Source organism: Coregonus clupeaformis, chromosome 19, assembly GCF_020615455.1.
Source record: "Coregonus clupeaformis isolate EN_2021a chromosome 19, ASM2061545v1, whole genome shotgun sequence".
In the NCBI taxonomy this organism is placed as follows: Eukaryota; Metazoa; Chordata; class Actinopteri; order Salmoniformes; family Salmonidae; genus Coregonus; species Coregonus clupeaformis.
Genome location: NC_059210.1, coordinates 53,493,662 through 53,565,750, shown reverse-complemented (window position 1 = coordinate 53,565,750; position 72,089 = coordinate 53,493,662). Strand labels below are relative to the sequence as shown.

Below are 72,089 nucleotides of genomic sequence, written 5' to 3'. Positions count from 1 at the left end.
AACAGTTGTTGCCTTCTCACCAAGCTGCTGGCCTATTGTCCTGTAGCCCATCCCAGCCTTGTGCAGGTCTGCAATTTTATCCCTGATGTCCTTACACAGCTCTCTGGTCTTGGCCATTGTGGAGAGGTTGGAGTCTGTTTGATTGAGTGTGTGGACAGGTGTCTTTTATACAGGTAACGAGTTCAAACAGGTGCAGTTAATACAGGTAATGAGTGGAGAACAGGAGGGCTTCTTAAAGAAAAACTAACAGGTCTGTGAGAGCCGGAATTCTTACTGGTTGGTAGGTGATCAAATACTTATGTCATGCAATAAAATGCAAATTAATTACTTAAAAATCATACAATGTGATTTTCTGGATTTTTGTTGTAGATTCCGTCACTCACAGTTGAAGTGTACCTATGATAACAATTACAGACCTCTACATGCTTTGTAAGTAGGAAAACCTGCAAAATCGGCAGTGTATCAAATACTTGTTCTCCCCACTGTAGGCTGCAAGTGAGTTTCAAGTTTGGGGAAGATAATTTTCACCATAAAAATGCACCTTTATAATAAAGCATTAAATGCATAATCGCATTTGACATCACTTTTTCCGCTAATGGATAGCATTTTGCAATGCTGGCCAATAAAAAGAAAAGATTAAGATGGGCAGTCTGAGACATGGCTTTTTCTTTGCAACTCTGCCTAGAAGGTCAGCATCCCGGAGTCGCCTCTTCACTGTTGACATTGAGACTGGTGTTTTGTGGGTACTATTTAATGAAGCTGCCAGTTGAGGACCTGTGAGATGCCTGTTTCTCAAACTAGACACTCTAATGTATTTGTCCTCTTGCTCAGTTGTGCACCGGGGCCTCCCACTCCTCTTTCTATTCTGGTTAGAGCCAGTTTGCGCTGTTCTGTGAAGGGAGTAGTACACAGTGTTGTATGAGATCTTCAGTTTCTTGGCAATTTCTCGCATAGAATAGCCTTAATTTCTCAGAACAAGAATAGACTGATGAATTTCAGAAGAAAGTTATTTGTTTCTGGCCATTTTGAGCCTGTAATCGAACCCACAATTGCTGATGCTCCAGATACTCAACTAGTCTCAACAAGGCCAGTTTTATCGCATCTTTAATCAGCACAACAGTTTTCAGCTGTGCTAACATAATTGCAAAAGGGTTTTCTAATGATCAATTAGCCTTTTAAAATGATCAACTTGGATAAGCAAACACAACGTGCCATTGGAACACAGGACTGATGGTTGCTGATAATGGGCCTCCGTACGCCTATGTAGATATTCCATAAAAAATCAGCCGTTTCAAGCTACAATAGCCATTTACAACATTAACAATGTCTACACTGTATTTCTGATCAATTTTATGTTATTTTAATGGACCAAAAAATAGATTTTCTTTCGAAAACAAGGACATTTCTAAGTGACCCCAAACTTTTGAACGGTAGTGTATATATAACTTTTTCTAAATTACAAAAAAAATGATAAATTTACCTCAATCGTTTTGATGGAATGACTTCAAAAATGTTGGTGAAACAGAGGAAATGTGTAGTTGATCAAGACTAATGGCAGCCAGAAGAACTGTTGGGGTGGGGGGGAAATGGTGACATCTTGTGGATTTTGTGAGAATTACAGGGGGGGAGCGTCTTATCCCAGGGGGTGCTCGCCCCATAGTACCCTATGTGCTATATTGGCCTCTTGAGGTCAGATGATTGAAATGCAATTTTATTTAAAAAATTACGCAGCCCTGTCTCTAATTATATATATCAGTGTGGATGACGGATCACCACCTCAAGCTGAACCTCGGCAAGACGGAGCTGCTCTTCCTCCCGGGGAAGGACTGCTCGTTCCATGATCTCGCCATCACGGTTGACAACTCCGTTGTGTCCTCCTCCCAGAGTGCAAAGAGCCTTGGCGTGACCCTGGACAACACCCTGTCGTTCTCCGCTAACATCAAGGCGGTTACCCGATCCTGTAGGTTCATGCTCTACAACATTCGCAGAGTACGACCCTGCCTTACACAGGAAGCGGCACAGGTCCTAATCCAGGCACTTGTCATCTCCCGTCTGGATTACTGCAACTCGTTGTTGGCTGGGCTCCCTGCCTGTGCCATTAAACCCCCACAACTCATTCAGAACGCCGCAGCCCGTCTGGTGTTCAACCTTCCCAAGTTCTCTCACTTCACCCCGCTCCTCCGCACACTCTACTGGCTTCCAGTTGAAGCTCGCATCTGCTACAAGACCATGGTGCTTGCCTACGGAGCTGTGAGGGGAACGGCACCTCCGTATCTTCAGGCTCTGATCAGTCCCTACGCCCAAACGAGGGCATTGCGTTCATCCACCTCTGGCCTGCTGGCCCCCCTACCTCTGCGGAAGCACAGTTTCCGCTCAGCCCAGTCAAAACTGTTCACTGCTCTGGCACCCCAATGGTGGAACAAGCTCCCTCACGACGCCAGGACAGCGGAGTCACTCACCACCTTCCGGAGACACTTGAAACCCCACCTCTTTAAGGAATACCTGGGGTAGGATAAAGTAATCCTTCTATCCCCCCTTACCCCACCCCCCCAAAAAATAAAAATAAATAAAGGTGAATGCCCCAATTTGTAATGCTAAATGACGAAAATGTAAAATGTTAATGTAATGTTTCTAGGACATACCAGTCATTTACAATTCAACAAAAAGTGGCGGAAGTAAAATGCAAATGTTACAATGTACCCCCATTACGAGTCTTGTGAAAAAATACAATAAAAATGATTGTCATCAACTATTTCAATCAAAAGATTAGTCTTAAGATTATATATGATTAGATACATGTGGAATGTTCCATAGGTCAATAATCATTTATTATTTTTTATGCAAAACTTCCTAGGCATGTAGATACACTAACCAAGCATTAGCACATTGAATAACAGCTTTCTAAGTTGTTTCTAATTTGAGTTATTTAGTTGTTACTTTGTGCCCCGGTCTCCCCTACTATTCAGACTACAAAGAGTTTTTAGAGGGTGATGCATATAGAATGGAAATAGATTAAATAATTCCCAGAATGTCCTATTATTCTTACTAAGCCCAGGTTATTGGGATACTACTGTTATAACTTTTATTCTGGCGTACTGTATTGAGGCACTTATTGTTTGTACCCTGGGGACTGCAGAGTGTATGTTTGTTAGGCTACTGCTTGGCTGTATCTCTTGGTCAGGAGAAATTAAACTACATGTAATAGTTTTCCATTTTTATTTTTACTGCCGAACCCACAAGTCGTAGTGGACGTAGTGTTAAATATCTGCAACAATAATTCTGTTCTATAATTCATTCTCTGAATGTACAGTAGGTGGATATTACTGCACTGCACTGTCGGAGCTAGAAGCACAAGCATTTCGCTACACCCGCTATAACATCTGCTAAACACGTGTATGTGAAAAAATAAAATTTGATTTGATTTGATTTGGGGGAAATTGATTTAAGAATTTACTTTGGTCCATTTTTAAAGGGATACTTTGGGATTTTGGCAATGAGGCCCTTTATCTACTTCCCCAGAGTCGGATGAACTTGTGGATACCACTTCTCTGTCTCTGCCACAGGAGGTTGGTGGCACCTTAATTGGGGAGAACAGGATCATGGTAATGGCTGGAGCAGAATAGGTGGAATGGTATCAAATACAGCAAACACGGTTTCCATGTGTTTGATGCTATTCCATTTGCTCTGATCCAGCCATTATTATGAGCCGTCCCCCCTCAGCAGCCTCCACTGACACTCTCTGCCTGCAGTTTGAAGGAAGTTGCTAACCTCTTAGATGTAATGTGTGGTTCTGGTACCGGTTCCGACCAACATTTTTGCTTATAAATCAATCTGTTGATACCGTAGATCGAAATTGCTTGCATTGAGGGTTCATTAGTATTTTTTACTCAGCCTGTGTGACATTGGATGTGAAATCTGAAACCATTTGAAGCTGGGATGTCCCTCCTACCATATCTTTCGCTCTTCCGACTGTCCATCAACTCCTGGCTGAACTCTACATCACAGCCACAGACAAAGCACATGCCTGCAATCGTTACATTGTAACACAGCAGAAGAGAGTGGTTTCATCACAGTAGCACATTCAGAGATCAATTTATAATTCAGAGATCTACAATAATTAATAGATTTTAAACAAAAAACACATTGGGTCCTCTGTAGCTCAGCTGGTAGAGCACGGCGCTTGTAACGCCAAGGTAGTGGGTTCGATCCCCGGGACCATCCATACACAAAAAAAATGTATGCACGCGTGACTGTAAGTCGCTTTGGATAAAAGCATCTGCTAAATGGCATATTATATTATATTATCATAGAGGAACAATATTAATGTGAGATGAAATGCGCATTCCTAACGAGTTCAGGAAGCAAAGTTAGAGCTCTGTGAGACGTTCACAGCGATGGGGGCAGACGTTTTGATCAACAGAGACCTTTAGAAAATATGCACATTTTCTCTAACACTAAACATACAAACATGTATCTTACAGTTATAAGGAAGGTGAAATCTTATAGTTAGTCATTTTATAATTTGATTACGCTATATTTAGAAAGCATATAAGTCATATCAAGCCTTATTCATACAGTTTTGTTATATAGGATATACATCAAATAACACACTTCATATTTTCATATTTTTTATCATATTTGTACTGTGTATTTGAGCTTGTGTCCTCAAAAGTGACTACACCTTTTTATAACTATTTTTACCAAAAAGGTGAGATTTTAACCTTTCTTTGAGTATGTAGTATTACTAGTTATTGTTTATGGCCCTCTCATGATAAATAATAACTTTGGGGGATTACGTAGATGACATTTTGGATGACATTTAGTTACATTTAACTGGCTAATTAGCGCTAGCGCAATAGCGGAGGTGCATGAAGATGGTGGCCCCCATGCACTTACCACAAATTATTGGTTTTGCTAAGTTCGAGGTATTGTACATTGCTCTCCTTTAGTCATTTTTTTGTATGGTCATTAGCAGAGTATACATGATCCCAATTTTAGCTTCAAGATGCAAGCAATTAGAAAAACGTAAAAAGTAGATTATGCTGATTTATTGGCACATTGAACTATGTCACGCGCACTGTAGTGTAGTACTCCTTTCCTGCAGGCAATGACCAAAAGCACCCTCTTTGGCCCCATGGGTGGAATGTTATTCATATTTTTCATAATTTCATAATTAATAAAGTTTATTTCAAAAAACCTGTTGAAAATCCGGTGTTTCTATGTTAAACAGTTTTGTTATATTTCAGTCTTCTGTGATGTATATAAAGTGTAATATTGGGATGCAAACTCAAAATCAAATACATTTCAACTCTATATCTGACATGGTACAGGGGTCTTCTTTTCTTTAAGCCATAACCATGTGTGTGAGGTGTATACTTTTGTTTCAAAGTAGATTTGTTTAAGACTATCAAGAATCACTCTGTGTGACCCTGATTTAGCCCACTGCAGTAAAACGTTTTAAAAACTCAGTGGATAGTGCTACAACAATGATGTCATATCTGAATTCTGCCATCTTTATGCACATTCACCATTGTTAACTAACTTCCAGTCATTGTGCTAACGATAGTTAGCATTGGCTCACGAAACAACATCTAGCTTCCTTCATACTGGATGCAGAAACAAAAATTGTATCCATGTGTTCATCTGACTCTGGGGAAATCGCAACGTATCCCTATAACTTAAAATATCCCTTTAAGCTATAGGAAGATATTTTAATAGTGGCCTATTTACACAATTGTCATTTAAAAAAACGAAACTACACTGAACAAAAATATAAACGCAACATGCAACAATTTCAACGATTTTACTGAGTTACAGTTTAAATAAATAAATGCGGCCGTAAGCTATGGATTTCACATTACTGGGAATATAGATATGCATCTGTTGGTCACAGATACCTTAAAAAACAACTTTGACATCAGCAAACCACTCGCTGACACGACGCCATACAGCGTACAGTTGAAACTGGGATTCATCTGTGGAGAGCACACTTCTCCAGCGTGCCAGTGGCCATCGAAGGTGAGCATTTGCCCACTGAAGTTGGTTACGACGCCGAACTGCAGTCAGGTCAAGACGCTGGTGAGGACGTTGAGCATGCAAATTAGCTTCCCTGAGATGGTTCCTGACAGTTTGTGCAGAAATTATTTGTTTGTGCAAACCCATAGTTTCTCAGACGATGCTGCAGGTGAAGAAGCCGGATGTGGAGAATTTCTGCTGGCATGGTTACAAGTGGTCTGCGGTTGTGAGGCCGGTTGGGCATACTGCCAAATTCTCTAAAAATATGTTGGATAAGGCTTATGGTAGAGAAAGGAACATTCAATTCTCTGGCAACAGCTCTGTTGGACATTCCTGCAGTCAGCATGCCAATTGCACGCTCCCTCCAAACTTGAGACATCTGTGGCATTGTGTTGTGTGGCAAAACTGCACCTTTTAGAGTGGCCTTTTATTGTCCACAGCACAAAGTGTAACCTGTGTAATGATCATGCTGTTTAATCAGCTTCTTGATATGCCACACCTGTCAGGTGGATGGATTATATTGGCAAAGGAGTAATGCTCACTAACAGGGATGTAAACAAATTTGTGCACAAAATTGGAGAGAAATAGGCTTTTTGTGGGTATGGAACATTTCTGGGATCTTTTATTTCAGCTCAAGAAACATGTTGTGTTTACATTTTTGTTCAGTATACATAGCTTTTAGACCACCAAATATCTCCCATCAATCAATTTTTTTTTTGTAAGATACAGTTTATATTTTTTAAACAATACAAAACATACACATACAAACAACAGCCTACAGATGCACACAAACATCAACGACATCACACCTTCCCAGACCCAACTGCTCACACCCCCATCTCCAGCGCCCGCATCACTCTCCACCACATGGCCTCAAACTGTAATTTTTTTTTTATCTCCGTCGCCAACGCACTTTCAACATCTACTGTATATAGATAATAAAGCTTTTTTTTTTTTTTTTTTTTACTTTTAATCAAGTTTTTAAGATGGATTAAAAGTAAATGTACATTACATTTACATTGTAATACTGTGTCAGAAGTAGTGAGACTGACCACCAGCAGGTGCAAATACATTCTCTCAGAGATTTGGATATAATTACGAGATACCTATGAGGAGAATTAAATGGGATTTGTTGTCAACAGAGTAGAACAGCGGGCTGTCAAGCTCCCGCCTATTCCTCTCTTAGGATTGGTGGATACATCTAGTTACTTTAATACTTTTTTGAATATTCGATGAGGGGTGTTGACATCAACCGCCTGTATTCAATGCAAAGAGATGCTATGCTACGAGCCTCATGTCATGAATATGCATAGCCATCTAGTCAACTCTGATACAAAGTGTTTTTTCTCAAAGTTGCTAGGATGTCACTTCCTACTTATATAAGCCATATATAAGTCATAAAAAAATGTGTTGACAAATTCGACACTCTCTCATTGCCCTTGGTGGGCGAAAGAAACAAAACAAGGCCACCTGCTGGAGAAGACCGATTTTTGGCCCAGTTATCCCTCTCGCTTCGCCTCTTCCTCTCTGATTCTCTCTATTCAATCAGGAAAGCTGAATCGTTACAGATTCCGTGATTGAAATGTAAAGGTAATTTCCGATTGAGCCGACATATGCAGCACTCACCGTGAATGCAGTCTCCGCTAATGCAGGAACATTGCCTTTAAATTTCAATCACGCTGTAAAGTGGAACTTCTGCGATTCAGATTGAATAGGGCCACACTCTTTTCACGCCACTTCGATACAAAGTGATTTTCGTGGTAGGCTACGCCTGGATCACACCGACAGGGAATTGTGTTTTCGTACACCAGAAGTACATTCATTTCCAATGGAACGCTGTGTTTGCCTTGCAACAATGGAATGCTGAGTTTGCCTTGAGTTGCAGAGACAGTTGCAGTGTGTACTATGTTCTGTGTGGTGCATACATTGGATATATCCAACGTATGTATCAAATGTATGCATAGACTTGACAGCAATAGTAGCAAAAGGTGAGTGTTAAACCTTTGTTGCACACATATCCAGTAAAACTGTTGGATTACATAATGAAAAAGTTTGTCTGCAGAACATTTATTGTCGGTCTGATCGAGGAGTTAGGAGAGAATTTTCGCTAACCCTAACCCTTTTCTTAACCTTAACCTCAGTCTGGTAACCAGTTACATTAATTATCCTAACCTGCTGCGTAAATTCTCCTAACCTGCCACGAAAAAGTTACTTCGGTATCAAAGTGGAGTGAGAAATGTGTTAAGAGTCCTAAATGCATATCTGGCTCGCTTCTTTCCTGATTCCTGATATTAGATATAACCTGCCCAAAGAATGATTGATATTCAATTACTTTTGTGCCATTAATATCAAGCAAACCTTTTGAATTCGAGAACAAAATTCTTAGTACTGCAAACAAAAATAATGATATTGAAAGCAAAACATTAACCCAACAGTATTGAGAGCAAAATAAATTATATTGCAAGGAAATGATTGGGAAAGGCAAGAACAAATGATTTGTAAATAAATGCAAAAAATAATTTGGTTACATTACCCTGCCCTTTGCTTTCGCTGCCATTTTTTGCATTTGCAAAGTTTTGGGACATTCATTCCTTGTAGGCATGGTTTAGAGGGAGGCGTAGATTATGTGTTTCTATTGGTCAACCATTTTTGTGAGTGAAAGTTCATCCTCATTGTTTAATTCCTAGCCAGGAATCAAATCAAATTTTATTTGTCACATGCTTCATATACAACAGGTGTAGGTAGACTATCAGTGAAATGCTTACTTACGGGCCCTTCCTAATAATGCAGAGAGAAAGAAAATAGAGAAATAATAGAAAAGAAATAACACGTCATAATAAAAATAATAATAAATACACAATGACTCATGATAACTTGGCTATATACGGTACCAGTACCGAGTCGAAGTGCAAGGGTACGATGTAATTGACGTAGATATGTACGTATAACTAGGAATAAAGTGACTAGGCAACAGGATTATAATAAACAGTAGCAGCAGTGTATGTGATGAGTCAAAGAAGTTAGTGCAAAAAGAGTCAATGCAGATAGTCCAGATAGCTATTTGGTTAACTATTTAACTAACTATTAAGCATTCTTATGGCTTGGGGGTAGAACCTGTTCAGGGTCCTGTTGGTTCCAGACTTGGTGCGCCGGTACCGCTTGCCGTGTGGTAGCAGAGAGAACAGTCTATGACTTGGGTGGCTGGAGTCTTTGACAATTTTTAGGGCCATTCTCTGACACGGCCTGGTATATAGGTCCTGGATGGCAGGACGTACTACCCTCTGTAGCGCCTTGCCGTCGGATGCCAAGCAGTTGCCATACCAGGCGGTGATGCAACTGGTCAGGATGCTCTCGATGATGCAGCTGTAGAACGTTTTGAGGATCTGGGGACCCATGCCAAATCTTTTCAGTCTCCTGAGGGGGAAAAGATATCGTCGTGCCCTCTTCACGACTGTCTTGGTGTGTTTGGACCATGATAGTTTGTTGGTGATGTGGACACCAAGGAACTTGAAACTCTCGACCTGCTCCACTACAGCCCCGTCTATGTTAATGGGGGCCTGCTCGGCCCTCCATTTCCTGTAGTCCACAATCAGCTACTTTGTCTTTCTGACATTGAGGGAGAGGTTGTTGTCCTGGCACCACAATGCCAGGTCTCTGACCTCCTCCCTATAGGCTGTCTCATTGTTGTCGGTATTCAGGCCTACCACCATCGTGTTGTCAGCAAACTTAATGATGGTGTTGGAGTCGTGGCGGGCCACTCAGTCGTGGGTGAATAGGGAGTACAGGAGGGGAAGCACTCACCCCTGAGGAGCCCCCGTGTTGAGGGTCAGCGTGGCGGATGTGTTATTGCCTACCCTCACCACCTAGGGGCTGCCCGTCAGGAAGTCCAGGATCCAGTTGCAGATGGAGGTGTTCAGTCCCAGGGTCCTTAGCTTAGTGATGAGCTTTGTGGCCACAGTGGTGTTCCTATGGGATTCCCAACTAGCAGAAGCGATGGCCAGTACAGCTATGTGAAATAGCTAGCTAGCTGGCAATGCTGAGAGGCAAGTGTTTTCTGCTAACTAGCCAGCTATTGTATAAAAAAAGTTTGATAGATTTTTATTTATAAAATGTTCCAATTTCAGGCTCAGTGGCTACTAGCTAACTAGCTAGCTATCCCACTGGGACTGACTAGCCTAGCTAGATACCTTTACTACATCGGGAAACAACATTAGGTAAGTGTCTTTTGTGTCTTGCATTGATGCATTGAAACAATTAGATAGCTAGCTAACTAGCATGGTTATATAATTTCTATCACAGCCAGCAAGCGAGATATGATGCGATGAAGTTACTCTGAAGTTATTGTTATGTGGCTATTCAAGAACAAGGGCACTACTAGTCCTTCTCATGACTCCAGTGCTGTATGGCCTTGGGTTCTTGAGAGCTAGGGCACTACTATCATTAGAGTGTGCATGTACTCATTACATTAACTTTTTGTATTTGTTTCTTTTTGTGTGTGTGTGTGTCTGTTTAGGAGTTCCAGATATGGCTGGAAGAGAGTGGTGGAGGGCATCTTCACTGAGCAGTGACCACATGTAGGGTCTCATCCTCATGGAGTTCATCTATACCAGATGATACATGTAGGAATCCTATATGAGGTAGGCCTACTACTACTTGTGTAGATAGGAGGTGGAGGTTGCAAGCATAGAGGTAGATCATGTCTACAGTATCTAACTCTATGGTTGCAAGTCATTATAAGTCATTACTTGGCACTGATTCTCCTCATAGGCTGTGCTAATATGAATCTGACCTAAAAGTCATGTTACTGGGTGAGTTGTATCCCGATTCTCCACCCTTCCACCCTGCACTTGCACACTTTCTTGCATGAATTTAGCAATTCTGGAAACTGCCTCCTGACAATGCTTACACACCTATGCTATGATTTAAGTGCTACTCTAAGGCATGCTAGTATTCAGGGTAGAATTCAAATTGAATTATATTCTTATCGTAGTCCCATCCTCCACCACTGAGTTGTTGTATGTGACATTTTGTTTGTTACAAATCAAGATCTATTTGCATACAGTAGTAAATTGTGTCAATTGTCAACGCTACAGTAGTGATTTATTATATCCTGAGGGGGGGACAGATCCCGAGACTCTGTAAGGGGGCTGATGATCTATGATATGGACTGGCATCATTCTTAGTCTTCTGAGTTCCTGTTGTCTGAAGGGTACACAAAATATTTTGGGAAGAAAAGCCTTTTCTATATTAGCTTATTTGATCTAGTCCAGACCTGACATTGTGCCTTTCAACTAATCCATTTTGTGTTCCAACCCTTAGGAAACTATGAGAAGGGAGTGGTTCAGCTGATTAACGTCATTGCTGTGTGCAGGCAATCCTAGCAGCTCCTCCAGCAAACGGGCCCCTCCTGCCTTCCAGATGCTGCTGACCAAGCTGCCTGCCCTCCATAAGCCAGGTGAGGATGCTCTCCCATGGGAAGCAAATGCTGGAGTGGCACCAAAATGGCAGAAAAATGCCTTGGTGCCCTAAACCCCCTTCTTTCAATGGTCTGCACTTGTTAACGCCAATTCATGGATTTAAGGCAATGGATTGCTACAACCATGGTTGGGGGTAGTTCCGCCATATTCCTTACTCCACCAGTTCATTCCTTTTAAGCACATGAGGCGGATTGTATGAATGCATATTTCGGCTTAGGGGTAGATGATCGGCTTGTGTCCTGATTCTTCACCTTTCCCCCCAAAGTGTGCACTATTTCATTGTTCCTCATACCAATATGTCACGCCCTGACCTATGGAACTCTAGTTAGTTTGGTCAGGGTGTGAATATCATGTGTGTGTTTTCTATGGGGACATTCTATGTTTGTATTTCTATGTTCGGCCGGGTGTGATTCCCAATCAGAGGCAGCTGTCGCTTGTTGTCTCTGATTGGGGATCATACTTAGGCAGCCAGTTTTCCTGCCTGTGTTGTGGGATCTTGTTTGTGCTCGGTGAGTTTGGCCTGTTAGTGTATAGCCTTCTGACGTCACGGTTCGGTTTGTATGTTTATTCAGTTTAATAAACATGTATGCATTTCACGCTGCGCCTTTGTCAAATCCGTCTCTCAACGACCGTGACACAATAAGGTATTCTGCAAATAGAATTACAATACAGAAATGTTCTTGGTCTTTAGTGAAGTTCTGACAATCTTATGTTGGAAATCATTATATAGCTTACTTACAGTGGGGGAAAAAAGTATTTAGTCAGCCACCAATTGTGCAAGTTCTCCCACTTAAAAAGATGAGAGAGGCCTGTAATTTTCATCATAGGTACACGTCAACTATGACAGACAAATTGAGAAAAAAATTCCAGAAAATCACATTGTAGGATTTTTAATGAATTTATTTGCTAATTATGGTGGAAAATAAGTATTTGGTCACCTACAAACAAGCAAGATTTCTGGCTCTCACAGACCTGTAACTTCTTCTTTAAGAGGCTCCTCTGTCCTCCATTCGTTACCTGTATTAATGGCACCTGTTTGAACTTGTTATCAGTATAAAAGACACCTGTCCACAACCTCAAACAGTCATACTCCAAACTCCATTATGGCCAAGACCAAAGAGCTGTCAAAGGACACCAGAAACAAAATTGTAGACCTGCACTTGGTAAAGCAGCTTGGTTTGAAGAAATCAACTGTGGGAGCAATTATTAGGAAATGGAAGACATACAAGACCACTGATAATCTCCCTCGATCTGGGGCTCCACACAAGATCTCACCCCGTGGGGTCAAAATGATCACAAGAACGGTGAGCAAAAATCCCAGAACCACACGGGGGGACCTAGTGAATGACCTGCAGAGAGCTGGGACCAAAGTAACAAAGCCAACCATCAGTAACACACTACGCCGCCAGGGACTCAAATCCTGCAGTGCCAGACGTGTCCCCCTGCTTAAGCCAGTACATGTCCAGGCCCGTCTGAAGTTTGCTAGAGTGCATTTGGATGATCCAGAAGAGGATTGGGAGAATGTCATATGGTCAGATGAAACCAAAATATAACTTTTTGGTAAAAACTCAACTCGTCGTGTTTGGAGGACAAAGAATGCTGAGTTGCATCCAAAGAACACCATACCTACTGTGAAGCATGGGGGTGGAAACATCATGCTTTGGGGCTGTTTTTCTGCAAAGGGACCAGGACGACTGATCCGTGTAAAGGAAAGAATGAATGGGGCCATGTATCGTGAGATTTTGAGTGAAAACCTCCTTCCATCAGCAAGGACATTGAAGATGAAATGAGGCTGGGTCTTTCAGCATGACAATGATCCCAAACACACCACCCGGGTAACGAAGGAGTGGCTTCGTAAGAAGCATTTCAAGGTCCTGGAGTGGCCTAGCCAACCCCATTGAAAATCTTTGGAGGGAGTTGAAAGTCTGTGTTGCCCAGCGACAGCCCCAAAACATCACTGCTCTAGAGGAGATCTGCATGGAGGAATGGGCCAAAATACCAGCAACAGTGTGTGAAAACCTTGTGAAGACTTACAGAAAACGTTTGACCTGTGTCATTGCCAACAAAGGGTATATAACAAAGTATTGAGAAACTTTTGTTATTGACCAAATACTTATTTTCCACCATAATTTGCAAATAAATTCATTAAAAATCCTACAATGTGATTTTCTGGATTTTTTCCCCTCATTTTGTCTGTCATAGTTGACGTGTACCTATGATGAAAATTACAGGCCTCTCTCATCTTTTTAAGTGGGAGAACTTGCACAATTGGTGGCTGACTAAATACTTTTTTTCCCCACTGTACTTCTCGTGTTCTTATTTATTATTTTCATTTCTCGTGTGTTTTTGTTCTACCTTATGTTATGTTTAGTACTACATTGATATTGATTACTGCATTGTTGGGTTTAGAGCTAGCAAGAAAGGCATTTCACTGTACTTGTGCACGTGACATTAACTTGACATTTGAAATTATCAAGGAAAACTAGTTGAACACTTTGTGGAAATTGTAACCTGTTTCTTAAACACCAAGGACAAGCATAACTGTGTTACCTGTAGGATAGCCTCTGCCAAGTCCCCATCAACCGGATGTTCTGGTTTTCAGGGGAAATGGAAAGAGCTCCTCCTCCACATTTCCTGTATTAGTTGAACAGTGCGAGAACCTCATCCGACAGTTTTTTTTTATTCTCTTCAAGACCAGTATGTAGGGGATCTAGTTTCAGGTGTTTCTTATACGCCTGCTACGCTACGTTACCCTTAAGCCAATGTCTCTATCACAGGTCTCCAAGTGTACAGTAAGGGGTATATCCTTAATAAAATAGTTTGTTATGGTTCATTGTGCAGACTGATTGCTACGGCATGGACATGACAAGTCAATCAACTAATTAAACACTTATCTACTTTATGCCTCTGATTTCCCAATCAACGGAGCAAGAAAAAACTCTACATGCAATAAATGCCCATGTTTTGCAGCTTTAGAGCGACTACCCCTGAAAAGCAACTAATCCCTTTGACATGGCCTATGTGGCATTGATATGAGTCAGAAACATTTATTCTAATGTCAGAATTGACTACAAAGTGTAAATAGGATAATTTTGGTCATAAAGTGTCATCTAAAACGGAGTTTGGAACCTCAGTGCGACACAACCTGTAAATTAAGGTTGGGTTTGGATTATAATTATGTCAAGAAATCATGCCCCCTTTTGCCAAGCTCCACCTGCAAATTGCCCCTCCGCCCACTTCGCTTCCCTTCATTGAATGGGGCTCCGTTGTTTCATTGCCCCCAACACACGTTGGATCACGGGCCCTATACAGATTGACCATCCCTCCACAGCCAAAGTTCTATGGTTTGCATGCTCTGCCGAAGGACTCTAGTGTGCGGAATAGGTGCTTGGAGTTCGTTTATGCCCAAGTCTGTACCGGTAATGCTAGCTTGGTGTGTAAGTATATCCAGAGATACTGGAATATAATGACCTCTCTGGTATAATTTAGCGAACGACATTAGATAACGTTATGTAGGTAGCTTTTGATAAAGAGATGGCAGGCTAGATAATGTAGCTAGCTACCTCGTTACAACTTAGTTAGGTTGCAACTCATACAAGTTTATTGTATACATACTGCTGGTTATGTAACGTTATCATTTGATAATGGTAGCAAGGCAGGCTAGCTAGCTACAGGCTAGCTAATGTTAGCTAACTAGCTAGCTAACGTTAGCCTACAAGTCAGATTTGCAAGTTCGTAGCCCGTACAAGAGTATTCTGTATTGTCTAGGGCAAAACTAAATAATGGATGCAGCTATGGAGGTAGCTAACTCATGTCTAAATCTGACTAACACAGTGAACTAGGAGCAAACGGCATCACCCCGGCCTGAATCTAATCTAATCTGGAGCTACAGTCAGTCTACATCTGTAAAGCATAGAATTAGGGTTTCCAATAGTTACAGGCACAAAGTCAAAATTGTCAATATCGTAAAACATGTATGATACTTATTTATTTATTTTTTTACTTTATTTAAGGTTAGGGTTAGGCATAAGGTTAGCAGTGTGGTTAAGATTAGGGTTAGGTTTAGAATCATATTTTAAGAAGATAGATTGTAGAAATAGGCAGGCTTTATGACTTTGTGGTTGAGGTAACTAGAGACGACCTAGAATTAGCATGACCCGAGTTACTGCCCTGATGAAACAGACAGCTTCATTAACAATGGGAATGTGTGTTATGTGAAAAGTTGTATAAAAAAATACTGGGTTTGATATACTAGTAGGTTAATTACCCAGCCAAGAATCTACAAGTAGTAGTCATTTTAGATGTGAAGCGAATTGTCAAAAAGCTTTGTCCAAAATGCAATTTACCACTTCGCTGTCTATTGTATCACCCTGTCACAGTCAACACCACCTCATAAAATGAGGAAGTACATTTTTTTATGAGGATTACCTGCTGCAGTTGTTCGAGAGATGTCCAGTTTGCAGCAAACATGCAACATAGAGAAGACCAGCAAGGGGACCCTCAGCATCACACAGACATGCCCTCGCTGTGAGCATTCCTATGAATGGAACAGGGAGGACACTTGAATCAGGTTGGTGGCTTTGACCTGATCAAAGGTCAAAACAGTTTTGAGTTTTGTCCCAATTCACCTTCTTAACCTAGTCTGGTGGAACCAGCCTGATTGCTGCGTTGACCATTCTATTTCACTTCACATGATATTTGAAGTGAAATTGAAAGGTGAATGCCCATCAATGGGGCACTGGCAAAGACCTTACAACCTTACCTCTTGCCTGCTCACCAACGGTCGTCGATGGGGAGACCAGAATTAGGTAGGTTTAGACTGACCTGTTTTACATAGTATATGTTTGTTTGTCAGATATCACCTATCCTAACTGCCATGGTTAATAGAACAGTGACTGTATTTGTTCACAGATACATCTATGGAGCCAGCACTTGGAGACTTGCAAGATGATGTGATGGAGTCCTGACCAACAGACAGGCTTGATACTGACGTCTCTGAATGGAGAGAGACCTGGCACTCAACACATCCACCATGTGGGATATAAGGTCAAATCAAGTCAAATTGTATTGGTCACATACACGTGTTTAGCAGATGTTATAGCGGGTGTAGCGAAATGCTTGTGTTTCTAGCTCCAACAGTGCAGTAATATCTAACAATTTCCCCACATATACCCAATTCACACAAATCTAAGTAAGGAATGGAATTAAGAATACATACATATATGGACGAGCAATGACAGAGCGGCATGGACTTAGATACGGTAGAATATTATAGAATACAGTATATACATATGAGATGAGTAATGCAAGATATGTAAACATTATTAAAGTGACTAGTGTTCCATTTCTTAAAGTGGCCAGTGATTTCTATAGGCAGCAGCAGCCTCTAATGTGCTAGTGATGACTATTTAACAGTCTGATGGCCTTGAGATAGAAGCTTTTTTTAAGTCTCTCGCACAGCCGCGAGCTGCCCAGTGACACAAGCCTACCAGACGAGCTAAACCACTTCTATGCTCGCTTCGAGGCAAGCAACACTGAAGCATGCATGAGAGCACCAGCTGTTCCGGATGACTATGTGATCACGCTCTCCGTAGCCGATGTGAGTAAGACTTTTAAGCAGGTCAACATTCACAAGGCCGCAGGGCCAGACGGATTACCAGGACGTGTACTCCGAGCATGTGCTGACCAACTGGCAAGTGTCTTCACTGACATTTTCAACATGTCCCTGACTGAGTCTGTAATACCAACATGTTTCAAGCAGACCACCATAGTCCCCATGCCCAAGGACTCTAAGATAACCTGCCTAAATGACTACCGACCCGTAGCACTGACGTCTGTAGCCATGAAGTGCTTTGAAAGGCTGGTCATGGCTCACATCAACAGCATTATCCCAGAAACCCTAGACCCACTCCAATTTGCATACCGCCCCAACAGATCCACAGATGATGCAATCTCTATTGCACTCCACACTGCCCTTTCCCACCTGGACAAGAGGAACACCTACGTGAGAATGCTATTCATTGACTACAGCTCAGCATTCAACACCATAGTGCCCTCTAAGCTCATCACTAAGCTAAGGATCCTGGGACTAAACACCTCCCTCTGCAACTGGATCCTGGACTTCCTGACGGGCCGCCCCCAGGTGGTAAGGGTAGGTAACAACACATCTGCCACACTGATCCTCAACACGGGGGCCCCTCAGGGGTGCGTGCTCAGTCCCCCTCCTGTACTCTCTGTTCACCCATGACTGCATGGCCAGGCACGACTCCAACACCATCATTAAGTTTGCCGACGACACAACAGTGGTAGGCCTGATCACCGACAACGATGAGACAGCCTATAGGGGAGGAGGTCAGAGACCTGGCCGTGTGGTGCCAGGACAACAACCTCTCCCTCAACGTGACCAAGACAAAGGAGATGATTGTGGACTACAGGAAAAAAAAGAGGACTGAGCACGCCCCCATTCTCATCGACGGGGCTATAGTGGAACAGGTTGAGAGCTTCAAGTTCCTTGGTGTCCACATCACCAACGAACTATCATGGTCCAAACACACCAAGACAGTCGTGAAGAGGGCACGACAAAGCCTATTCCCCCTCAGGAGACTGAAAAGATTTGGCATGGGTCCTCAGATCCTCAAAAAATTCTACAGCTGCACCATCGAGAGCATCCTGACTGGTTGCATCACCGCCTGGTATGGCAACTGCTTGGCCTCCGACCGCAAGGCACTACAGAGGGTAGTGCGTACGGCCCAGTACATCACTGGGGCCAAGCTTCCTGCCATCCAGGACCTCTATACCAGGCGGTGTCAGAGGAAGGCCCTCAAAATTGTCAAAGACTCCAGCCACCCTAGTCATAGACTGTTCTCTCTGCTACCGCATGGCAAGCGGTACCGGAGTACCAAGTCTAGGTCCAAACAACTTCTCAACAGCTTCTATCCCCAAGCCATAAGACTGCTGAACAGCTAATCATGGCTACCCGGACTATTTGCACTGCCCCCCCACCCCATCCTTTTTACGCTGCTGCTACTCTGTTAATTATTTATGCATAGTCACTTTAACTCTACCCACATGTACATATTACCTCAACTACCTCAACTAGCCGGTGCCCCCGCACATTGACTCTGCACCGGTACCCCCCTGTATATATAGCCTCCCTACTGTCACTTTATTTTACTTCTGCTCTTTCTTTTCTCAACACTTTTTTTTGTTGTTGTTTTATTTTTACTTTTTTTGTTAAAAATAAATGCACTGTTGGTCAAGGGCTGTAAGTAAGCATTTCACTGTAATGTCTGCACCTGTTGTATTCGGCGCATGTGACCAATACAATTTGATTTGATTTGATGCACCTGTACTGACCTCGCCTTCTGGATGATAGCGGGGTAAACAGGCAGTGGCTCAGGTGGTTGATGTCCTTGATGATCTTTTTGTTCTTCCTGTGACATCGGGTGCTGTAGGTGTCCTGGAGGGCGGGTAGTTTGCCCCCGGTAATGTATTCGGCAGACCGCACCACCCTCTGGACAGCCCTGCAATTGAGCGCGGTGCAGTTGCCATACCAGGCGGTGATACAGCCCGACAGGATGCTCTCAATTGTGCATCTGTAAAAGTTTGTGAGGGTTTTAGGTGATTACTAATAATACAGTACAGCAGACATGTTCAGTATTTGCAACACCCTTTTCATTCCATGTGTCACTGACACATTTATTTGATTTATTTATGCCTCTCCCTGAACAGCAGGACGCCGATTATACAGTCAACCTTTCTATACTTTCTTGACAACGGTGACACCATTTATCGGAATGCAGCAGCCACTACTCTTAAACCTTTGGATGCCGTCTACCATAACGCCCTTCGCTTTATCACAGGTGATAGTTTTAATACTCATCACTGCATCCTGTATCAAAAGGTTGGCTGGTCCTCATTAAATTCCCGTATATATCACTTAATTACTCCCCTTTTGTTTACAAAGCTCTACTATGCAAGCTTCCGACTTACCTAACTTTGTTGTTTAAATATAAAACACGAGTTACCAAACCCGCTCACAGGGTCTCCTCAGGTCTCCACCGAACTAGGTAAATCCACTTTTAGTTTTAACGCTCCACATTTTTGGAATCACTTACAAAATGCATTACATTTGGATTCCCTGGTTCCACTAGGTCAGTTTAAAACTCTGATGAGGTGTGCAATTGTTTTGATTAATGGACTTTAATAATTTGTTTATGATGCCTGTGATGATTGTGATGTTCTAGTATAATGTACTTGTTATTGTATCTTGTTATTATATCTTGTATCTTGTAGTTTTATATTTTATTTTATGTTCTCAGGGCACCATTGAAAATGAGACCCTGTTCTCAATTGGGCTCCTCTGACTAAATAAAAGTAAATAAAAAATGAAAGAACTCTGCCTATAGTTGAAGTCTCGTTTTTTAACCACGCCAAAACTATAGTTTGTTAACAAGAAATTTGTGGAAAGTCGGTTAGGACATCTACTTTGTGCATGACACAAGTAATTTTTCCAACAATTGTTTACAGACAGATTATTTCACTTATAATTCACTGTATCACAATTCCAGTGGGGTCAGAAGTTTACATACACTAAGTTGACTGTGCCTTTAAACAGCTTGGAAAATTCCAGAAAATGATGTCATGGCTTTAGAAGCTTCTGATAGGCTAATTGACATAATTTGAGTCAATTGGAAGTGTACCTGTGGATGTATTTCAAGGCCTACATTCAAACTCAGTGCCTCTTTGCTTGACATCATGGGAAAATCAAGAAAAAAAAATTGTAGACCTCCACAAGTCTGGTTCATCCTTGGGAGCAATTTCCAAACGCCTGAAGGTACCACGTTCATCTGTACAAACAATAGTACGCAAGTATAAACACCATGGGACCACGCAGCCATCATACCGCTCAGGAAGGAGACGCGTTCTGTCTCCTAGAGATGAACGTACCTTGGTGCGAAAAGTGCAAATCAATCCCAGAACAACAGCAAAGGACCTTGTGAAGATGCTGGAGGAAACAGGTATAAAAGTATCTATATCCATAGTAAAACGAGTCCTATATCAACATAACCTGAAAGGCCGCTCAGCAAGGAAGAAGCCACTGCTCCAAAACTGCCATACAAAAGCCAGACTACGGTTTGCAACTGCACATGGGGACAAAGATCGTACTTTTTGGAGAAATGTCCTCTGCTCTGATGAAACAAAAATAGAACTGTTTGGCCATAATGACCATCGTTATGTTTGGAGGAAAAAGGGGGTTCCTTGCAAGCCGAAGAACATCATCCCAACCGTTAAGCACGGGGGTGGCAGAATCATGCTGTGGGGGTGCTTTGCTGCAGGAGGGACTGGTGCACTTCACAAAATAGATGGCATCATGAGGAAATAAAATTATGTGGATATATTGAAGCAACATCTCAAGACGTCAGGAAGTTAAAGCTTGGTTGCAAATGGGTCTTCCAAATGGACAATGACCCCAAGCATACTTCCAAAGTTGTGGCAAAATGGCTTAAGGACAACAAATTCAAGGTATTGGAGTGGCCATCACAAAGCCCTGTCCTCAATCCTATAGAAAATGTGTGGGCAGAACTGAAAAAGCGTGTGCGAGCAAGGAGGCCTACAAACCTGACTCAGTTACACCAGCTCTGTCAGGAGGAATGGGCCAAATTTCACTCAACTTATTGTGGGAAGCTTGTGGAAGGCTACCCGAAACGTTTGACCCAAGTTAAACACTTGAAAGGCAATGCTACCAAATACTAATTGAGTGTATGTAAACTTCTGACCCACTGGGAATGTGATGAAAGAAATAAAAGCTGAAATAAATCATTCTCTCTACTATTATTCTGACATTTCACATTCTTAAAATAAAGTGGTGATCCTAACTGACCTAAGACAGGGACTTTTTACTAGGATTAAATGTCAGGAATTGTGAAATACTGAGTTTAAATGTACTTGGCTAAGGTGTATGTAAACTTCCGACTTCAACTGTATTTCTACAGATGGAGATGACTGTAGATTATTTTGCCAGACGCCAGCCTTGTCGTTTGACGGGGAGAGCATAATTGGGTAGGTTTTATCTGACTTGTTCAAACTTCAACATACAGTGCCTTCGGAAAGTATTCAGACCCCTTGACTTTTTCCACATTTTGTTACGTTACAGCCTTATTATGAAATGGATTAAATCATTTTTTCCCCTCATCAATCTACACACAATACCCCATAATGACAAAGCGAAACAGGTTTTTAGAAATTTGTGCAAATGAAAAATAAATAAATAAATACCTTATTTACATAAGTATTCAGACACTTTGCTATGAGACTCGAAATTGAGCTCAGGTGCATCCTGTTTCCATTGATCATCCTTGAGATGTTTCTACAACTTGATTGGAGTCCACCTGTGGTAAATTCAATTGATTGGACATGATTTGGAAAGGCACACACCTGTCTTTATAAGGTCACACAGTTGACAGTGCGTGTCAGAGCAAAAACCAAGCCATGAGGTCGAAGGAATTGTCCGTAGAGCTCCGAGACAGGATTGTGTCGAGGCACAGATCTGGGGAAGGGTACCAAAAAATGTCTGCAGCATTGAAGGTCCCCAAGAACACAGTGGCCACCCGGCCAAACTGAGCAATCAGGGGAGAAGGGCCTTGGTCAGGGAGGTGACCAAGAACCCGATGGTCACTCTGACAGAGCTCTAGAGTTCCTCTGTGGAGATGGGAGAACCTTCCAGAAGGACAACAATCTCTGCAGCACTACTAATCAGGCCTTTATGGTAGAGTGGCCAGACGGAAGCCACTCCTCAGTAAAAGGCACATGACAGCCCGCTTGGAGTTTGCTAAAAGGCACCTAAAGACTCAGACCATGAGAAACAAGATTCTCTCCTCTGATGAAACCAAGATTGAACTCTTTGGCCTGAATGCCAAGCGTCACGTCTGGAGGAAACCTGGCACCATCCCTACGGTGAAGCATGGTGGTGGCAGCATCATGCTGTGGGGATGTTATTCAGCGGCAGGGACTGGGAGACTAGTCAGAATCGAGGCAAATATGAACGGAGCAAAGTACAGAGAGATCCTTGATGAAAACCTGTTCCAGAGCACTCAGGACCTCAGACTGGGGTGAAGGTTCACCTTCCAACAGGACAACAACCCTAAGCACACAGCCAAGACAACACAGGAATGTCCTTGAGTGGCCCAGTCAGAGCCCGGACTTGAACCCGATCTAACATCTCTGGAGAGACCTGAAAATAGCTTTGCAGCAACGCTCCCCATCCAACCTGACAGAGCTTGAGAGGATCTGCAGAGAAGAATGGGAGAAAGTCCCCAAATAAAGGTGTGCCAAGCTTGTAGCATCATACCCAAGAGGACTCGAGGCTGTAATCGCTGCCAAAGGTGCTTCAACAAAGTACTGAGTAAAGGGTCTTATGTAAATGTGGTATTTCAGTTTATTTATTTTTTAAATGTCTAAAAATGTCTAAAAACCTGTTTTTGCTTTGTCATTATGGGGTATTGTGTGTAGATTGATGGGGGGAAAAAACAATTTAATCAATTTTAGAATAAGGCTGTAACGTAACAAAATGTGGAAAAAGTCAAGGAGTCTGAATACTTTCCGAATGCACTGTAGTACCTGTTTGTGTGTGAGATATTACCTATCCTACCTCGCATTGGTAATAGAACAGTGACTATGTGTCTTCACTGATGTTTTCAACCTCTCCCTGACCCAGTCTGTAATACCTACATGTTTCAAGCAGACCACCATAGTCCCTGTGCCCAAGAACGCCAAGATAACCTGTCTAAATGACTATTGCCACGTAGCACTCATATCTGTAGCCATGAAATGCTTTTAAAGTCATGGCACGATATGTATTGATACTGTATGTAGGCTGTGTGCCATTTTTAAATGTATGCAGTTCTGTCATGTTTCACGTTTTGTGTGGACCCCAGGAAGACTACACTACATGACCAAGAGTATGTGGACACCTGCTCGGCGAACATCTCATTCCAAAATCATAGGCATTAATATGGAGTTGGTCCCCCCTTTGCTGCTATAACAGCCTTCACTCTTCTGGGAAGGCTTTCCACTAGATGTTGGAACATTGCTGTGGGGACTTGCTTCCATTCAGCCACAAGAGCATTAGTGAGGTCAGGGACTGATGTTGGGCAATTAGGCCTGGCTCGCAGGAAAAGGCCTTCCCCAAACTGTTGCCACAAAGTTATAAGCACAGAATCGCCTAGAATGTCATTGTATGCTGTAGCGTTAAGATTTCCCTTCACTGGAACTAAGGATAAGGATATTGCGATTCCATTGCATGCCTCAACAGTAGACAGGTTCTGGAAGGCTACCCCGAACCATGAAAAACCGCCCCAGACCATTATTCCTCCTCCAAAATGGCTCTTACACCACCATCATGATAACCATGTGCTCTTCTCGCACCCTTTGCTCCTTTATCTAAAACTACTACATAGCCTTATAACAATTCCATAAGAGAACTAGGCTTACTTAGATTTTCAATTAGCCTATAGGCTAAGGCATAAAATCTGTAAAACCTCAATTTTATGTGCATCATACAAAATAAAGGTCAACATTGTTCTGTAGAAAAGGTTGGTTTAATTGCAGAATATATTGATAGTACAGTACACCAATAAAAACACTGCCATATCGTGTCCTATTTTACATGACTTTTACATTTATCCGATATGTGACATACACAATTGGTTTTCAGCTTATTTTACAAACAGTAATATAAACATCAGCATAGTAAGACATAACATACAGACAGGCTCACGGAGCAACTTGACCCCATCACTTTCAGATGACAGATGGCTGTGATATGCCACGTTCACGAGCTAGTCGGAACTAGGAAACTCTTAAATGTACGACTTATTATTGGTTGAACGTGCCACGTGTATAACTACAACCAATTAGCAAGTCGGGAATTTCTGAAAGGCTAAATTGATCCTAGATCAGCACACCTACTCTGAGACACTTTGTGAATAAGGGAAGGTGTCTGGGCTGACGCATCAGGAGACAGAGGAAATAGACAACCAAAGCCACTAAGCCCACAGACAACATAGGAAATAGGAATACGACATACAAATATATGATATTTCTCCATTGGCCACCCATGGCCATTCATAAAATCTTTACACATTGACACTCGTTTTCCCTTTCATTTCATACAGTGTTTTCCTGTATAGGCTGAGTGTTCATTCATTTCACTACTAGAGGTTGAGCTTATTATAAGTAAGGGTACCACAGTTCTGGGGTCAGTCCCAGGAGATACTACCGCAGTATCCTGGAGGCTGCGGCAGTATCCTGCAGTATCCTGGAGGCTGCGGCAGTATCATGCAGTATCCTGGAGGCTGCGGCAGTATCCTGCAGTATCCTGGGGGCTGATCTGTCGTTGGAGACCGCCTTGCGGAGCCTCACACCCCTCCTTATGGACACCAGCATATCCACTCCCTCCTGGGGCTCGGGGGGTAGGTGTTGTGGGTGTTGAGGTACAGAGTTGGTCCCGACTGGGTCCGCTGGCAGAAGGTCCAGAGGGGGGAAGGGGAACTGACCCTCGCCCAGGGCGTGGGCGCTGGCCGCCAGCTCTCCTATCTTCTCCACCAGGCTGTGGCGGTTGGCGGCCAGCTGGGAGTCTTCCTCTGGGCTGAGGCCAGCCATACTAGGGGGCTGCTGGGCATAGACGCTCCGGTCCAGCCCCCCTTCGGAGCCCCAGGCGCTGGTGTCAGGCAGGCTCAGCCGCTTGGGGGAGGACTTCATGTACTCCAGGGCACTGGGTGGAGTCTCATCCCCATTCAGGTACTCTTCGCTGCCCATGCACTGTTGGGTGGGGCTAGTGGAGTAGCCAGGGGAGTAGCCAGGGGAGTAGCCTGGAGAGTCTGGCACAGTGGGGGTCTTGACTGGAACGATGGGGGGGCGGATGGGGATGGGGCCCGAGGTGGAAGGGGTGCGTCTCACCCCCATTTTGGAGGAGGGGGTTCGGCGGATGGTGGCTGTTCCAGAGGTGATGGCTCCGTGCCCCCCGTCACGACCTCCATCACCCCCTGCAGTCGCTCCATGCGTACCCCCAGGAGGGCTCACTCCGGCTGGCAGCCCGGCGGTGCTGGCAGGCCTTTTGGTTTGGATCATGCGGCGGTAGTTCTGTGCGATGTTGCTGTGGCGGGGGATGGTGGAGGACTTGTCAAAGTCGGCCTCCCTGCTGGTGCCAGCATCCCCGTTCAGAGAGTAGCAATCATAGTCAGACCCTGAACAATGGAGAAAGACAATGTAGTCTGGTCAAGGGATGGCGTCCTATACCAAATGAGAGCGGGTTTTTCTAAGGGGATGGATTATATTTGTTTCTGATCTAATAATGTGTGATCATTTGGATAAGGATAAATACATCTTATTTACTATGATACAGTATTTACCTTGAGGAAAAATGTGTATACTAGAGTGTACATTACTTTGAGAGTGTATGTTGCTTTGAGAAGGTATATTATCTAGGTACTGTATGTAAGATATTTTATCTCAATGAGAATAACCTGCATAAATAAAAGTAAAAAATATATATACTGTGCTGTAGGGTACTGTTAAAGGTATACGTGTAGAGTGTTACCCTGTGAGGGGATGGTGTCCTCTGAGCAGGATGGTGTGTTGGTCTGGGTGCTGTAGCCACTGGAGTACTGCAGAGATTCCCTGCTATTTTTCTGATGCTCCACACTGAGACCCCGGATCAGCACCATGGCTAGTGTACTGGCTGCTGGGGACATGGTCTCACCGCCGTGCTGCACACACACACACACACACAGAGACGCAGGCATACACACACACACACACACACACACACACACACACACACACAGAGACGCAGGCATACACACACACACACACACATCCACAGAGAGAGACGCAGGCACACAGAGACGCACACGCTCACACACACACACACGCATGCGCAGGCAGAGAGGTAGAAGAGAGTGAGAGAAAGAGAGAAGAGACTCATATTACCATACAGTAGTGACAAACATTAAAATCCATATTTCAACAATGAATGCTGTTGGTTGAGTGCTGTATCCACTGTGTGCTCATCATTACCTTGGCTGTGGCTATAGCAGCTTGGGCCAGAATGGACCTATGAGTGTCTGGGGTGTGTGGATGCATCCCAGAGAACCCTTTAGGACTGGAAGGAACCGCCTGCTCTCTCATCCTTTCCAATGACTCTCTCCTTCGCTGCAGCGTGGTAGCCAATAAGGGCTCGTAGGTACTCGTTTTGGACCAATCCTGTGGCGATATTATTGAGGCAATGAGGAAATGAACTAAACAATGTACCCTTGGATAGGACATGTCTATCAATCAGCCGTTCAGGAGTCTTTTTCCTTGTGGTACAATGGAAGCAGTATGGGGGTCCATGAAGTCTTGCCAACTCATGTCAATGACCATAGGATTTGGCAAGACAACACAAATAGATCTGAGACCAGGCTAAAATGCTGAGGCTTAAGCATGAAAATGTTTTTACAATGAGTTTTAGCAAATCTTTGGCATGAGAGATTTGAAAGCTGAGTTTGACAACAGAATGGATAGAGAGATCATAAAGTTACTATGCATCATGAATTATGCAAATTAGTTGTTAAAACCAAGGGAAAAGCAATTAGGCAAATAAAATATTAAAAAGAGACAACTCAAAAGGAAAAACGGCAAATGAAAACAAACCTTCCAGCTAGGAACCTTTGATGTGGGTGAGGGGGTTTTGGCTCCGGGAGAGCGGTTAAATGTGGGGGACCCAGGAAGTATGCCAGAGAGAGGCCTGATGGAGCCAGTGCAAGAGAGAGTGGAGCGGAAGGTACCGAAGGATGAGCATGAGCCAAACTGCGGAATGGACAAACATGTCTGAGTCAGCGTGTTTATCGCATACCTTAGGAAGATCCCTGGGGGCCACAATACGTGTGTGTGTATGTGAGTGTGTACTAACCGCGGTGGGAGAGTTGCACCCGCTGAGAGACTGGCAGGTTTCTGATGCCTCAGAAGAGGCTGAGCTGGTGGTCTTTTGGAGATGGAAGGAGTGAGATAAGAGGACACTTCTATGACAAACTAACACAGTAGATTTCTCTTTTGCTATGGAACACTGCATCAGTTTCTCTCCCTGATGTGCATTCTATTTACAGAGTAATTCTAACAACCGTTGGCCAAGTATAATGGGGAAAAAACTCTAGCATCATCTTACAGGCTTGATTGTATAAGCAATAACAAATACCATCCAAAAAGAGGATTGTCTTCATCATGGGTCTGACTAGTCTTAAGTGTTACCATACTCCCAAGTCTTGTTAATCACGAACGTGGCGGAGAACCTGGAGTGGAGTCTAGGGTCTGACTCAGAGGTGTGCCTACCTGGCTGGTGATGTCAGAGGGCATGGGTGAGGGGGGCTTGGAATGGGTGTTGGCATCCTGAGAGATAAACCCTGAGTCGTGGGAGGAAACACTGCTTAGGCGGTGGGCACCGGAACCGGGCATCTGGAGGATACTGCACATACTGCTCTTCCTGGAAGTAGCACTGCTGGGTGAGGAGGGAGGGGTCTGGTAGGACCAACTGTAGTCTGAACCCTTCAGGTCCCCGATCACCTGAGGAGAGGAGGGAGAAGCATAGCACAACACACAGTTAGCAAAAGCAATACATAAACTCAGTGCAGTATTCAGACCTGAGATCTATTCACTAAACTCAGACTTTCGTGTAAATCAGTCATTGGTGTCAATGTAAATCAGAGTTAAATCTGGATCTGAAGTCTGAATACCGCATTACCTATTTGACCACAAGTTGATTGAATTACTCTAGGGTTTCTGTGTGTATGTGTGTTAATTGCCGCTGGTTACCTGTCTTTGCTACTCGTTGAGCATGTGTGCTTGCATGATGAGTACATGTGTATGGACAGGAGTGTGTTTTGTGTTCAGGTATATTGGAGAGTACTGTACATACCTGCTCACTAGCCGGGGGCAGTTTGTGCGGGTCTTCAGTCAGCACTGTAAGGTCATCAACAATGGCCTGCAGGTGAGTGATCTCTCCCAGCATGCCTATCTCTCCATTCTAAGGATCAACAACAACACCTTCTACTCAGCAACACAAATTCAAAGACACAACAGCATGTGCATTACGACTAACTGAAATAACTGAAATAGATTAGCTGAAATAACTGTGACGAACTTAAATAACTTTAACATGAAAGCTGAAACACATCCCTTTATGTTCTATCCAGATGACGCCCACTAAACAACCCTACCGTGGACTGTAGGATGCAGTTACACCTGACACTGATCTATAGTACGTCAAGTTTTCCATATAATGGTTAAGGTTAGGATGTGGGGAAGGTAAGCAGATTCTAAATCTGTGCCTAAAAACAAGGCAACTTCTCCCCAGAGCCCACCCCACTCTGGTATCTCAGCAGCCCTCCTCTCTCATCACCATACCCTGATCTACAGTCAGGCAAGATTTTTCCACATACTGGTTAAGGTTCAGATATGGGGAGGGTAATCTGATCCTAGATCTGTGCTCACCACCACAGGCTGCAGCAGGTTGATGAAGGAACAGTAGCGCCCCCTCTCCTCCAGGAGGGCCCGGCGCACCGCCTGCTTCTCTGTCTCCCCCATCAGCAGGTAGAGGTCACTGACGTCCTGCATGGCACTGTCCAGCTGGGGACGCAGGTTCCCCCGGCCTGGGGAAGGGAAGGGGGTAGGGGGGTAAAGAGAGAAGAGGAGATAGAGGAGGGAAGATGAGAAGAGGTAGAAGAGAGAACGGGTCAGGGGATAGCGGAGGGAGGGGTCAATAGTGAGAGAAGGGGGAACAGGGTGCCGATGAGGGGCATTGGGTAAGATGGATAGAGGATGAGGATGAAATGAGAAGGGAGGGGGAAAAGAAAGACTGGTGATTAGAACACTCTGCTAAGTTTGGGCCTGCCGGTGTGCCATAGGCCAGACCGCCATTGAAGAACAACACTACAGTGAAATGAAACAATGTGTCAGTGAGAATAGGATGAAACTACAGCACATATGAGACCATGTGAGTCCTAAATGAGATGAGCAACAACCACTTGATATGGATGGAGGTCCTGAAATGAAAATGGTTAACAAGCACAGGAAAACACAACACTGTGATGAAATATTCAGCTGTCATGTATGAAACATGGTGACATGATGACTAAGAGGGGTATGAAGAGGAGTTGGGATGATAACAGTGATGGAGGAATATTAGGAGACACCAGTATCAGACAGACACAACACTATTGGTAAGATGGTCACACACAATGACGTGATGATGCAGGACACACACACATTCACACACACACTGGACAATAACTATAGCATTATCATGAAATGCCTCATGCAATGCATATAAGAATGTGACAGCACAGCACACATACCTAGAAGCTCTACAGCAGGGGAATAGGCCAGTGAGGGGGCAGAGGAGTAGACAGATAGGTAGCATGGGTGGAAAGAGGGAAGAGGGGAAGGAGGGGGGGGGAAAGAAAGCATAGACAGAAAGCCCAATATTAGAGTTATCACTGTCAGCGTTATAAGTATGGAGATAGATAAAAGCGGGACTTGCTGTTGTACACATAAACCTTATATTTTTTGACCCCTCAAAAACTCTCCAAACCTTTTGAATTACACATTTCTGAATTACCCCTCATTGGAAACACATGACAATGCATTTCACATTCAGGGCACTAGGTGGTGCAATCTCCCAGTTAGGTGATGGTAACTAGCAGTACTACCAACATCCTCTATCTAAAGCCTGGAAGAAGAGGCCAATCAGATCATGTTACAGGGTGCGGTTAGATGTTACCTTTCCTGGCTTTCTTCTGGAGCTTCATGGTGTCTGAGGACTTCCTCTTTATCTCCTGACGAGACCGCTTGTATTCTGAGGAAGAAAGAGGGAAAATTCACTCTGGAGTTATGACACATTTGTCACAAAGTGCTTAAGCTTTGACCCCATAATGGCGGGGTTGTTCTGTCACTCACCTTTGGCGTGGTCTTTGTCCAGCAGGTATGCTGTCTTCTTCCATTCCTCTATCCTGTCCTGGAGGGGAGTGACTAGGCCTTCCATAAGAGCACTGGGGAGGACAGGAAAGAAGAGGGAGACTTGTAGCACCATTAGCAATGCACAGAGATGTAGGGAGAGGAATCAGGCAAGGTTGAACGTGGACCACTTACTTGGTGAAGTAGCGTAGTTTAGTCTCTATGCTGCGGTGTCTCATGCACATCCTGGTCAGAGCTGAACCTATGTCCCTGGTGGCACCTGGAGAGAGGAGAGAGATTGGTTCTATAAGTGTGGGTTTACAGAACCACTGGGGGGCGGAATTGCATATTACAACAAGGGACCCCAGTCAGCTCAGCTATTGCAGTTATTTTCTCCAACCAAAATCTTCAAGGAAAATGTCAAAAGTAATCAATCCAACACAACATCTATAGGCTGCAGTGCATTCATCCTCAACATAATCTTGCATCTACTACCCTGGTCGGACACCAACTACACCAATGCAATTAAATTGCATTCAGTGATTAAGCCACGCCATCCCACAACCCAGTAAATAACAGCTCGTCTGAGTTGCTATACTACTTTTCCTCTCTTGTCAAGTGTAATTAAAATGGGGTGTTAAGCTCTAAAGCCCAGGCTGGCCCCAAGCTGCAGGCTCCACCGGCTGCAGGCTCCACCGGCTGCAGGATCCACCGGCTGCAGGCTCCACCGGCTGCAGGCTCCACCGCCTGCAGGCTGCATCCTGGGTTCATTCTCAGGGTACTGCAGTAACATCTGACAGTATTGATCCTGCTTTAATCCACTGGGCCACAGAGGGCTGATGGTCAGGTCTCACATCACCACACACACACGCAGGTAGGCAGGCAGGCACACAATACACATATGCATGAACGCACACACGCATACACACACACAAATACACAATCACACACCGAAACAACATCAGCCAGACGAGGACGACCTCCGATGAAGTTTGTGATGTGTGTATGTGCGGGCATGTGTGTGAGTCTGTGTGTGTAGACAGGTGAAGTGATTTACATACCCCCCCTCTTCCCAACTTCTCAGCCCTCTATCCTGAAGGAAAAAGGAGGGAACCCTGTAAGGGGATATCCCTCTATTCTTCCCCAGCCTGCTCTGCCTTTCCTGTTCTCTCTGTGTTTCCGAAACACCATTCTTACAGGGGAGCGAGGAGAGACTGGCTTGAACCTGTCTGTCCATGAGAAAGGATCAACCTACCAGCCCTGGGCCTGCACACAGTTAAACCCTTTTAAAACTACTGTGCCAACCTGAACTGTGCTGGCTCCAGCAACAATGGTGGATGTGTAGCCAGACCAGAGCATTACAGTTCGGCTCAGTTCAGTAGTGTGAAAAGGGTATTAGAGGTAAAAGAAAGGGTACAACTGCTAAAATAACTGGGTCAAATCAAACATTCTCTGACTGAGGAATAATGAAGATGGATGAATACAATGAAGAGTAATCTATTCCATTTGTATACCCAGAGACTATACTAATTCCTTGCTGAAACAAACTCATCATAAGACAAAGCACGATTCACAACACATTTCCTTCACTATTGGCTTCAGTGCTCCTAGGAATACATGAAAAGCCTTCCACCTCACAGAACTCTATCTCCCAGAGGCGTCAGGGGTTTCCAGCCAGATGCTGGATGGCTTTGGGGGATCGATGGATAGATCCACTGACAACCATGTGTGGATAGGATGATGTGTGGTGGGAGTTTATTTGTGTTGTCATATAGCTATTTCCTTTCCAGGTGACTGAAGGGGGTACAGGTGAGAGGTCAGAGGTTAGCCAGCTGAATCTCACACACTGGGACAACAGAGGAAGTGATATAGGGAACAGGGGCCATGTGAGGCCCTTACAAACGCCCATCTGTCTTTCTCTCTCCTGAAAGAGGTTCTGATTTGTAACATAACTGCCCTTTGCCTGTGTATTTGCATTCACCAATATCGCCAATTTTAGTGAAACTATGGATTGGACACTCACCTCCCCATTCTGTCTTGTCTCTTTACAACACTTCAAATCAATGTGATTATGCCTGTATCACACAAACATATATACAATCATCTATAATCACACACTATTTATTCTTAGTTTGGCTCATTGGAGAATGATTTGGGTCACGGGAGGATAGTCAACTTCTCATTTGGGACTTCAGCTGAAAAGGTTTAAGAACCCCTGACATTGAGAAAATGCACAAGTTTAAGCATAAACTTGCATACATTTATAGTATTGCATATGGAAATGCACACACACAAAGGGACACACACAGGGATACACACACGGGACACACACACAGGGATACACACACAGGGACACACACACAGGGATACACACACAGGGACACACACACAGGGACACACACACACAGGGACACACACACAGGGACACACACAGGGACACACACAGGGACACACACACAGACACACACACACAGACACACACACACAGGGACACACACACAGGGACACACACACAGGGACACACACAGGGACACACACACAGGGACACACACACAGGGACACACACACAGGGATACACACACAGGGACACACACACAGGGACACACACACAGGGACACACACACAGGGACACACACACAGGGACACACACACAGGGACACACACACACAGGGACACACACACAGGGACACACACACAGGGACACACACACACAGGGACACACACACAGGGACACACACACAGGGACACACACACAGGGACACACACACAGGGACACACACACACAGGGACACACACACAGGGACACACACACACAGGGACACACACACACAGGGACACACACACAGGGACACACACACAGGGACACACACACAGGGACACACACACACAGGGACACACACACAGGGACACACACACACAGGGACACACACACACAGGGACACACACACAGGGACACACACACAGGGACACACACACAGGGACACACACACAGGGACACACACACAGGGATACACACACAGGGACACACACACAGGGACACACACACAGGGACACACACACAGGGACACACACACAGGGACACACACACAGGGACACACACACACAGGGACACACACACAGGGACACACACACAGGGACACACACACACAGGGACACACACACACAGGGACACACACACAGGGACACACACACAGGGACACACACACACAGGGACACACACACAGGGACACACACACACAGGGACACACACACACAGGGACACACACACAGGGACACACACACAGGGACACACACACAGGGCACACACACACAGGGACACACACACAGGGACACACACACACAGGGACACACACACAGGGACACACACACAGGGACACACACACAGGGACACACACACAGGGACACACACACAGGGACACACACAGGGACACACACACAGGGACACACACACAGGGACACACACACAGGGACACACACACAGGGACACACACACAGGGACACACACACAGGGACACACACAGGGACACACACACAGGGACACACACACAGGGACACACACACAGGGACACACACACAGGGACACACACACAGGGACACACACACAGGGACACACACAGGGACACACACACAGGGACACACACACAGGGACACACACACAGGGACACACACACAGGGACACACACACAGGGAACACACACAGGGACACACACACAGGGACACACACACAGGGACACACACACAGGGACACACACACAGGGACACACACACAGGGACACACACACAGGGACACACACACAGGGACACACACACAGGGACACACACACAGGGACACACACAGGGACACACACACAGGGACACACACACAGGGACACACACACAGGGCACACACACAGGGACACACACACAGGGACACACACAGGGACACACACACAGGGACACACACACAGGGACACACACACAGGGACACACACACAGGGACACACACACAGGGACACACACACAGGGACACACACACACAGGGACACACACACAGGGCACACACACAGGGACACACACAGGGACACACACACAGGGACACACACACAGGGACACACACACAGGGACACACACACAGGGACACACACACAGGGACACACACACAGGGACACACACACAGGGACACACACACAGGGACACACACACAGGGACACACACACAGGGACACACACACAGGGACACACACACAGGGACACACACACAGGGACACACACACAGGGACACACACAGGGACACACACACAGGGACACACACACAGGGACACACACACAGGGACACACACACAGGGACACACACAGGGACACACACAGGGACACACACACAGGGACACACACAGGGACACACACACAGGGACACACACACAGGGACACACACAGGGACACACACACAGGGACACACACACAGGGACACACACACAGGGACACACACACAGGGACACACACACAGGGACACACACAGGGACACACACACAGGGACACACACACAGGGACACACACACAGGGACACACACACAGGGACACACACAGGGACACACACACAGGGAACACACACAGGGACACACACACAGGGACACACACACAGGGACACACACACAGGGACACACACACAGGGACACACACACAGGGACACACACACAGGGCACACACACAGGGACACACACACAGGGACACACACAGGGACACACACACAGGGACACACACACAGGGACACACACACAGGGACACACACAGGGACACACACAGGGGACACACACACAGGGACACACACACAGGGACACACACACAGGGACACACACACAGGGACACACACACAGGGACACACACAGGGACACACACAGGGACACACACACAGGGACACACACACAGGGACACACACACAGGGACACACACACAGGGACACACACACAGGGACACACACACAGGGACACACACACAGGGACACACACACAGGGACACACACACAGGGACACACACACAGGGACACACACAGGGACACACACACAGGGACACACACACAGGGACACACACACAGGGACACACACACAGGGACACACACACAGGGACACACACAGGGACACACACACAGGGACACACACACAGGGACACACACACAGGGACACACACACAGGGACACACACACAGGGACACACACACAGGGACACACACACAGGGACACACACACAGGGACACACACACAGGGACACACACACAGGGACACACACACAGGGACACACACACAGGGACACACACACAGGGCACACACACAGGGACACACACACAGGGACACACACAGGGACACACACACAGGGACACACACACAGGGACACACACACAGGGACACACACAGGGACACACACACAGGGACACACACACAGGGACACACACACAGGGACACACACACAGGGACACACACACAGGGACACACACACAGGGACACACACACAGGGACACACACAGGGACACACACACAGGGACACACACACAGGGACACACACAGGGACACACACACAGGGACACACACAGGGACACACACACAGGGACACACACAGGGACACACACACAGGGACACACACACAGGGACACACACACAGGGACACACACACACAGGGACACACACACACAGGGACACACACACAGGGACACACACAGGGACACACACAGGGACACACACAGGGACACACACAGGGACACACACAGGGACACACACAGGGACACACACAGGGACACACACACAGGGACACACACACAGGGACACACACACAGGGACACACACACAGGGACACACACACAGGGACCCACACAGGGACACACACACAGGGACACACACAGGGACACACACACAGGGACACACACACAGGGACACACACACAGGGACACACACACAGGGACACACACAGGGACACACACACAGGGACACACACACAGGGACACACACACAGGGACACACACAGGGACACACACACAGACACACACACAGGGACACACACACAGGGACACACACACAGGGACACACACACAGGGACACACACACAGGGACACACACAGGGACACACACACAGGGACACACACACAGGGACACACACACACAGGGACACACACACACAGGGACACACACACACAGGGACACACACACACAGGGACACACACACACAGGGACACACACACACAGGGACACACACAGGGACACACACACAGGGACACACACACAGGGACACACACACACAGGGACACACACACACAGGGACACACACACACAGGGACACACACACACAGGGACACACACACACAGGGACACACACACACAGGGACACACACAGGGACACACACACACAGGGACACACACACTCTTTCTCTGTGTTCCTCTTTCCACAAAGTCTTTCCACTACAGGAGGCCTCCACAGCTGCAGAGGGTGAGTTGGCAGGAGGAGGAAAGAAGAGGAGGAGGAGGAGGAGGAGGAGGAGGAGGAGGAGGAGGAGGAGGATGGAGGAGGAGGATGGAGGAGGAGGATGGAGGGAGGGAGGAAGGAGGGGAGTAATATATAATATAACAAACCTTCCCAATGTCACTGTCAGCCACACACACACACACTACCCCCATCCCCTCTCTACCCCCCATTCCCATCCACACCTGCCAGCTTCCCCTTCCCTCCCAGAAGGGATCAGCTGACAGTTACATCCTGGAGGGGTCCTGTCCAGCAGGCTTCCTGCATACTGGAGACCTGGCCTCTGGCCCTGAGCGGACATGCTCTACGTTCCACACCCTGGAGTCCCACAGCCACCAAGCTAGCCCACACCACAGGCCTGGCTGGAGCAGACACTGGGATAGCCTCAAACACTCCACTCACTACAGCCTGTCTAAAGAGGAGCCACCCAGTACACCGCACATCGAAGGGTATTGCCCTTCTGCATGTCCTCAACACAGATAAAGTGAGAAATAACCATTACGCAACCCAGCTGTGTATAATAAAATGTAAGAAATAACAGCTGCCATCTTAAATAGCAGTCACATCTCAGAGGTGGATTAATGTATAGGCACATACTGACACAGGTAGCTACATAGCTGTATACTGTATATTGTTCAGCAGACCAGGCTCATAGACTGGTGAGTGGCTCCAGACCCAGACCTCTGGTCCTGATTATCCCCAGTGATCCTAAGGGGAGGAGGAGCACTACTTTAACAGGCTGGCTTTATAGGACTAGAGCCAGGGGCCTCCCTCACTGATGTCTTCAACATGGTGTGTGTGTGTCAAATAAAATAAAATGTTATTGGTTGTGTACACATATTTTGTAGATGTTATTGCGGGTGTAATGAAATGCTTATGTTCCTAGCTCCAACAGTGCAGTAATATCTATCAATACAAAGCAATACACGCAAATCCTAAAAATATAGAAATATTAGAACGAGCAATGTCGGAGTCCGGAATATAAATATATATCTATATGATGGTATGTATAGACATTATTGACAGTATATGAATAGAAAAGGTGTGTCCAGCAGAAATTATATAGGATGAGCCTTGACTAGAATACAGTATATACATATGAAGTGGATAAAACAGTATGTAAACATTATTAAAGTGACCAGTGTTCAGTGACTATGAACTTAGGGCAGCAGTCTCTAAGGTGCAGGGTTGAGTACCGGGGTGGTAGCTGGCTGGTAACATTGACTAAAGTCCAGGGCAGGGAACTGGGTGGAGGCTGGCTAGTGGTGACTATTTAACAGTCTGATGGCCTGGAGATAGAAGCTGTTTTTCAGTCTCTCGGGTCTCAGCTTTGATGCACCTGTACTGTCTCCACCTTCTAGATGGCAAACAGGCCGTGGCTCGGGTGGCTGAGGTCCTTGATGATCTTCTTGGCCTTCCTGTGACACCGGGTGCTGTAGATGTCCTTGAGGGCAGGCAGTGTGCCCCCGGTGATGCGTTGGGCAGACCGCACCGCCCTCTGGAGAGCCCTGTGGTTGCGGATGGTGCAGTTGCCGTACCAGGCGGTGATACAGCCCGACAGGATGGTCTCAATGGTGAATCTTATCCAGCTAGTTGGCTATGGAAATATCTTAGTGCTAAAGATAAGTTTCTCCCAGCACAAACTCCAAAGGATTACGTTGTTACACCTCACGTTGGCATCTTTGCCATGCAGTGACCGCTGACGCTGATCAGTCTGATCTGAATGCAAGCTCTTCCCTTTACCCACTCTCACCCCTTTTTAGGAGGTTCAGAGAGCAAGCTGGCAGAGACACAGCGGAGTCCATTGAATAGATTAAAGAAGAGGGGGATGAAGAGGAGGAGAAGATAAAAGAGACGATAGACTGAGGAGGGGCTGACGAGACTGAGGAGGGGCTGACAAGACTGAGGAGGGGTTGACGAGACTGAGGAGGGGCTGACAGCCCTCTAACCAATTGTACTATTATGTGTGTTTTTCCGCGTTATTTGTAATTTATTTTGTACATAATGTTTCTGCCATTGTCTCTTATAACCAAAAAGAGCTTCTGGATATCAGGACAGCGATTACTCACCTCGTATTGGACGAATAATTTTTCTTCAACGAGGCGGCCGCGAAGGATATCCTACAGACACCCGACAAGGCCCAAATCCCCGTCATTCGCATGAGGAAGAGACAGAGATATCGTGGACGTAGGTCGGGGTGCCTTGTAAGGATCCGACGGCGAGCGAGTAAACTGCCGCTCCCATCAATCCTATTAGCCAATCTTCAATCATTGGAAAATAAATTGGATGACCAAAGATTACGGTTATCTTACCAACGGGACATTAAAAACTGTAATATCTTATGTTTCACCGAGTCGTGGCTGAACGACGACATGGATAACATACAGCTAGCGGGCTATACGCTACATCGGCAGGATAGAACGGCTGACTCCGGTAAGACAAGGGGTGGCGGTCTGTGTATATTTGTAAACAACAGCTGGTGCACAAAATCAAATACTAAGGAAGTCTCAAGGTTTTGCTCGCCTGAGGTAGAGTATCTTATGATAAGCTGTAGACCACACTATTTACCAAGAGAGTTTTCATCTATATTTTTCATAGCTGTCTATTTACCACCACAAACCAATGCTGGCATTAAGATTGCACTGAATGAGCTGTATAAGGCCATAAGTCAACAGGAAAACGCTCATCCAGAGGCAGCGCTCCTAGTGGCCGGGGACTTTAATGCAGGGAAACTTAAATCCGTTCTACCTAATTTCTACCAGCATGTTAAATGTGCAACCAGAGGAAAAAAAACTCTAGACCACCTTTACTCCACACACAGAGACGCATACAAAGCTCTCCCTCGCCCTCCATTTGGCAAATCTGACCATAACTCCATACCTCCTGATTCCTGCTTATAAGCAAAAACTAAAGCAGGTAGCACCAGTGACTCGGTTAATAAAAACGTGGTCAGATGACGCAGATGCTAAGCTACAGGACTGTTTTGCTAGCACAGACTGGAACATGTTCCGGGATTCTTCAGATAGCATTGAGGAGTACACCACATCAGTCACTGGCTTCATCAATAAGTGCATTGTTTATGTCGTCCCCACAGTGACCGTACGTACATACCCCAACCAGAAGCCATGGATTACAGGAAACATCCGCACTGAGCTAAAGGGTAGAGCTGCCGCTTTCAAGGAGCGGGACTCTAACCCGGACGCTTATAAGAAATCCCGCTATGCCCTCCGACAAACCATCAAACAGGCAAAGAGTCAATACAGGACTAAGATTGAATCGTACTACACCGGCTCTGACGCTCGTCGGATGTGGCAGGGCTTGAAAACTATTACAGACTACAAAAGGAAGCACAGCCGCGAGCTTCCCAGTGACACAAGCCTACCAGACGAGCTAAACCACTTCTATGCTCGCTTTGAGGCAAGCAACACTGAAGCATGCATGAGAGCACCAGTTGGTCCGGATGACTATGTGATCACGCTCTCCGTAGCCGATGTGAGTAAGACTTTTAAGCAGGTCAACATTCACAAGGCTGCAGGGCCAGACGGATTACCAGGACGTGTACTCCGAGCATGTGCTGACCAACTGGCAAGTGTCTTCACAGACATTTTCAACATGTCCCTGACTGAGTCTGTAATACCAACATGTTTCAAGCAGACCACCATAGTCCCCGTGCCCAAGGACACTAAGATAACCTGCCTAAATGACTACCGACCCGTAGCACTGACGTCTGTAGCCATGAAGTGCTTTGAAAGGCTGGTCATGGCTCACATCAACACCATTATCCCAGAAACCCTAGACCCACTCCAATTTGCATACCGCCCCAACAGATCCACAGATGATGCAATCTCTATTGCACTCCACACTGCCCTTTCCCACCTGGACAAGAGGAACACCTATGTGAGAATGCTATTAATTGACTACAGCTCAGCATTTAACACCATAGTGCCCTCAAAGCTCATCACTAAGCTAAGGATCCTGGGACTAAACACCTCCCTCTGCAACTGGATCCTGGACTTCCTGACGGGCCGCACCCAGGTGGTAAGGGTAGGTAACAACACATCTGCCACACTGATCCTCAACACGGGGGCCCCTCAGGGGTGCGTGCTCAGTCCCCTCCTGTACTCGCTGTTCACCCATGACTGCATGGCCAGGCACGACTCCAACACCATCATTAAGTTTGCCGACGACACAACAGTGGTAGGCCTGATCACCGACAACGATGAGACAGCCTATAGGGAGGAGGTCAGAGACCTGGCCGTGTGGTGCCAGGATAACAACCTCTCTCTCAATGTGACCAAGACAAAGGAGATGATTGTGGACTACAGGAAAAAAAAAGAGGACTGAGCACGCCCCCATTCTCATCGATGGGGCTGTAGTGGAACAGGTTGAGAGCTTAAAGTTCCTTGGTGTCCACATCACCAACAAACTATCATGGTCCAAACACACCAAGACAGTCGTGAAGAGGGCACGACAAAGCCTATTCCCCCTCAGGAGACTGAAAAGATTCGGCATGGGTCCTCAGATCCTCAAAAAATTCTACAGCTGCACCATCGAGAGCATCTTGACTGGTTGCATCACCGCCTGGTATGGCAACTGCTTGGCCTCCGACCGCAAGGCACTACAGAGGGTAGTGCGTACGGCCCAGTACATCACTGGGGCCAAGCTTCCTGCCATCCAGGACCTCTATACCAAGCGGTGTCAGAGGAAGGCCCTCAAAATTGTCAAAGACTCCAGCCACCCTAGTCATAGACTGTTCTCTCTGCTACCGCACGGCAAGCGGTACCGGAGTGCCAAGTCTAGGTCCAAAAGACTTCTCAACAGCTTCTACCCCCAAGCCATAAGACTCCTGAACAGCTAATCATGGCTACCCGGACTATTTGCACTGCCCCCCCACCCCATCTTTTTACGCTACTGCTACTCTGTTAATTATTTATGCATAGTCACTTTAACTCTACCCACATGTACATATTACTTCAACTACCTCAACTAGCCGGTGCCCCCGCACATTGACTCTGCACCGGTACCCCCCTGTATATATAGCCTCCCTACTGTTATTTAATTTTACTCCTGCTCTTTTTTTCTCAACACTTTTTTGTTGTTGTTTTATTTTACTTTTTTATTAAAAATAAATGCACTGTTGGTTAAGGGCTGTAAGTAAGCATTTCACTGTAATGTCTGCATTGTTGTATTCGGCGCATGTGGCCAATAAAATTTGATTTGATTTGATTTGACGAGACTGAGGAGGGGCTGACGAGACTGAGGAGCGGTTGACGAGACTGAGGAGGGGCTTACGAGACTGAGGAGGGGCTGACGAGACTGAGGAGGGGCTGACGAGACTGAGGACTGAGAGGGGCTGACGAGACTGAGGAGGGGCTGACGAGACTGAGGAGGGGCTTACGAGACTGAGGAGGGGCTGACGAGACTGAGGAGGGGCTGACGAGACTGAGGACTGAGAGGGGCTGACGAGACTGAGGAGGGGCTGACGAGACTGAGGAGGGGCTGACAAGACTGAGGAGGGGCTGACAAGACTGAGGAGGGGCTGACGAGACTGAGGAGGGGCTGACGAGTGATGGGATAAGGGGACAACGGAACTGGTCCACTGCAGGTGCAGCCTTGGATGCCAGGCTTTTCAATGTATGTGTGTGTGTGTGTGTACACGCGTGTGCGAGTGTGTCAGTGCGTCTATCTATCCGTCTGTCTGCCTGCCAGCCTGTCTGTCTGCATGTCTGTCTGCCTGTCTGTGTGAGACTCAGGCCACCTTATGACCCAGGTTCAGTTTAATATGTTTTGAGAAATCATAAGTTAACAGACTATACAGTCAGTTTCACAACCACCAGATTTCACAACCTCCAGTGTGGTGTGGACTATGCAGTCAATAACACCCTCTGGAGTGTATTAGGATGATGGACAGGAGGAGGAAGAGGAGGAGGAGGTAGAGATATTTACTGCTGAAGGAGCTTCCTGCCTTGGGACAGAAGTGTTGCTAAAAATAATCCTGTCTGTCTGATCCTCTCTTCTCCAGATGTGCTTTTCATCAGGGAGCTACACAGGAGAAACACACCACGTTTTACGAGACAGAGGAATATAGAAAGAGAGAGAGAGAGAAAGAGAGAGAGAGAGGGGCGAGAGAGAGAGACAGAGAGAGACAGAGAGAGAGACAGAGAGAGAGAGAGAGAGAGAGAGAGAGAGAGAGAGAGAGAGAGAGAGAGAGAGAGAGAGAGAGAGAGAGAGAGAGAGAGAGAGAGAGAGAGACAGAGGAGATGTATAGGCCTATTCCCCAGACTTTTATTTCAGAGCACTGAGCAGGCTACCACCTAAGCCAAAATGATTTTTCTCTGTCTGAGACTCTGAGCATTGCCATAGAGCTGACCGTCAGGGACACCCTGACTTAAGGGAGTGAAGCTGGAGGGACCCACCACAGTCTACAGTCACTGGATCACAATCAGATGTGATCCACCACAGTGTGTATAGTTCTGTAGATTCTCATTGTTTTCCATCATGTTTCTGAGAAACTGATGTCTGTCTTATGTATCGTTCTAGTTGACCATTAAAACGTTTCTCACTCTAGTCTTGAACAACAAGTGGCCTACCAGTCTCACTCTCTGTGCTCCATCCATGTGCCCTTCCTCTACTGTCTTGTTTTCAAGGTCCATTTCACTGTGACCAGATTGAGGTCTGTAGATTTCACCCATGAAGATATTTCTGCCTCCCCCGCTTAAAAGTATTCTTCAGGATTTTGGCAATGAAGCCCTTTATCTACTTCCCCAGAGTCAGATGAACTTGTGGAAACATGCCTTTTTTGCATGCAGTTTGAAGGAAGATGCTAACTAGCGTTAGCGCAATTACTAACTAGCGTTTGCGCAATGACTGGAAGTCTATGAAGTCTATGGTAACCAGCTGTTACCATAGACTTCAAGTCATTGCGCTGACGCTAGTTTGCGAAACTACCTCTAACTTCCTTCATACTGGAACAGAGACATAAAAATGGTATCCACAAGTCCATCTGACTCTGGGGAAGTAGATCAATCGTTCTTGTCAAAATCCCAAAGTATCCCTTTAAGGGATCCCAATGGGATCTCCAAAGCGTCCTGCTAAACCGGTTGGGAAACACACTCTTAACTCCATAAATCCATGATCCAAGCCGTATCTTTCTTCCTTCACTCACTTCCTTCCCTCATTGCCTTAGTTTGCATTCTTTTCTCAGTCCCTCTCTCTCTCTCTCACTTTGTTTTCCCTCTCCTGCTATCCCTTGCTCCCCTCCACCCGGTCCTTACAGGATAAAGCTGAACACAGTGTTCTCCTCAACTCTCATGTTTGTCTTCTTAGCTCGGTATTCGCCTGCAAAGTGTTCCTTACACAGAGCCAAGATACTTTTTCTTCTCCTTCTATCGTATTATTCACCCCTTCCCTCTGCTCGTCCCGTTTTCTGTAGTAATAATAACAATAATAATTGGAAACGTTCATTTGGGGGTTTAGGGGGCGACCGCAGGTTACCACAGGCCTTGAGGTTAAGACTTCTGAAAGCACATGGGAACTCAGAGCAACCACAGCCATGACAGACCGGTAGGCAGGCAGACAGACACACAGACAGACGGACAGACCACTGTAACAATGGTGGTCATTCAAGACTCAAGAGCAATACAATACAAGGCAATACAATACCATCAGTAGGAATAGCATGCCATGGTGAAAAGAGCATCACGCAACAACCATGTATTCAACAACAAATACCCTGCACACAATCATGTCCACATCTAAATAATCCAGTCCCATACAAATTAGAATCTACACATACACTACCGTTCAAAAGTTTGGGGTCACTTAGAAATGTCCTTCTTTTCCATGAAAACATACATGAAATGAGTTTGAATAGGAAATATAGCAAAATGCATAGGAAATGTAGTCATTGACAAGGTTAGAAATAATGATTTTTAATTGAAATAATGATTGTGTCCTTCAAACTTTGCTTTTGTCAAAGAATCCTCCATTTGCAGCAATTACAGCCTTGCAGACCTTTGGCATTCTAGTTGTCAATTTGTTGAGGTAAGCTGAAGAGATTTCACCCCATGCTTCCTGAAGCACCTCCTACAAGTTGGATTGGCTTGATGGGCACTTCTTACGTACCATACGGTCAAGCTTCTCCCACAACAGCTCCATAGGGTTGAGATCCGGTGACAGTGCTGGCCACTCCATTATAGACAGAATGCCAGCTGACTGATTCTTCCCTAAATAGTTATTGCATAGTTTGGAGCTGTGCTTTGGGTCATTGTCCTGTTGTAGGAGGAAATTGGCTCCAATCAAGCGCCGTCCACAGGGTATGGCATGGCGTTGCAAAATGGAGTGATAGCCTTCCATCTTCAAGATCCCTTTTACCCTGTACAAATCTCCCACTTTACCACCACCAAAGCACCCCCAGACCATCACATTGCCTCCACCATGCTTGACAGATGGCATCAAGCACTCCTCCAGCATCTTTTAATTTGGTCTGCGTCTCACAAATGTTCTTCTTTGTGATCCAAACACCTCAAACTTCGATTCATCTGTCCATAACACTTTTTTCAATCTTCCTCTGTCCAGTGTCTGTGTTCTTTTGCCCATCTTAATCTTTTATTTTTATTGGCCAGTCTGAGACATGGCTTTTTCTTTGCAACTATGCCTAGAATGTCAGCATCCCGGAGTCGCCTCTTCACTGTTGACGTTGAGACTGGTGTTTTGCGGGTACTATTTAATGAAGATGCCAGTTGAGGACCTGTGAGGTGTCTGTTTCTCAAACTAGAAACTCTAATGTATTTGTCCTCTTGCTCAGTTGTGCACCAGGGCCTCCCACTCCTCTTTCTATTCTGGTTAGAGACAGTTTGCGCTGTTCTGTGAAGGGAGTAGTACACAGCGTTGTACGAGATCTTCAGTTTCTTGGCAATTTCTCGCATGGAATAGCCTTCATTTCTCAGAACAAGAATAGACTGACGAGTTTCAGAAGAAAGTTCTGTAATCTAACCCACAATTGCTGATGCTCCAGATACTCAACTAGTCTCAAGGCCAGTTTTATTGCTTCTTTAATCAGCACAGCAGTTTTCAGCTTTGCTAACATAATTGCAAAAGGGTTTTCTAATGATCAATTAGCCTTTTAAAATGATAAACTTGGATTAGCAAACACAACGTGCCATTGGAACACAGGACTGATGGTTGCTGATAATGGGCCTCTGTACGCTTATGTAGATATTCCATTAAAAATCAGCAGTTTCCAGCTACAATAACCATTTACAATATTAACAATGTCTACACTGTATTTCTGATCAATTTGATGTTATTTTAATGGACCATTTTTTTTATTTTATTTTGAAAGCAAGGACATTTCTAAGTGACCCCAAACTTTTGAACGGTAGTGTATATCATATAACATAGCCTATACACAATACAGATTTAACTATCACTCCATATACAGTACATTCCTAGCCTGGTCCCATATCTGTTTGTGCTGTCTGGCCAACAATGACCATAGGAGTTGACAAGACAGCACAAACAGATCTGGGACCAGGCTAGTACACACTCCTACATCTCCCCAAATAAAAGGGCCCACTGTTTTTTTGACAATAGCTCCACCGCTATGATGGTGAAGCTGACAGTAATCTCCAGGACTGTGTTGTGTGGCTGTATCTCGCCAGGTTGTCCAGATGACGGGCAGGGATATCTGTGCCATCTGCCAACCCAGAGAAGAACAGCAGCCAAGCAGGATTACTGCCTCACTGACACACTGATCTACTAGGAGAGAGAGAGAGAGAGAGAGAGCATATGCTAATCTGCACATATTGATTGACTGGACAATTGTGTCTGTGTGTGTGAATTAATCTGAAAAGAGTATATATGAGTGTGTGAGTGTGTGTTAGATCTAGCATACAGTATACTTAGCTTCATTACTGTGTATCTGCACACACACACCTCCCATGACAGTGATCAGCAGACTGTAGTGTGTATGTTAAAGCTATGGGCTCTGCTTCTGTTGATCTGAAGAGAGGAAACCCACTCTGTTATGTGTGTTGGAGCTATAAGAGGATTAACTGTTCTCTCTCTCTCTTTTCTCTCTCTCTCTGTCTCGATCTCTGCCTGGCTACAGAGTGCTGTGGAAATTCCAACACATCCCCCAATCCATCCTGTCATGAGCCCTCTCACTCCACCGGGTTACCACCTTAATTTGTTTCCACTATCTTCCACTCTGCTCACCTCCCTCTCTCTACTCAGCCTAACTAGCTCCACCTGTCCCTGCTCTGCTCGGCTCTAATTACTCTGCCAGCTGCGCTGCATTACCCACTAACCTCTCCCAGTATTTAAGGCCCTGTCTTTCAGCTCTCCGGTGTCAGATCGTCTGCAAAGCTCACACCCGGAACCTGTTTGCTCGCGCTTCTGGCTCACCCTGGTTTTGTGACCCCGGACCTGCCTGTTTTTTGGATACTCTTCTGCCTCAGGAGATCCAGACCTGCTTCTGCCATTACGACTCCTGACTACTCTTCAATCCCGGTAACTCTGACCAGCCTTCTGCCTTGCTACTACGTATTTTGGATTTCCCTTGAACTGTACTGCTGCCTGGTTTCATTCCGCCCTGTTGTGTCTGTGTCTCCCCCCAGGACTTCTGGACCATCCACCACCGGCTTCATAGGACGCATCGCTGCCACTGGGGGGGCACAGACCCAGCGCATTGGACGGGATCCCTGTTACCCCTGGAGCCTTCATTCACTCCCTACTTCCCTTTTCCCTTAAGTTTAATAAACTTTCTGGTGTGACGCAATTGTGGTCCTCTGGTCGTCTGTCTGAATCGTGACAGTACGATCTGACCATTATGGACTCAGCGCACACTTTCCCCCGACATGGAAACCGATGAGCATGAGCAGCAGTTCCAGCAGCAGCAACAACAACTCGCCATGATCATTCAACTCCTCACCAACCTTACCCCAGCCAGTCTGCCCACCAGCCCAGCCCCCGAGTTACCTGCCCCGGTCATTGCAGCCGCTGCTCGGAACCCAAGATTGGAAACCCCGAGCGGTTCAACGGCGATTCAACCCAGGTCCGGCCATTCCTGACTAGCTGCCGACTTCAGTTCTCCTTGCAGCCAAGGACCTTCGCCACGGAGGGGGCTAAAGTTGGGTATGCCATCACTCACCTGACGGGCCGAGCTCGACTCTGGGGAACAGCAGAGTTCGAACGTCAAACCCCCCGCATGTGCAACCTTCGACCTGTTTGCTGAGGAGATGCTGAAGGTGTTTGACCTGGATTCACCCACCGCAGAGGCGTCTCGTGAACTGTTCAGTATTCGACAAGGCAGACGTACAGTCGCAGACCATTCCATCGACTTCCGAACCCTGGCTAGACGAAGTTCTTGGAACACACCATCGTTGGTGGACGCGTTCTTCCATAGTTTGGCTGACTATATCAAGGACGAGTTGGTCTCCCATGAACTGCCTTCCACTCTTGATGAAGCCATCGCACTGACTGTCAGGATCGACAGAAGGATACAGACCCGTCGTCGTGAGAGGGGGCGCCAAGGTCCACCTACTACCGGCATTCGGAGAGATCCGACTGGGCTCCTGTCATCTACTGCCACTCACCCAGGTCAGCTTGATCAGTCTGAGCCTATGGAGATTGGGCGAGCCTCCCTCACTCCTGCAGAGCGCCAGCGCCGCTTCACCTCAAACCTCTGCCTCTATTGTGGAGGTGATGGACATCGTGTGGTAACCTGCCCTTTAAAGGGCCGAAGCTCACCGGGCGTAGGGGGAGTCCGGTTGAGTTCAATGACCATCCAGTCCTCCGACCGCAAACCCCCTGCTGCAAGTTCACCTCCGCCTCTCTGACTCAACTCACACCCTGGCTGCTCTGGTGGATTCTGGCGCCGAAGCCAACATAATGGACATCAAGCTGGCACGCCAACTGGGACTGGAGAACCTCCGTTTGACACCTCCTATTCCTGCCCGGGCACTGGACGGACACTTACTCGGATCGGTCACTCATGTCACGGCCCCGGTCTCGATGGGTCTGTCCGGGAAACCATCAAGAAACTATCCAGTTTCACCTGCTCCCCTCTCCAGGCCAACCCCTCATCCTGGGTTACCCATGGCTCCGCCGGCACAACCCTCAGCTCGACTGGGTGACCGGGGTGATCAGGGAGTGGGGAGAGGACTGCCACCGAACCTGCCTGCTTGCTGCCGCACTACCCCCTCGGCCAGTACCTACTAACTCCGCTCCTGACCTCTCCAATGTCCCAGAATGCTACCATGGTCTCAGAGAGGTGTTTAACAAAGCAAGAGCCACATCTCTGCCCCCTCACCGACCGTACGACTGTGCCATCGACCTCCTCCCTGGAACAGCTCCTCCAAGGGGTCGTCTTTATTCGTTGTCTGCTCCTGAAAGAAAGTCCATGGAGGACTACATCAATGGCTCTCTGTCCGCAGGATTAATCCGTTCATCTTCATCTCCTGCTGGTGCTGGCTTCTTCTTTGTGGGGAAGAAGGACGGATCTCTTCGCCCCTGCATCGACTACAGGGGACTCAACGACATCACAGTGAAGAACCGTTACCCTCTGCCTCTGCTCACCTCTGCTTTTGAGTTGCTCCAGGGAGCCACTGTTTTTACCAAGTTGGATCTCAGAAACGCTTACCACCTAGTGCGGATCCGGGAGGGAGATGAATGGAAAACCGCATTCAATACACCAACAGGCCACTACGAGTATCTGGTTATGCCTTTTGGCCTCACCAATGCTCCTGCTGTGTTCCAGGCTCTAGTGAATGATGTACTGCGGGACATGTTAAACAAGTTTGTCTTCGTTTACCTGGATGACATCTTAATTTACTCCAGAAACCTGTCTGAACACACCCGCCATGTCCAGCAAGTCCTTCATCGTCTTCTGGAGAATTCCCTCACGCCAAGGCAGAGAAATGTGAGTTTCACGTCAAGACAGTGGCCTTCCTGGGGTACATAGTGGCAGAAGGAAGTATCCAAATGGATCCTGCCAAAGTATCAGCAGTCACTTCATGGCCAGTTCCGGAGAACAGAAAGAAGCTGCAACAGTTTCTGGGGTTTGCTAACTTCTATAGGAAGTTTATCCGGAACTACAGTACCGTTGCTGCCCCTCTCACTGCTCTAACCAGCACCAAGCAACCCCTTCACCTGGACCCCAGCAGCCGACAAAGCCTTCAGTACCCTCAAGGTGAGGTTCACCTCCGCTCCCATCCTCCAGATGCCTGATGTGGACCGGCAATTCATTGTGGAGGTGGACGCCTCGGATGTGGGAGTTGGTGCTGTGATTTCTCAGTGGGCTGCGGAGGATAGGAAGCTCCATCCCTGTGCCTTTTTCTCACGTCGGTTGTCCCCCTCTGAGTGCAATTACGACATAGGGAACCGTGAGCTGCTGGCTGTGAAGCTTGCCTTGGAGGAGTGGCGTCACTGGCTGGAGGGGTCCACCATTCCATTTCTCGTTTGGACCGATCATAAGAACTTGGAGTACATCCGCACGGCCAAACGGTTGAACTCCCAGGCAGTCCCGCTGGGCCCTGTTCTTCACCAGGTTTAATTTCACTCTGTCATACCGGCCTGGATCACGCAACACCAAGCCAGACGCCCTCTCCCGTCAATTCCAGAAGGATGACACCCCCTCCAAGGACCCTGTGTCGATTCTGCCAAGTCCCTGCATCGTTGCAGCTCTGACCTGGGCTGTTGAGGAACAGGTGCTGGAGGCTCTCCGTAACCAGCCAGGTCCCAGCACTTGCCCAGCTGACCGCCTTTTTGTCCCCGAAGACCTGAGGTCCCAGGTCATTCAGTGGGGACATGACTCCCGCCTAGCTTGTCACCCTGGCTCCACCCGCACTTACAACCTGCTCGCCCAGAGGTTCTGGTGGCCCTCTCTGAGGAAGGATGTACGGGAATTCGTCCAAGCCTGCCCCATCTGCAACCAACACAAGTCGTCCTGCCAGCCCCCAGCCGGATTGCTGCAGCCCCTGCCTGTGCCCAGACGTCCCTGGTCTCACATCGCCCTTGACTTTGTCACGGGGCTGCCCCCTTCAAGTGGCATGACCGTCATTCTCACCATCGTTGACCGTTTCAGCAAGATGGCACACTTCATTCCCCTCCCCAAGCTCCCAACCGCCAAGGAGACCGCCCAGGTGGTCCTGGAACACGTCTTCCGGATCCACGGACTGCCAAGGGATGTTGTTTCTGACCGTGGTCCACAATTCTCCTCCGCTTTTTGGAAGGAGTTCTGTCACCTGCTGGGAGCCACAGTCAGTCTGACTTCCGGATTCCATCCCCAATCCAATGGGCAGTCAGAGCGGGCTAATCAGGAGCTCGAGAAGGCACTGCGATGCATGACTTCACGCAACCCCCACTCCTGGTCGCAGCAATTGACATGGGTGGAGTACGCACACAATTCTCTGACCTGCTCTGCCATCGGTATGTCCCCTTTCCAATGTGTTTATGGATACCAGCCTCCTCTATTTGCCAGCCAGGAGGAGGAGGTTACTTGCCCATCTGCACTTGCTTTTGCCCGTCGATGTCGCCGCACCTGGTCACAAGCCCGAGCCACACTCCTCAGGTCCGTTGCCAGCTACACTACCGGGGCCAACCGTCGGAGAATTCCTGCTCCCACCTACCATGTTGGTCAAAGGGTGTGGTTGTCATCGAAGAACCTGCCACTCAGGGTGGAGTCGCAGAAGCTGGCACCTCGGTTCATTGGCCCATTCCCTATCATAAGAGTGATTAGCCCAACTGCTGTCCGGCTCCAACTGCCTAATTCCCTGAGGGTGCACCCCACTTTCCATGTGTCTAAGATTAAGCCCATCCATGAGAGTCCGCTGGTCCCTGCTGCGCCTGGTCCTCCTCCTCCACGGCTCGTCGATGGTGGTCTGGTTTACACCGTCCGCCGCCTGCTTCGGTCCAGACGGAGGGGTAGGGGTCTCCAGTACCTCATTGACTGGGAGGGCTATGGACCTGAGGAAAGGACCTGGGTGCCAGCTAGTCGGATTGTGGATAGGACTCTCATCACCGCTTTCCACCAACGGCATCCGGATCAACCTGCAATCCGTAGGGGCCGCCCCAGAGGGGTCCCTAACCGTCCGGCCCGCTCGGCTTCCTGTCCTGTGCCTGATCCTGTCTCGGGACCTGTCCCATCTCCCGACCACGGCCCTCCGGCTTCCTCCGAGGATGAGGACGTTCACTCGGACCGTTCGGAGGAGTTCTAGCCGCCCTCCGGCTCCCCTCCTCCCGCCCGGCGTGGTGTTGCTCTTGGGACTTCTGGGGCCGTCCCTTGGGGGGTTCTGTCATGAGCCCTCTCACTCCACCGGGTTACCACCTTAATTTGTTTCCACTATCTTCCACTCTGCTCACCTCCCTCTCTCTACTCAGCCTAACTAGCTCCACCTGTCCCTGCTCTGCTCGGCTCTAATTACTCTGCCAGCTGCGCTGCATTACCCACTAACCTCTCCCAGTATTTAAGGCCCTGTCTTTCAGCTCTCCGGTGTCAGATCGTCTGCAAAGCTCACACCCGGAACCTGTTTGCTCGCGCTTCTGGCTCACCCTGGTTTTGTGACCCCGGACCTGCCTGTTTTTTGGATACTCTTCTGCCTCAGGAGATCCAGACCTGCTTCTGCCATTACGACTCCTGACTACTCTTCAATCCCGGTAACTCTGACCAGCCTTCTGCCTTGCTACTACGTATTTTGGATTTCCCTTGAACTGTACTGCTGCCTGGTTTCATTCCGCCCTGTTGTGTCTGTGTCTCCCCCCCCCCAGGACTTCTGGACCATCCACCACCGGCTTCATAGGACGCATCGCTGCCACTGGGGGGGGCACAGACCCAGCGCATTGGACGGGATCCCTGTTACCCCTGGAGCCTTCATTCACTCCCTACTTCCCTTTTCCCTTAAGTTTAATAAACTTTCTGGTGTGACGCAATTGTGGTCCTCTGGTCGTCTGTCTGAATCGTGACACATCCACCCTCATTCACTGTCTGCCACTAACTTACCCATACTCCCTCACTCACCCATATATGGAGATCTCACCCTCTCTTATCCAAATATGGGGGAATTGGGGACCTATAGTAACTCACCCACTTTCTCCCAAATGTGAATGCCTTGCTCACCTTGATCAAAATATGGATGACTATATCACCCACTCTAAAATCCAGGCTAACTTTACTTACCCATACTAGGCCCTGTACACAGAGGTCTACAGTGCATTCAGAAAGTATTCAGACCCCTTTCTCCACATTTTGTTACGTTCCAGCCTTATTCTAAAATTGATTAAATTGTTTTTTTCCCTCGTCAATCTACACACAATACCCCATAATGACAAAGCAAAAACTGGTTTTTAGTAATTTTTGCAAATGTATTAAAATAAATAACTTAAATATTACATTTACATAAGTATTCAGACTCTTTCCTCAGTACATTGTTGAAGCACCTTTGGCAGCGATTACAACTTCAAGTCTTCTTGGGTATGACGCTACAAGCTTGGCACGCCTGTATTTGGGGAGATTCTCCCATTGTTCTATGCAGATCCTCTCAAGCTCTGTCAGGTTGCAAGGGGAGCGTCGCTGCACAGCTATTTTCAGGTCTCTCCAGAAATGTTCGATCGGGCTCTGGCTAGGCGGCCAGCTCTAGGAAGAGTCTTGGTGGTTCTAAACTTCTTCCATTTAAGAATGGTGGAGGCCACTGTGTTCTTGTGGACCTTCAATGCTGCGAAATGTTTTGGTGCCCTTCCCCAGATCTGTGCCTCGACACAATCCTATCTCGGAGCTCTACGGACAGTTCCTTTGACCTCATGGGTTGGTTTTTGCTCTGACATGCACTGTCAACTGTGGGACCTTATATAGACAGGTGTGTGCTTTTTCAAATCATGTCCAATCAATTAAATTTACCACAGGTGGACTTCAATCAAGTAGCAGAAACATCTCAAGGATGATCAATGGAAACAGGATGCACCTGAGCTCAATTTCGAGTCTCATAGCAAAGGGTCTGAATACTTATGTAAATAAGGTATTTCTGTTTTATTTATTTTTATAAATTAGTAAACATTTCTAAAAACCTGTTTTCACTTTGTCATTATGGGGTACTGTGTGTAGCTTGATGAGGATTGTTATTTATTTAATCAATTTTAGAATAAGGCTGTAACGTCACAGAATGTGGAAAAAGGGAAGGGGTCTGAATACTTTCCGAATGCACTGTATCCTATCAACTCATCAGGCAGTAACAAGTCAGATCATTCTAAAACCTGGATGAAGAAACATTGTCCAACACACACTTCGACATCCTTGTCTGAAGTCCTAACCATACCATCCAAAACTAAACCCCTTCACTGAAGACACACACACAGTAGGACCTCAAGCATAAACAGAGTCGAACAGCAAAAAGAGTGAGGAAACATCTTACATTTACATTAACAGCCTTCTTTAATACATTCAGCAAATATACTCTGCGGTTATGGAGGACCTTATTGTAGACAGATGCTAGGCTGAGTTAGCTCAGCCCACCGATGACATGGACTTGGACACAGAAACATCAGACTTACACACCACTGGCAGACACATGGCAAAGTGCTTGGCGTTCGACCACCCCATCTGCTTCATAAACACAGACAGTGGCGTCATCAATGTGCACATAAAGTTTCAAAACATGGCACACGGCTGGGAGCCCAGACTTGAACCCACACCAAGATGGAGGAAGAAGGAGGGAGAAAGAGCAGGAGAGCGCAACAGAGACAGACAGAGAGAGATAGAGACAGACAGAGACAGACAGAGAGAGATAGAGACAGACAGAGACAGAGAGAGAGATAGAGGGAGAGAGAGGAGATAGAGTTGGGTAGAGATACATAGAAAGAGAGACAGAGAAAGAGAAAGGTTATGGTGATATAAATAGACTGTTTCCCAATAATACCCAGCGTCCATTTCCAAGCAGTACTTCCTCTCCTCCTGCTTTGCTCTCCTCTCATTCGCTCTCTCAACTTGTGGGTGGGAGAACAGTGACAAGTGGGTGTTAGGTTGAGTGCAGAATGAGAGGTAGAAGACAGGATGAGTAAATGGAGTGAGAGAATACTGTAAGTGTGTGAGATGGGTAGTGAGTTAATGGGGTTATTCGGTGAGTGTGTCGGGGCTAGATTAGAGGAGAAGAACGTGGTGAAATCACCAGCTGTGCCAGCAGCTGTGGTCCGTCCCCTGATGCTGAGAGGGAATCAGGCCTGATGGCCAACACTACATACCACAGAGCAGATCCCTGTGGCGCAATTACCCCTACACAGACACACACACAGACACACACACACACACAGACTAATAAACGCACACACATAGACTAACCCTTTCTATCTCTCATACTCTCTTTCTTTCTCTGTCTCTCTCTCTACAACACTGTTATAACACTATCTCCCTGACTTGAACCATGAATTTAAACACTTGTAGAGAACCCTGAGAACCCGGTAGTACCTCCAACTGGGGGAGGTGAAATGACCCAAACCACTTACCACTACCCAGCCTGCAGTGAGAGTTCAAGGGTCTTTGTTCTCCAGCACCAGCCGGTTAAAATAAATATCAACATTCCTCCTGCCAAATGAATGGCTGCAGTTGTGAAGTCCGCTGACTGATGCTGAGCTCCAAAGGGCTCCCAGAGGATAAATGGAATGAAATTGGTTCACTGACATATTGCTAATGATATGTTGTGAAATTGTTATATATTACTTGTTAGATATTACTGCACTGTCAGAGCTAGAAGCACAAGCATTTCGCTACACCCGCAGGGCGGCAGGTAGCTTAGTGGGTAAGAGCGTTGTGCCAGTAACCGAAAGGTCGCTAGTTCTAATCCCCGAGCCGACTAGGTGAAAAATCTGTCGATGTGCCCTTGAGCAAGGCACTTAACCCTAATTGCTCCCCGGGCGCCGAAGACGTGGATGTCGATTAAGGCAGCCCCCCGCACCTCTCTGATTCAGAGGGGTTGGGTTAAATGCGGAAGACACATTTCAGTTGAATGCATTCAGTTGTACAACTGACTAGATATCTCCCTTTCCCTTTCCCTTTCCCCAATAACATCTGCTAAACACGTGTATGTGACAAATAACATTTGATTTGATTTGATTCAGAACCAAACATTCAAAACCTCCATCTACTTTACATAGACACAGGCATCAGTGCGATGCTGTGTGTCGTCCGGTAGACCTGTTTAAGTGCAGTTAGACCTGGGTCCAACTGCTCTTAAACACTAGTAAAACTAAATGCATGCTCTTCAACCGAACGCTGCTTGCACCCGCCCACCCGACTAGAATCACTACTCTCGGTGGGTCTGACCTAGAGTATGTGGATAACTACAAATACCTAGGTGTCTGGTTAGACTGTAAACTCTCCTTCCAGACTCACATTAAGCATCTCCAATCAAAAGTTAGATCTAGAATCGGCTTCCTATTTCGCAACAAAGCCTCCTTCACTCATGCTGCCAAACATGCCCTTGTAAAACTGACTATCCTACCGATCCTTGACTTCAGCGATGTCATTTACAAAATAGCCTCCAACACTCTACTCAGCAAATTGGATGTAGTTTATCACAGTGCCATCCGTTTTGTCACCAAAGCCCCATATGCAGTGGGGGAAAAAAGTATTTAGTCAGCCACCAATTGTGCAAGTCCTCCCACTTAAAAAGATGAGAGAGGCCTGTAATTTTCATCATAGGTACACGTCAACTATGACAGACAAATTGAGAAAAGAAAATCCAGAAAATCACATTGTAGGATTTTTTATGAATTTATTTGCAAATTATGGTGGAAAATAAGTATTTGGTCACCTACAAACAAGCAAGATTTCTGGCTCTCACAGACCTGTAACTTCTTCTTTAAGAGGCTCCTCTGTCCTCCACTCATTACCTGTATTAATGGCACCTGTTTGAACTTGTTATCAGTATAAAAGACACCTGTCCACAACCTCAAACAGTCACACTCCAAACTCCACTATGGCCAAGACCAAAGAGCTGTCAAAGGACACCAGAAACAAAATTGTAGACCTGCACCAGGCTGGGAAGACTGAATCTGCAATAGGTAAGCAGCTTGGTTTGAAGAAATCAACTGTAGGAGCAATTATTAGGAAAAGGAAGACATACAAGACCACTGATAATCTCCCTCGATCTGGGGCTCCACGCAAGACCTCACCCCGTGGGGATCAAAATGATCACAAGAACAGTGAGCAAAATCCCAGAACCACACGGGGGGGACCTAGTGAATGACCTGCAGAGAGCTGGGACCAAAGTAACAAAGCCTACCATCAGTAACACACTACGCCGCCAGGGACTCAAATCCTGCAGTGCCAGACGTGTCCCCCTGCTTAAGCCAGTACATGTCCAGGCCCGTCTGAAGTTTGCTAGAGTGCATTTGGATGATCCAGAAGAGGATTGGGAGAATGTCATATGGTCAGATGAAACCAAAATAGAACTTTTGGTAAAAACTCAACTCGTCGTGTTTGGAGGACAAAGAATGCTGAGTTGCATCCAAAGAACACCATACCTACTGTGAAGCATGGGGGTGGAAACATCATGCTTTGGGGCTGTTTTTCTGCAAAGGGACCAGGACGACTGATCCGTGTAAAGGAAAGAATGAATGGGGCCATGTATCGTGAGATTTTGAGTGAAAACCTCCTTCCATCAGCAAGGGCATTGAAGATGAAACGTGGCTGGGTCTTTCAGCATGACAATGATCCCAAACACACCGCCTGGGCAACGAAGGAGTGGCTTCGTAAGAAGCATTTCAAGGTCCTGGAGTGGCCTAGCCAGTCTCCAGATCTCAACCCCATAGAAAATCTTTGGAGGGAGTTGAAAGTCTGTGTTGCCCAGCGACAGCCCCAAAACATCACTGCTCTAGAGGAGATCTGCATGGAGGAATGGGCCAAAATACCAGCAACAGTGTGTGAAAACCTTGTGAAGACTTACAGAAAACGTTTGACCTGTGTCATTGCCAACAAAGGGTATATAACAAAGTATTGAGAAACTTTTGTTATTGACCAAATACTTATTTTCCACCATCATTTGCAAATAAATTCATTAAAAATCCTACAATGTGATTTTCTGGAATTTTTTTCTCATTTTGTCTGTCATAGTTGACGTGTACCTATGATGAAAATTACAGGCCTCTCTCGTCTTTTTAAGTGGGAGAACTTGCACAATTGGTGGCTGACTAAATACTTTTTCCCCCCACTGTACTACCCACCATTGTGACCTGTACGCTCTTGTTGGCTGGCCCTCACTACATATTCGTCGCCAAACCCACTGGCTCCAGGTCATCTATAAATCACTGCTAGGCAAATCCCTGTCTTACCTTAGCTCACTGGTCACCATAGCAACACCCACCCGTAGTCTGCGCTCCAGCAGGTATATCTCACTGGTCATCCCCAAAGCCAACACCTCCTTTGGCCGCCATTCCTTCCAGTTCTCTGCTGCCAATGACTGGAACAAACTGCAAAAATCTCTGAAGCTGGAGACTCTTACCTCCCTCACTAAATTTAAGCGTCAGTTGTCAGAGCAGCTTACCGATCACTGCACCTGTACACAGCCATTCTGAAATTAGCCCACCCAACTACCTCATCCCCATATTGTTATTTATTTTGCTCATTTGCTCATTTGCACCCCAGTATCTCTATTTGCACATCATCTTTTGCACATCTATCATTCCAGTGTTAATACGAAATTGTAACTATTTTGCACTATGGCCTATTTATTGCCTTACCTCCATAACTTGCTACATTTGCACACACTGTATATATATTTTCTGTTTGTATTTTTGACTTTATGTTTTGTTTACCCCATATGTAACTCTGTGTTGTTGTTTTTATCGCACTGCTTTGCTTTATCTTGGCCAGGTCGCAGTTGTAAATGAGAACTTGTTCTCAACTGGCTTAACTGGTTAAATAAAGGTGAAATAAAATAAATAAATAAAAAAATACTATTTGAAATAATTCCTAATATTTTATATGGGCTTGATTGAGCTTGCCTGCCATTGTGCTTTAATCTTTAGTTTTCTAACATCTCTCCATACTGTTTGTATATGCGTCAATCGGATGTTCTTGCCATGGATGCGATGATGTCTGTCTAATCCTACAGCTAATGTCACTGGAAGAGTGACACATGAGTGATAGAGATTTTAATCCTATCTGTAAGTGTTTACAGTAATTCTGCGTCTGTCTCTCTCTCTCTCTCTCTCTCTCTCTCTCTCCCTCTTGCACTCTCTCCCTCTTGCACTCTCTCTCTCTTGCACTCTCTCCCTCTTGCACTCTCTCTCTCTCTCTCTCTCTCTCTCTCTCTCTCTCTCTCTCTCTCTCTCTCTCTCTCTCTCTCTCTCTCTCTCTCTCTCTCTCTCTCTCTCTCTCTCTCTCTCTCTCTCTCTCTCTCTCTCTCTCTCTCTCTCTCTCTCTCTCTCTCTCTCTCTCTCTCTCTCTCTCTCTCTCTCTCTCTCTCTCTCTCTCTCTCTCTCTCTCTCTCTCTCTCTCTCTCTCTCTCTCTCTCTCTCTCCCCTTACCTCCTTGCTCTTACTCCATCCTCAAACTCCTTTGAAGAGTTGCCCTGGCATGGTCAAAACATTACTAGTAACAATAGGTTCAGGTTGCCAGATATTGCCAGGATCCAGCCCCTCTGAGCGCTCACCTGCTGTGAGGATGACAGATATACTGGACATTTTTATGTGTGGGCCATTTGCCAGCTTCATCACACCTGGCGGCCCATTGTTACAGCATCTGAGCTCACTTTAGGTTTAGTGATTTAGCCTCATCAGTGATGCAAGTACATGTTTGGCTATTAGCTGGTGTATCCCTATTCATGGTAACACTTTATTTAAATAGTCCATCTGTAGATGCTCAGCAAACTATCATTAGATGATGCTGTTGCCATGTAACTAAGAGCCTATTTATATTTTGTTGAGCATTCATATGTTCATTTGTAATGAATGGGTGACCATAGAACAGATGCTTGCTGTGCAAGATATGGACTCAGAGGATGTATAAAGTTATTCTCTAGACCAAGGACGGTACACACAGTAGACTACAAGATTCTACAGGCTGCTTTGTGTGTGTGTGTGTGTGTGTGTCTGTGTGTGTGTATGTGTGTGAGTGAGTGAGTGAGTGAGTGAGTGAGTGAGTGAGTGAGTGAGTGAGTGAGTGAGTGAGTGAGTGAGTGAGTGAGTGATTGAGTGAGTGAATGCGTGTCCATCCATGTGTGTACATGCATCTGTGTGTATAGATTGTTGACCTAAATACTGCTTTTGATGATCAACCGGGTCGAAATCTGTTTTAATCATTGCTCTACAGTGGATCTGTCTGCCGCTCCATACAGTGACCAAGCAGATCACAACACAACCTCATCACCAGCCGTACATACAATAAGCTCAGCTTGATCAGTTTAGTAGGCTGTTTCCATGCAGATTCACCCAGCATGATTCTTCATTTTGCAGAAAGGACTCTGTATATAAGCCTGTTCAAATACTCCTGAAATGTATCCTTCCTTCAATCATGTCATGATAGATCACTGATTGATTATCTCAAGCAAGGGAGGAAGGCACACTGCATAGAGCAAAGAGCCTACATACTGCAGAGAGCAGACACGGTGTGCTTCCCAATAGTCTAAAGTGGCTTCTCCCTCTTCTTATTTTATTCATTCAGTGTGAAAGAACTAGACAAGTGAAAGCAAAAGCACATAGGAATCAATTATGTTCGTTTTGGTCTCACCTCTCCAGTGTTTTCAGATTAGTGCAGTCAAAGGAAAAGAGACTGAGATAGGAAACCACTTATTTTTTTCAACTGTTTAAGAGTCCCTGAGTTGCTCATCTTGCTATTTTCTCCTTACCTCTTGAGTTGGTCGCCATGTCTGCCACCTTCTGAAAGGCATCTAGAAATGTCACTATTGCCAGAACTGTAGTCCTACAAGTACACAGGAGGAGGACACAGCAGTCAGTATTCAACCTCAACAGTGACTAGAAACAATGAATAGACCAGAATGTCAACACTGGACAGTTAGAGTAGCCAGTCTACTGAGCAGGTTCACATTTATTGGGATTAATCTTGTCCTGGAGGCAGAGTTGTGCGATTTCCACTAGATAGGCCAGCTGCAAACTATATTGTGAATATGTATGAAAACAAACATTTGCTTTGTGGTCTTAATTTAAGGTTAGGGTTAAGGTTAGCAGTGTGGTTCAGGTTAGGGTTAAGGTTAGTATTAGGTTTAAAATCAGATGTTATGACTTTGTGGCTGTGCCAGCTAGTGACTACCCTACAGAGCTGCCTCCAGTACATCTGTCATCCCAATAAATGCCAACTTGCATCTCCTGAAGGTGGGATGGATAGGACATGATAGTCAGTCTCAGACATACTGTAGATAGTAAAGAATCAAAGTCTCACCTGAGTTGGGAGTGTAGTTTAGTGGCCTTGGCACTGAAGTCTTCCCACACTGGATATGAACTCTGGATGAAAGAGGAATCAAACGTTAGTTAAAACCTTTTGCACCACACACACACACACACACATCATGTTTTGTTCCAGTGGACCAGCACTTTGGAACACTTTCTGTGCTCAGCCTTCTCATATGACTCATTCATATGACTCAAAACAACATAATACATCATCATCCAATCAAGCTTGCACATTCTCTCTTACCTAACCATGCTGAAAATACAGCAGCCTGCCTCCTGCCTCCCTCCAGCCCTGAGCCCCAGCAGCAGCCTGCCTCCTGCCTCCCTCCAGCCCTGAGCCCCAGCAGCAGCCTGCCTCCTGCCTCCCTCCAGCCCTGAGCCCCAGCAGCAGCCTGCCTCCTGCCTCCCTCCAGCCCTGATCCCCAGCAGCAGCCTGCCTCCTGCCTCCCTCCAGCCCTGAGACCCAGCAGCAGCCTGCCTCCCTCCAGCCTCTTGCAGAGAAGTCCCCTGTAGCTCAGTTGGTAGAGCATGGCGCTTGCAACGCCAGGGTTGTGGGTTCGTTTCCCACGGGGGGCCAGTATGAAAATGTATGCACTCACTAACTGTAAGTCGCTCTGGATAAGAGCGTCTGCTAAATGACTAAAATGTAAACAGTAAAGTGAAAAGACTACAGAGAAAGGGGAAAATAGGCAAATAAAAAACATCCCAGATCATTCACTAAACTCCTATTTCTCTCGTCATCATATCCAAGAAGAGATCATTCCTTGTTTTCAAGATATCTTTCTATGAGAAAATGAACTCAAAGTGATCTGGTTTCACTATTAAGACTACTACATTCACTATTAAAATGTTTCCCCCATACTTCGCCATTTTCCCTGTCAGTCTTCACTGGGCTGCAGCAGGTGGCTAATTAGCTTTCAGCCCTGCGCATCCTGACAACGGCAGAAGGAAGCTGAGCCAGGACAGCTGAGGGTGCAGGGTGAACGCAGGGTTAAGATATCCATGCAGCGCAGTGAAGGAAGATGCACACACACACAGCTCCCAAAATCCAGCCAGATCCTTCCTTCCTCTGTTAATGAATTCATCTGAAGGGAGCAGAGCAGGCTGTTATATAACTGCATCAGGTGCTGGTGGCTCGTCTGTGTCATGTTGCACTGTTGGATATATTAGAGTAGGAGTGCTGATATAGGATCAATTTTGCCTTTTAGATTATAATGAATGGACCAGGGGGACCCTGATCCTAGATCAGCACACCTACTCAGAAAGGTATGTTTTATCAATACAGATACATAATACTGTGTACCTGATGACATTACCTTATTTAACCTGGTAAGTAATTAAGTTCAAATTCGACTTTATAATTTCAGGTTTGGATCCCAGCCTGAGCCTCTTATAGAGGCAAAGAAGCCTAGAAAGAGGAAGGACATAATCATTCTATATATACTCACACGATATATATACGGTTTATAACTAGGGCCCAGAGTTGTTCCTGGTCAGATCATGTGACATTTCCTATATTTATATAGTTTATAACTAGGGCCCAGAGTTGTTCCTGGTCAGATCATGTGACATTTCCTATATTTATATAGTTTATAACTAGGACCCAGAGTTGTTCCTGGTCAGATCATGTGACACTTTCTATATTTATATAGTTTATAACTAGTGCCCAGAGTTGTTCCTGGTCAGATCATGTGACATTTCCTATATTTATATAGTTTATAACTAGTGCCCAGAGTTGTTCCTGGTCAGATCATGTGACATTTCCTATATGTATATAGTTTATAACTAGGGCCCAGAGTTTTCCCCTGGTCAGATCGTGTGGTCAGGAAAAACTCCTAGTCCTATTTATGGTGAGTAGCCTATCCTTGTACTCCATATAACCATGCCTGTTCACACGTTCCATTTGTTATACAACAGACCAAACCAGGCCACTGCTCGACCTATGTGCACTTGTTCTGCTTGGCCTGAATAGGCTCCCCTCCCCACACCCCCTATATCTAAATATAAAGAGAGACATCATAATCTTTGGTGGTGGACCCTGCCCAGCGACCATAATATTGCGAGCCAGACCATGGCCAATACGAACCAGGGCCTAGTGGCCAAACTGGCCATATGATTTGACACATGATGTCTTTGTCAAAGAGCTGCTTTCCTGGATGAGAAGGAGTCGCCAAATTGGATCAATGAACCCCTCTCTCCATTATTGGCGTGATGTTAGACACTGGAAAATGTGTAGGCATACACACACACGTGCATACACACACACACAACTAAAAACATGTTATGGGCTATGTGATCAGTGTGATCAGTGTGATCAGTGTGATCAGTGTGTGCCACATGCTTGTTATGTCCCTGTCCCAGCAGTTGTTTGTCATGTTTTTTTTAATGATTAGGTTAGGGAGCTGCCATACATCCAATAAGACATCCACAATGACAGTGGTTTGTTGTAACAATGACTGATTTAGAGGTGAAACCCTGTCTTTTTTATTCAGACATTATTCAGTTATTGAAATTATTTTTCATATTTGAAAAGTACAGGCTAGGCATATTTTCTATGGAATAATTGTATAACATAAATGTTGCACAACACTAATTCTGTGGCCTATAACCTACAAATTTAAATATTAACTCAAACTATCAGCAGCCTGATTCTATTCAAAGACATGTTGGTCGTCATCAGAACAGCTGCCCCCCTTCACATTTGCACACTCTAGGCAAATAACATAAAGGGAAAATATTTATCACAATTCCATAGCCAGTGATGGGGTACGGAATTTGAGAGGAAACAAAGGCAGTAAACGGAGTCTGATTATCCATGCAATAGGTCGGAAAAAACTGTCGACTTCATCGAGCTCTGGTACCTTCATGTCGTTGACGATAGCTTGGAATAATCCACCCAACGCTCCACACTCCTTTTCCACAGACTCCATTATCACAGTCGTCTTTTAACGATGACTGAATGCGAGAAATTAAATGTGCATAAACGCAAAATATTCACACATCAGATATCACGATATTTTCATTCGCTCTTCGTTGTCCTTCACCCTCCAAGACAGACGCGGAGGATGCCAAACTCCCGACTAGAGGGCAGACAAAAAGAAATCTGCTACTCAATGGCACCGGGCTGACCCTCGTCGGTGGCTCTCTCTGCTCGGACGCGAGTGATGGAGAGGAGGAAAAATCCTCGTTCCGATTTCCTCCGGTCTACAAACTGCGAAAAGAAGAGCAGGGTGAGTTTTGGTCAACGTCGATCTTCATCTTCGGCTGATAATCACGGGCAAATGTAGGGGACCACGAGAGTCATTCGGTCACAGCTCTGGAAGCGGGGGCGCGCTCTGTTGTAGAGGAACAGATGTCTTGAAGATGGGGTTCTGTGATTCGATCTATGGGAATTGAAGGGGGGCAGTCGTTTTTTTTTGTCACATGTAGCGTGGAGGGAGGGACACCCCCTATCCAAACAAAAGTGAGTCTGTCTTCTCATTCAAGGATACTCTGAAGAGCAAAACAAAGGATATCCCCAGCTTCAAATGTGCTTTCAGCATGCACGAGCCTGTTCATCATTGACTGTATCAGTCTTGAGTTATTGTTACAAGCAATACAATGTAGCCTAGAATACATAGTAATAATGAATCAACACAGACCACACCATGCATGCACATATGCTGAGTGTGTTATTTCAAGAAAATATGTTATTTCAAATTAAAGGAACCTCAACCTCTTTAGGCTATAAAGAAATCATTTTTGTTGGCCTTTTGACTCTTAAATATGCCAATTTTACTGGGGGGAAAAACAAAAAAACTGAAAGATGCTCTTAAATTGAACATAGTTTAAGCAAAAAAATAATTAGAACTTTGCAGCAAAAAAAGACAAACAGGTTAAATCATTTTTCACTGTTTCTTCTCCCTCAAGGAAAGTGCAACAACTTTATATTTCACTACGGTATATCATCGACTGAATGAATAATATGCCTATGTATGCACCCTGTATCCCCCACAGAGCATATATTATTATGCTCCACATCACCAAGAGGCCACCAGAGCATCCTGTAGATTTAACCACATCATCATGGCGAGTAATTGAGTGGGTACAGGGGACCGGGATCGCCCCCACAGCATTCCCCAAAAACATCCTGTGAATTTATAACCCTACACATCTGCCAGCAACACACACACACACACACACACACACACACACAAACACACACACACCTTCCTTGCCTCTTCCAACCCACAGAAGGACCTCACATCACCTCCCTTCAGTTCAGTCTATCTTGAAAATAACATTTCATGACACCTGCATTCTGCTGAAAAGTACACATTAGAGGAAGAGGTTTCCAAAGAGTGAGATTAACAACTTTGAACTAAAGTAAATCATATTTCAGGATCAGAAGTGACATGGCACTATAAATTCAATAAGTACCCTTATTGGTTGAAACTGATAAACCAAATTCCCTATTGGCACAGAGCTTCCTGTTAAAGTGTAAGGTAAATCTCAGCAGGATCCTAAAATGTTACTCTTTATGATGCGCTAAAGTCATGCACCGATATAGTAATTATTGCATGTGAATCGAATCGGATTATAATTGCATGATAATGAATTTGACCGGTTGTTGTTTTGTGGAAAAGGAATCTGATCTAACAATACAATTTGTCACTACTACTACTGTACGTAAAAATCAATACATATTTGGATGTACAGTTGAAGTCGTAAGTTTACATACACTTAGGTTGGAGTCAATAAAACTCGTTTTTCAACCACTCCACAAATCTCTTGTTAACAAACTATAGCTTTGGCAAGTCGGTTAGGACATCTACTTTGTGCATGACACAAGTCATTTTTCAAACAATTGTTTACAGACAGATTATTTCACTTATAATTCACTGTATCACAATTCCAGTGGGTCAGAAGTTTACATATACTAAGTTGACTGTGCCTTTAAACAGCTTGGAAAATTCCAGAAAATCATGTCATGGCTTTAAAAGCTTCTGATAGGCTAATTGACATCATTTGAGTCAATTGGAGGTGTACCTGTGGATGTATTTCAAGGCCTACCTTCAAACTCAGTGCCTCTTTGCTTGACATCATGGGAAAATCAAAAGAAATCAGCCAAGACCTCAGAAAAAAAGTTGTAGACCTACACTAGTCTGGTTCATCCTTGGGAGCAATTTCCAAACGCCTGAAGGTACCACGTTCATCTGTACAAACAATAGTACGCAAGTATAAACACCATGGGACCACGCAGCCGTCATACCGCTCAGGAAGGAGACGTGTTCTGTCACCTAGAGATGAATGTACTTTGGTGTGAAAAGAAGCAAATCAATTCCAGAACAACAGCAAAGGGCCTTGTGAAGATGCTGGAGGAAACAGGTACAAAAGTATCTATATCCACAGTAAAACGAGTCCTATATCGACATAACCTGAAAGGCCGCTCAGCAAGGAAGAAGCCACTGCTCCAAAACCGCCATAAAAAAGCCAGACTACGGTTTGCAACTGCACATGGGGACAAATATTGTACTTTTTGGAGAAATGTCCTCTGGTCTGATGAAACAAAAATAGAACTGTTTGGCCATAATGACCATCGTTATGTTTGGCCGAAGAACACCATCCCAACCGTGAAGCACGGGGGTGGCAGCATCATGCTGTGGGGGTGCTTTGCTGCAGGAGGGACTGGTGCACTTCACAAAATAGATGGCATCATGAGGAAGCAAAATTATGTGGATATATTGAAGCAACATCTCAAGACATCAGTCAGGAAGTTAAAGCTTGGTCGCAAATGGGTCTTCCAAATGGACAATGCATACTTCCAAAGTTGTGGCAAAATGGGTTAAGGACAACAAAGTCAAGGTGTTGGAGTGGCCATCACAAAGCCCTGACCTCAATCCTATAGAACATTTGTGGGCAGAACTGAAAAAGCGTGTGCGAGCAAGGAGGCCTACAAACCTGACTCAGTTACACCAGCTCTGTCAGGAGAAATGGGCCAAAAATCACACAACTTATTGTGGGAAGCTTGTGGAAGGCTACCCGAAACGTTTGACCCAAGTTTAACAATTTAAAGGCAATGCTACCAAATACTAATTGAGTGTATGTAAACTTCTGACCCACTGGGAATGTGATGAAAGAAATAAAAGCTGAAATAAATAATTCTCTCTACTATTATTCTGACATTTCACATTCTAAAAAATAAAGTGGTGATCCTAACTGACCTAAGAAAGGGAATTTTTACTAGGATTAAATGTCAGGAATTGTGAAAAACTGAGTTTATATGTATTTGGCTAAGGTGTATGTAAACTTCCGACTTCAACTGTATGTGGTCTACTATGTGGCCTACTGTGTTTCCCCAACCACATGGGCAGCCATGAGTCTGTCGGAGGCCTGTCTGTCAGTCTGAACCACAGACCTCCCTGGCATCCCTGACAAAGCAGCCATAAACAGAAAATATCTCGACACTGACACCACATCCATTCCTCACCACCTCCACCCCCAGAGCTCAGCCTCACTGTTCTGCCCTCAGCCCTCCCTCCTCCACCACCACCCTACCGCCGCATGTGTGTCTGCACGAGTTCCCCTTATTCCCTAATTCAGCGAGGGACGGCTTTAGTAGGGGGAAAATGTAAACTCTTCTGTTTCTCCTCACTCTTCGTAAGACTGTAAAGCTGTACGACTTAAAGCAATCATCCACTCTAAACGTGTCAAGCTGGAGAGACTTTGAAGGTGGCGAAAGCTTACGTAACGTAGGTTTAAGGGCTTCAACCCTGTTCATATTTTTATCTGCCATTTTGTGATAAGGCCTGTTTGTTTTTTTACCCTTCAAAAATGCTATATGTTTTATTTCATTAGCAAGAGGCTGGGAGAGAAAGGACAGTTTATCTTTCCAAACAGGCGATAAAACAGATATAAACCATTTGGTTTATTTAAAAATGTGATAACCACATACAATCAAGGTACCATTTAAATTGAAGTCAAGGTGCTGTGTCTTAGCATTCCATTACGTAACAGAGCATGAACCTGGCTGGAACGAGTTTAAAGTTTTTTCACACACTATCGTGCAACCGGTTGAAGGTGTCTCTGACCAGAAACAGTCCTAGTTACTCCTAGAAGACTGCTCCATTGGGAACATGCGATTCTCTCAACCTTGACCTGACCACATGAGAGCCCCCCTCCACCCCTCCCTCCCTCCCAACCCAATCCAAAAAGAGAAAGATGCCTACAGTGATTGACTGTGACCTTTGACCCCTTAGCAAGGCCTTACCCATGATTCCTTGGGCCCCCTGTCTCTTGGGTATATCACCCATGGTGAGGGATAACAGACGGGATGCTGGGATCTGCTCTGGGGGACCGCGAGCCATATGTCCACTTGATCATAAAATCAATCAGGAATTACTATTGCTCCTCCAAATACTGGCCACGTCTGTTACATAAGTGATCCCAAGTTAAGTAAATATGTTAACTAAATAAGCTTTTAAGTAGCGTACGCACATCCAGTAACATGCAGGTGCAGGGTACAAGAAGTAAACTGATGAGAATAAATAGATACCTGCACACTGGTGATTACTCCCGTAGTTCTATTGTGCAACGGTTTCGACCTGAAGGTCTTCGTCAGGCTGTAAATAAAAAGAACACACCAGGAGGGACTGTCTCATCATGGCAGATGATTGGGCACAGCTAGGCTGAACTATTGGTGTCCATAATGTGTAAATTGGAATGTGTGTTTATACAGTTTCCCTGTAATCCAACTTCACACCATCTGATATTTGGCTGTATACAAATGAAGCAAGAGGTTCCATTGTGTTTGGTGGATATGTTATTGCGTAAACTGATGGACTGAGGCAGGAGGCATTGCCCCGTGGAGGTCTGAATCAAATCGTGTACCATAATCATTGTGCCACAAACATAGATCTCAATAATACACATCTCACATTTAGTCTGATCAATAACAGGAATTGAGAAAATATAATATAATCAAGAAAAACACTTTAGATCTTCGGCTATAAGAGGAACTTTATCCCACTCCAATCAACTGTAGGCCCCATAGAAGTCACTGCTCTCTGGGGTGTACTATATAGGGAATAGGGTGCCATTTGGGACACACACACCATAAAGGCCATACATAAACAGCATGTAGCAGATTCTATATGTCAATAGAGCTTCTTCCTAAGTAACAGTTCCATGTCAACACTATCAGACACAGTGGCATGCAGACAGTTCTCTGAGTGTGTTTGACAGAAGCCTTCAGAGGTAGGCTAGCTAATGAATCTGCTGATGTAAATTAAACAACGCCCTATAGAGTGGAGATACCATAGGCCCTCCCTGGGGCCCTGTCCTGAGGCCTCAGGCCTCCTCTTTGACCTCCCTCTCTGTCTATTTCCACACTTCCCTTCCTCTCTTTCCATCTCCCTCCCTCTCACAGTTGAAGTGTACCTATGATAAAAATTATAGACCTCTACATGCTTTGTAAGTAGGAAAACCTGCAAAATCGGCAGTGTATCAAATACTTGTTCCCCCCACTGTACACACGTGCGTGCACAAGTATGCACACACACAATATTACTGCAAATGCAAAAATAAACACTCCCAAACAATAAACACAGGCATATTCACTCCCAAACAATTGCCCAAAACTCACACACGCAGGTCTGGGAAATGGTAAAGCGACGTTTCAAACTGGAAAATTGTGCATTCCTGGGCTCTGTTGGACATATACAGTGGGGAAAAAAAGTATTTAGTCAGCCACCAATTGTGCAAGTTCTCCCACTTAAAAATATGAGAGAGGCCTGTAATTTTCATCATAGGTACACGTCAACTATGACAGAGAAAATGAGGAAAAAAAATCCAGAAAATCACATTGTAGGATTTTTAATGAATTTATTTGCAAATTATGGTGGAAAATAAGTATTTGGTCAATAACAAAAAGTTTCTTAATACTTTGTTATATACCCTTTGTTGGCAATGGCACAGGTCAAACGTTTTCTGTAAGTCTTCACAAGGTTTTCACACACTGTTGCTGGTATTTTGGCCCATTCCTCCATGCAGATCTCCTCTAGAGCAGTGATGTTTTGGGGCTGTCGCTGGGCAATACGGACTTTCAACTCCCGCCAAAGATTTTCTATGGGGTTGAGATCTGGAGACTGGCTAGGCCACTCCAGGACCTTGAAATGCTTCTTACGAAGCCACTCCTTCGTTGCCCGGGCGGTGTGTTTGGGATCATTGTCATGCTGAAAGACCCAGCCATGTTTCATCTTCAATGCCCTTGCTGATGGAAGGAGGTTTTCACTCAAAATCTCATGATACATGGCCCCATTCATTCTTTCCTTTACACGGATCAGTCGTCCTGGTCCCTTTGCAGAAAAAACAGCCCCAAAGCATGATGTTTCCACCCCCATGCTTCACAGTAGGTATGGTGTTCTTTGGATGCAATTCAGCATTCTTTGTCCTCCAAACACGACGAGTTGAGTTTTTACCAAAAAGTTATATTTTGGTTTCATCTGACATTCTCCCAATCCTCTTCTGGATCATCCAAATGCACTCCTAGCAAACTTCAGACGGGCCTGGACATGTACTGGCTTAAGCAGGGGGACACGTCTGTACTGCAGGATTTGAGTCCCTGGCAGCGTAGTGTGTTACTGATGGTAGGCTTTGTTACTTTGGTCCCAGCTCTCTGCAGGTCATTCACTAGGTCCCCCGTGTGGTTCTGGGATTTTTGCTCACCGTTCTTGTGATCATTTTGACCCCACAGGGTGAGATCTTCCGTGAGCCCCAGATCGAGGGAGATTATCAGTTGTCTTGTATGTCTTCCATTTCCTAATAATTGCTCCCACAGTTGATTTCTTCAAACCAAGCTGCTTACCTATTGCAGATTCAGTCTTCCCAGCCTGGTGCAGGTCTACAATTTTGTTTCTGGTGTCCTTTGACAGCTCTTTGGTCTTGGCCATAGTGGAGTTTGGAGTGTGACTGTTTGAGGTTGTGGACAGGTGTCTTTTATACTGATAACAAGTTCAAACAGGTGCCATTAATACAGGTAACGAGTGGAGGACAGAGGAGCCTCTTAAAGAAGAAGTTACAGGTCTGTGAGAGCCAGAAATCTTGCTTGTTTGTAGGTGACCAAATACTTATTTTCCACCATAATTTGCAAATAAATTCATTAAAAATCCTACAATGTGATTTTCTGGATTTTTTTTCCTCATTTTGTCTGTCATAGTTGACGTGTACCTATGATGAAAATTACAGGCCTCTCTCATCTTTTTAAGTGGGAGAACTTGCACAATTGGTGGCTGACTAAATACTTTTTTTCCCCACTGTATCTCTGGAAAAGTGCTGTGTATCACAGCATATAGGAACCCTAATATTTAATATTTGCTACATTTACAGAGCATCACTACAGTAAATGCTCAGTTTTACATTGCATTGCTGCTTATGACTTCACTCTTGATCATTTCAGCTTGTATACATCTCTTTTCACTTACATAACATCAATCTCTCTCCCTTTATATAAGAGTACTAGTGTACACGACACGTAGTCATTTATGTGGAAACGCAGGATGCTGTAAAATACCCACTGGGCCAAAAATTGTTGAATCAACATTGTTTCCATGTCATTTCAACAAAAAAATATATTTTATGACGTTGAATCAACGTGGAAAACTGATTGGATTTGCAAAATGTCATCAACATAAGTGAATTTAGTCTTTTTTTCACCCAACTTTTAACCTAATCCAATGTCATGGTGACATGTTTTATGA

At 45.7% G+C, this 72,089-nt stretch overlaps 1 protein-coding gene across 8 annotated transcripts; it reads right to left on the bottom strand.

The window, feature by feature from the left end:
- Window positions 1–24,084: 24,084 nt before the first annotated feature.
- On the bottom strand, window positions 24,085–64,767 carry LOC121532272 (protein MTSS 2-like). 8 transcript variants are annotated; one of them, XM_045205006.1, is made up of 15 exons: window positions 64,215–64,766; window positions 61,343–61,404; window positions 60,792–60,865; window positions 30,675–30,759; window positions 30,483–30,574; window positions 30,307–30,381; window positions 29,882–29,890; window positions 29,019–29,176; window positions 28,444–28,551; window positions 27,861–28,091; window positions 27,445–27,519; window positions 27,186–27,341; window positions 26,571–26,756; window positions 26,092–26,260; window positions 24,085–25,738 (listed from the first exon to the last, which is right to left on the bottom strand). In XM_045205006.1, the coding sequence occupies exons 1-15, from the start codon at window positions 64,281–64,283 to the stop codon at window positions 24,768–24,770; spliced, it is 2,520 nt and encodes an 839-aa protein (XP_045060941.1). In that variant the 5' UTR covers window positions 64,284–64,766; the 3' UTR covers window positions 24,085–24,767. The 8 variants fall into 8 exon arrangements, with proteins under 8 accessions (XP_045060941.1, XP_045060942.1, XP_045060949.1 ...); XM_045205007.1 differs by having other exon boundaries at window positions 27,445–27,516; XM_045205014.1 differs by lacking the exon at window positions 64,215–64,766 and adding an exon at window positions 62,216–62,438.
- Between the last annotated feature and the right edge of the window lie 7,322 nt (window positions 64,768–72,089).

What these genes read in the sequence shown, in the direction of transcription:
- LOC121532272 (XM_045205006.1), bottom strand. Translation starts at nt 64,283, where the DNA reads ATGGAGTCTGTGGAAAAGGAGTGTGGAGCGTTGGGTGGATTATTCCAA. An exon ending in CATGGCGACCAACTCAAGAG is followed by an intron (nt 30,760 to 60,791) that starts GTAAGGAGAAAA and finishes TCCTCTCTCCAG; the next exon opens with GTGCCACCAGGGACATAGGT. An exon ending in CAAAGGTTCCTAGCTGGAAG is followed by an intron (nt 26,757 to 27,185) that starts GTTTGTTTTCAT and finishes ATATCGCCACAG; the next exon opens with GATTGGTCCAAAACGAGTAC.